The 72,089-nt window shown below is 31.1% G+C and overlaps 4 protein-coding genes across 4 annotated transcripts; all 4 read left to right on the top strand.

Annotated features, from left to right (window-relative positions):
* The first annotated feature begins 21,154 nt into the window (after positions 1–21,154).
* LOC122499958 lies at positions 21,155–22,201 on the top strand. The gene has a single exon (XM_043608565.1). It carries the CDS (start codon positions 21,155–21,157, stop codon positions 22,199–22,201), a length of 1,047 nt encoding a protein of 348 aa, XP_043464500.1.
* Positions 22,202–24,317: 2,116 nt separating this feature from the next.
* Positions 24,318–26,192, top strand: LOC122499957. Its single transcript, XM_043608564.1, has one exon. It carries the CDS (start codon positions 24,318–24,320, stop codon positions 26,190–26,192), a length of 1,875 nt encoding a protein of 624 aa, XP_043464499.1.
* A 23,421-nt stretch (positions 26,193–49,613) lies between these two features.
* LOC122499956 lies at positions 49,614–58,672 on the top strand. Its single transcript, XM_043608562.1, has 7 exons — positions 49,614–49,621; positions 49,784–49,938; positions 52,712–52,867; positions 52,949–53,530; positions 53,654–56,605; positions 56,985–57,388; positions 57,431–58,672. The coding sequence occupies exons 1-7, from the start codon at positions 49,614–49,616 to the stop codon at positions 58,670–58,672; spliced, it is 5,499 nt and encodes a 1,832-aa protein (XP_043464497.1).
* Positions 58,673–62,579: 3,907 nt separating this feature from the next.
* Positions 62,580–62,993, top strand: LOC122499955 (protein lin-28 homolog B-like). The gene has a single exon (XM_043608561.1). It carries the CDS (start codon positions 62,580–62,582, stop codon positions 62,991–62,993), a length of 414 nt encoding a protein of 137 aa, XP_043464496.1.
* The last annotated feature ends 9,096 nt before the right edge of the window (positions 62,994–72,089 follow it).

The following is a 72,089-nucleotide window of genomic DNA, read 5'->3' as shown; positions in this document are numbered from 1 at the left end:
CCCTCTAGTAACGAGTTTCAAATGAATCAGATGAATTTTAGAAAATTTTATTCGCCATATTGGATCCGCTATTTTGAATTTTCATAATCTGAAATCGGATTTGTAATCAGCGACCCCGAAAACCTCCGAGTAAAAAGTTTTAAGTGAATCCGATGAGTTTTAGAAAATTTCGTCCGCTATATTGGACCCGCCATTTTGAGTTTTTAAAATCTGAAATCGGTTTCCTAATCAGCGACTCCGAAAACCCCTGAGTAACAAGTTTCAAGTGAATTCATTCAACTTTTAATTTTCATGTCCGCCATATTTGATCCGACATTTTGAATTTTCAAAATCTGATATCGGATTCGTAAACAGCGACTTCAAATACAATAGTATGTTAGTTTGCGCAAATTTTAGTTTTCTAAAAAGTTGTAGACATTTTGAGCCCACTTATGAAATTTTGGTCTTGACTGCGAAGGGGTTAACATAATCCGCTTTTCGAGAAGGATTATTTTTAAAAAGATTGTAGAGTGCTCGCAAAAAACCAACGATATTCCATTTTGTTACAGATTCGCTCTTCTTAAATCCGTTATTAAGAACATGCAGTCCACAGCTTCTTAAATCCAATAACTTTTTTCTTTCCACGTCTTGAGCAAAATCATCTTTTAGGTCACGTAAAAATTTGATGTTGACATTTGGTCCATCCATTGATATTTGTATAATTTTTGATCTGATTTCTGGAGAAAAATTATCCTTAAAGGCTGCTAATAAGTCTAAAGCAGTTGTGTGGTCCAAGAAAGCTGACGTAAAATATCTCGTTGCAACTTCATTTTTCTTTGCACACCAATAACGAACGACGAAATCCATCTGCTGCTTTTCACACACCTATATTGATAAAATCATTTGTCTAATAAGAAAAAATCGACTTTTTAGATTTGTTTTACTGCAAATTACAATCAAATTTAAAATAATTTAATTGAATTTATGCTTCATAAAAATTATAATTAGTTCAAATTTTCAATTATTTATATTAAATTAAATTAAGAGTGTATAAAAACTTTAATAAATTAAAGCTTTGGTTAATTGAAATTGATAATAGTTAATATAATTAAATATTTATTTGATAAAAATTTTGACAAGTAGGAGTTTAAATTTCCAAAGATGCGAAAAAGATAAAAAATTAACAAAATTAGTGAAAACATTTTCAAAAGATAAACAAGTCTTAAAAATAACAGTCTTTGAATCCTGATGTCCACTTACCTTATTAAGAGATTCATCAAACGAAACTGCTATCAAATCAAATGTTTCTAAATGTTTAGCAAGTTGATTATGAAAATAATTGCTAAGTCCATAATTAATGACGTATGATGCTTTATCCTTACTCAACTTCAATTTTTTTGCTATTTCACTGACAGTAAAAATAATTTTCATCAGAGAAATGCTGTTTTCTATATCTCGTAAAGAATTATGGTTTACAATTGATTTTAAACACCACATTATTTCTGCTTTTGTCACTTCGTCTTTATTATCCATATAACTTTTAATTCCTATTGCTCTAGATTTTTGCGGTTCAACAATTGAAGTACTCGGTTGAGTTGTAAGTAGACTAGTTTCAGATGAATTTAAGCTTTCATGTTCAGTAGACGAGGTTAATGTTATCGGGCTGGAGTTATTATTATCTGTTATTGATAATACGTCTTTTTGAAATAAAGGTGCATTGAAGTTTTTCGCATTTTCAATAGTGGCATGTTTTTTACTAATCTTATGACTTTTCAGGGCTCCTTTGCCCATATTGCTTAAAGAAATGTTTGCATTGCACAACTTGCAATGTGCGACACTTAAGTTTCCTTCAACAGGTTTTTGTCCATGAAAATTCCTTTTCATACATCCAGCTAAAATTAAATACACACTGCTTTGTTGAAGCCATCGTAAATCTTGATTTTGATTCAAAATAAATAACAATTTCTAAAATTCTCTTGTAAATGTGAATATTCTTTTAATTACAAAATGACAACCTAAAATAAACAAAATTTACCACATTAATTTATTTCCTTCAATATTTTACTTTTGAGATTATGACTATTTTATTACCGATTTATGAAGAATCATCTGAATAATATAATTCAATAAACTACATTTTTGTAATATATTAATTCACTACTCGTTGAAAACACACAAGAGTCGCAAATTGCTGTTATGTACACACTGATCCCACACTGATGTCTATATACGCCATATTGTTGAATATATATATATACCTATATATAATGCGCAGACGCAATAATCACGTGAATAGGCGCGATTTTCAATTCGAAATTTTTTACTTCAAGAAATTAATTTATAAATACAAAAAAGAAAGTTTTAGAAAAAATTCCAGAAAATTAAAGAAATTCCCTAACTTTTCCCTGACTTTTACCTGACCATATGAATTCCCTGACGTTTCCCTGACTTCCCTGACCGTTAGACACCCTGCTAATGTATTAAATGGGACTACTTTGGAACTATATTACTTATCTATATGATTAAATTCCTTGTTAAATTTGAAAAATTTTAAGACGTCTTTATGTCCAATTTGGTGCAAAAGTCGCTGAGTTACAGAATTTTAAAGTTTCGGATGTCAAATGTGTAATTTCGTATTAAGAAAAGCAAATTCAAAAAGTCTAATTTGAATATCTTTGGTTCTTCTGAGAAGTTATTAAGATGAAAGTTGTTTTAATTCTAGTACACCATTCAGATGAAAAAGCAATAGGTTTCGAATTTTTTTTCCACTCCATTTTATTATTATTATTTATTTATTTAATAACATAAGTTCCTAGGGCTAAGGAGCCCTCTCTTTGAAACAATTAGAAAATGATGGACATCCGACAAAGTGGTCCCTTTTCTAAAAATACGTTTTTTACACTGAAAAAAATTCCTAGGCGATTTGACTATGCTTCTAAAGTCGGGGACAAAAGAAAGCGACTCTGGCTTTTTTTGTTTATATCTCATTGAAAAAAAATCTCTAAACATTCTGGTAAAAAATTTATGAAAGCTTAAAGTCTTGAGAATGAAAAAAAGTATATTTCGAGACAACAAAAAATTTTTTGCAGTAGCTATGACACAAAATGTGCCAAAAAACACAGTTTTTCAGCCCTTTTTTACAAGTCTATACTTTAGCGAAACTGCTAGTAGGAAAAATTTGAAAAAATTCACGGATATTCTTTAAGGTGTGTACAATTAATTTTTGTTTTTGAAATTAAAAAATAATAATTAATTTATTGTTTACACAGCTCTATTCAGCTTAATGCTATCTTTTAAACAAATAGAGATAAAATGACGTTTTTTAGCTTAAAATGAGCAATTTTATAGTAGGATAAAATTACATAAATTAAAAACTAAATAAATTGAATATTCTTCTCAAAAAATAAATATACATATTTTGGGCTTTAAGGAGAATCGACGTGTGGCTGCCATAAAGCAAAAAGTTGTAGAAAAAAAAGAGTTTCGAGTGTACAATAGGATGCCCAGAAGAAAATCGCCAGATGTGGGATTGCACTCAGAGCTGTCTCTACGCTTAACAGATAAAATCCTTGAGTGTCTCCCAATAAATAAGACAAAATTTTGTGAAATAATATTTGTATCCAGAACAATTTTTTAAACTACTACTTATTAATTAATATTTGTAATTTATAATATGATCTACTTATTAATTTATAATAAATTATGCTACATTCCCAAGCGAAATTTTATAAATTTATTATTTAATCTTTTTTCTAAGGAAAATTCGAATACATAAAACACATTAAGTATCAAATAATTAATTACTGTAACATTACCTGTAATGTTAAAGTAATATTACCATGTATTATTACTGTAATGCTATTAATAATATTACCAATACATTGCAACATTACTAATATTACGTTCTACTGGGGATATTGCAAAAAAAACTGCAAATTGGATTTAAAATTTTTTTTTTTACAAAACTGATTTTGCATAGTCAAATTTGCATAGTTCCGCCACTGCCGTTGTCGGCAGTGGCGGAACAGCGGGTATAGCGAGACACTGCGATATTTAAAACAGCTGACTTGACAGTGTTGTTTTTTTGGTGTAAAAGTAAAGTTTTATTCTGTTGAAGCTTCTTTATATGATACACACTTTCTGGATGTAAAATCTGTCATTATAATGCTGTCAATAGTTGTAAGCAAGTTTTAAAGTTTTATTCTTCGTAAGATAAAGTGTTTATAAAATTAAACTTTTCAAAATTTGGTGAACGGCAAATATTTTAAGTTACTAGTATGTAAGATTCCTTCAAAATTCCTGGAACATTATGCATAATAGTGCGATAGACACAATTGTAGATCGTTATTACCATAAATCACTGTTTCGGCAATGGCGGGACACTTATTGTCGGCAGTGTCCAGACACTGCTTGTTTAAATCTAATAAAATAGTACATTTCTAAATGACTTCGGCATTATTTTTTTCAAGTTTTGTTGGCAATATTTTTCAAACAAAAACCTAATCTTAAAGTTGCGAATGTATTTTCAAATAATCTGTAATAATAAAAATAATAATCTTAACTCTTTTTTTAGATGGTAAAAAACGTAAACAATTTAAAAGGGACACAAAGAAACCCAAATGCTTTGAAATTGAAAGCCGTAAAAGACATTGTAATTGAAAAATTTGCGATTTAAAGTAATGTCCCGCCACTACCGACACTTTTTAATGTCGGTAGTCGCAAGACATTATTGTACTTCGGTTACAGCTATTTATTTTTGAAGACATATGTTATCTATATTATGTAAATTTGCAGAAGATTGTTTGACTTTTCCTCCTTCATAGATGCGGACTAAATATTCATGAAAATATGGGTGATATACTAAAAAAATAAAGCGTGTCCCGCCACTGCCGACTCTCCTCTAATACTATAAAAATGTAGTGTAACCCGTGTAGAAATTTGTCGTGGCCTTCCTAGAAATAGACTACAGCTAGATAGCATTTGTCGTGGAAAATTATTCTGAAAAAACTGTCCTGGCCCCGAAATGTTAATGTACAGTTTTCCCCTTTATTTTCTTCGCTATGAAGACAGTCTAGAATCTGGCTAAAATTTGTTTAGGATACTGAATTGAAAGTTCAGTACAAGTTCGTATAGCAGGTTGTCCAAGAATTAGCTAGGCACTGTCTAGGACGCTGACATAAGAATTTAGTACAAGTTCGTGGAGAAGGTGGCTCTGAGAGTCTACTAAGCTAGCAGACGAAATCAGTTCTTTACGTAGTGCTTGATGAAAAGAAACCAAGAGTCTACAATTGTAACTCATCTTGTTGTGAAGATAAAATCAAATTTATAAATCTAGTGAAAAGTTTTCAGTTTTCCATTTTTGAACAGGGACAATGTACAAGTTTAAATATATTACAGCAAAAAGAAGATTTATTAGAAAAAGGACATGTGATGTCATCATTCATAGTCTCAGATTGTTTTTCATATTATAATGTTCATAATGAGTAATAAAACTTTGGTAATTTAAAGTGAATTTTTTGTGATTGCAACAATATAATATACAATTAATTTTATTATCGGTATACAAGTACGAATCTTTATAGTGAATGTGTTTGTGTTTTAAAGAAAAAATCCAATGTAGCAAAATATGTTACAATTAATTTCAAAACTAATTGTAAGAGGAATTGTGATAATAACAAATACTTTTGTATTACTCTTTTGTTTGTTAAAAAGTTAAACAAACAAAAGAGTAAAGTTGAAAAATATTCTTCTATTATTTATTAACCTAACAATTATTCCCAGTATGTAGAAACTGCTTATTTTAATATCCAGGAACTGGCTAGAAATGATTTATTTTACTAGACAAGGACTAGACAAAATAACTGTACAAATTCTTGATGTTGCTAGCGTTACATCCCTCGTTCAAGCCTGTCCATTTTTCCCATCTAGTTGCTAGATTGAATCTAGTACAACTGGACAGTTTCTCATACACTTCCACGGTAAATTTCTACACGGGAACTTTTTAAAAATCTAGTATGCAAAATTAATTTTGCATAAACTATGTATAAAGTTTCGTTTTGTTTAAAAAATTGTTCTTGATAAAAATATTATTTCATAAAGTTTTGTCTCATTTATTAGGAGCCACTCAAGGATTTTATCTGTTAAGCGTAGAGACAGCCCTGAGTGCAATCCCATATCTGTCGATTTTCTTCTGGGTTTTCTATTGTACACTCGAAACTCTTTTTTTCTACAACTTTTTGCTTTATGACAGCCACACGTCGATTCTCCTTAAAGCCCAAAATATGTATATTTATTTTTTGAGAAGAATATTCAATTTATTTAGTTTTTAATTTATGTAATTTTATCCTACTATAAAATTGCACATTTTAAGCTAAAAAACGTCATTTTATCTCTATTTGTTTAAAAGATAGCATTAAGCTGAATAAAGCTGTGTAAACAATTCCTTTAACTAGGAATCCTGGTTACTACAGCACTAAATTTTTCAATATAATCAAGATTCCTAGTTAAAGTAACCTTAATGCTATAATGGATGCTCAAATCGTTTAGGCATTTTTTTCAGTGTACTTAACTAGAGCCTTCGACAGCCGTCTACAGTGCTAGTTTTTATATGCACTGCAAAAATAGGTGTCTTTTCTGATATCTTAAAATAAGATGTAAGATGGAAAAATGGTATATTACATCTTAAAATAAGATGTTTTCTAAAGTATCTTACTAATTTTTAAGATGTTTTATACGTCTTAGATATTTCTTCTATCTTAAAAAAGTAAGATACTTTTGTAAGTTCTTTAAAGTATCTTAAATTAAGATGTTTCTGTTGCAATAGGATGTTTAGCGATAAGTTACTTGAGAATCGTAAGATGCGCCATAAGTGTAAGTTACTAAAAACTAAGATACATAAAGTGTTTTCCATAAGAGCCCATAGTTAACCTCAAAACTTTTTGCCCCAAAAATACACAGAAAATGTGTACGAAGATACTTTTAACATCTTAAATTAAGATGTTTCAAGTAACTAAAAAGTGTCTACCAAAACATCTTAGAAATGACTACCAAAACATCTTAAATTAAGATATTTCTTTTTGCAGTGTGTCCATTGTCTAAGTCCATTATTTTATTTATAATAATATTAACATATAATACAGACATTACAATAATATTCAAATTTTTTCAATTAATAATTTTTTTATTTATATTTTAAACTAGCTGTCGTACCCGTCTTCGAAGGGTTTTAGTTTCTACTAATATATTTGAACAGGTGTCTACCAATCGGGAATTTAATTTGACTGGGAAAAACTAATAATTAGTTACCATTATAACTATTTCATTAGGAAAATATTACTATTTAAATCAGTAAAGGACTTTTTCTATTAAATACTATTTTTAACTTATTCAGATTTACAAAACAGTATTTGTCAATTTTTAGTACTTTATGCGTTTGTAGTATTTCAATTAATGTATTAATAATTAATACTAATTTTCCACCAGCTTTTGGAGTTATGTAGAGTCTAATTCGAACTAATTGTATCGCAAATAGGCCCCACGTTACGACTGCTAAAATCTAAAATAAGACCTATATTGTAGGCTGAAAGTAGGTCTTAAATTTTGACAAATAAAAATATTACATCAATAGAAACGAATTAATATAATAAATTTTTTTTAATTAGATAAGAAAATTCCCGATTTTTCTTGGTCGAATTAAATTCCCGGCTATCTGTCGGGTTTCCTTCGCGGTTAATAGACACTGTTAAATGTATTAGTAGAAACTATAACACCCCAAGTGCGAAATTAAAAACGGCCCAAAACTGGCCCAGTGACGGCATAGTCAGTGCCTACTCTTGGCAGACAATAGTGGCCCGACTGTCGGGAGGTCAACCGCGGTAGGCCGTCGGCAGCCAATTATCGGCCGATTCTCGGAAAACATTAATGGCCCATTATTGGCTGCCATTACTCCCCAGTGTGGAAAAAATTTAAAAAAAAATATTTTTTATTTAATTAACTAATTAATTCAAAATATTTATACAGTTTATTTTCCTAAATTAAACGCAAACTTACAAATATTTAAAAAATTCTTACCACTCGCGGGGATCGATACCTGAACCTGATGCACCACAGCCTAACACTCTGACCACTCTGATACTCTGACGTAAAGTCAAGGAAGCAAAAGGGTTCTTATAAGCTACACTACACTGGCCGATACTGTGCCATTATTGGGCCGAGCTACATCCCAATATTGGCAATTATAATTTGTCATCATAGATACAAAATGGTAGACATTAATGTGCCATTCCTGGGCCAAGCTACGTCCCAATTCTGGCAATTATAATTTGCCATCAAAGACACAAAATTTTTGCCATTAAAGTGCCACTAATGTGCCATTAATAAGCCGATCTTCGTCACATCACTGGCAATTGAATATTGCCATTAAAGATTGATCAACTTTGCCGTGAATGTGCCATTATTGGGCCAAGCTACGCCCCAATACTGACAATACTTCAAATATACAAAATTTTTGCCATTAAAGTGCCACTAATGTGTCATTAATGGGCCGATCTTCGTCACATTACTGGCAATTGAATTTTTCTATTAAAGATTTATCAACTTTGCCAATAATGTGCCGCTATTGGGCCAAGCTACGCCCCAATTCTGGCAATTATAATTTGCCATCAAAGACACAAAATTTTTGCCATTAAAGAGCCACTAATGTGCCATTAATGGGCCGATCTTCGTCACATCACTGGAAATTGAGTTTTGCCATTAAAGATTGATCAACTTTGCCGTGAATGTGCCATTATTGGGCCGAGAGCTGGCCCAGTCTTAAAAAATTTGAAAATCTGACCATCGACGCCATCATTGGCCCATCAATGTGACGTTTTAAACACCAGTAATGGCCCAGTAATTACTGCCAATTCTCGGCAGACATTACTGGACCAATGATGGGCCGTTTTTGCAGTCTTGGCATTTCGAACTTGGGACGTTTTCGATTCCCACAAAGGATCCACTTTTATAAAGGAAACCATATGATTCTTATGTAAAACCGTATGGTATAATTTTTCCATATCCCTATTGAAAATTTCCACATGGGATTGAACATTTTACCCGTTTTTGCGTAATGCCCGGATAGAATTTTGGAAAGCAACAACATACCCCAAACATTTCTAAAATTCAAGAAGAAAAATTTTAATTTATAAATAGTGTTACGGTCTAATTTATAAAATAGACAAAGTTTACTTTTTATCACTTCTGAGAGTGACAATTTATTATAATACTCAATATTACACTTTAAAGGCAGGAATAAGACTGAGTTGCAAATACGTTTTGCAGCTCATGTTGAATATGAAACAATTCAGGTGGGGATATATATTTTTGCTGACTATAACATTCCTCTCGCTAGATAGGATTTAGTCCCTAAAACCTAAGTTTTACATTTTTATTTAAATAAGGTTTAATATGTACTTCAAATTTCTATGTGGTTGTCTTTCGTAGAATATAACGACGTCAACATTACTCATTTTATTGTTACACATATTACTCCTAATTTTTCTACTCAAAGATTTACATATTGTTTTAAACAATTAATTTAAATTTGTGATTGTTAACTTCATTTATGTCGAGTGGTAAATCGTAGTTTACATTTTGTGTTTACTGTATTTAATTCAGGTGTATAGTTGAGAGATATAGTTTTGGTTTTTTCTAACAGTGAATTACATTTAAAATCTTGTGTTAACCTAGTGTGTATGATGTAATAGTTGTGTAATGTAATTGTTGTCGCAAATGCTGTCTTGTCGTATTATTTCTCTGTAGCTTTAGTTAACCATTTTTTGTTCTTCTTTTTCCATTGATAGATTAATTTTGGGTACTTCAGAATTGGTGAAATCATTTTTCTATCTATAAATTCTTTAACTCGATTTTCAAAATATTTTAACCTGTTTTCTTTTTTGAATGGGGGTAAATCTTTTGTTAGTCTTGTGTTGCATAATTTTTCTTGAACGTTAGGTTTTATTGTAACATTTCCAGTTTCTTTGTTCTTTTTCCATTCTTCAAAATTTTGTGTTAAAACATCTGTTTCGTCATAATGTTCGGTTATAATATCATTTTTATTATCGCTTGTTTGTGGAATGTCATCAAACCTCTGTATATCGGGTGACATGTCTTCTTCTTCTTGTGTTGAATTAAGTTCATTGTCTTCCGATTTTTCTGCTGATGTGGCTTTTTCGCTGTCCTCGTCTTGTATTAGAAATAATCTTGATAGGCAGTCAGCTGCTTCATTTTCTTTTCCTTTAACATATTCTATATCATATTCGAACTCTTCTAAGCGTAATCTCCATCTTAATAATTTTGAACTAGGATCTTTTAAATTATGTAACCAAATTAATGCTTTATGATCTGTCTGAATAGTAAAGGTCCTTCCCAATAAATATTGTCTTAGTCTTTTTGTAGCCCACACGATTGCTAATAATTCCTTTTCTGCTGTATTGTAATTTTGTTCTGCATGATTTAATAGTCTTGAAATATAGCAACAAGGATGTCCATCTTGATAAAGTACAGCTCCTATTCTTACATTACTGGCGTCTGTTGTCAAAACAAATCTTGTACTAAAATCTGGATATTTTAATACTGGTGATTTACACAGCAAATCTTTTAATAATTTAAAGCTTTCACTACAGTCTTTTGTCTAATCGAAATTAGTTTCTTTCGCTGTTAATCTTGATAGTAGTTTAGCTATAAGTGCAAAGTTTTGAATAAACTTTCTGTGATATCCAACTAGTCCTAAAAATGATTGCATTTCTGTCACGTTTTTTGGTTGTTTAAATTTTTGAATTGCTTGTATTTTTAAAGGGTTTGGTTTTACTCCTTTATCTGTCATAATATGTCCTAAATATTCCAATTCTGGTCGAAGGTATTCACACATATCCGATTGTAATTTTAATCCCAATGTTTATACTCTTTCCATGAATTTGGTTAAATTTTTATTATATTTTTCTAATGTAGATCCAAAAATTACAATATCATTTAAGTATACAAAACATGCATCACCAATTAATCCTTGAAAAGCGTGGTCCATCATTTTTTGAAATGTGGCTGGTGCATTGTTTAAACCAATTGGCATTCTGATAAATTGATAATGTCCTCTAGTTGTGCTGAATCCTGTATATTGTTTACTTTCTTTTTCCTTCGGAATTTGGTGAAATCCTGAAGACAGGTCGAATGCTGAAAAGAATTTTGCTTGATTATTTTTCCAGTTTTTAATACAATTTTGTTACTAGTCAAATTTGTGCAGGGAGTTTCGTCGTTGTCTAGGGTGAAATTACTGTGATAATTTCCGATTATTCTCCAAATATCTTCTTTTGTATTTTTATCCAAATGAGCTAATCTTGTTTTATTTTTTAATTCAATTAATCGTTCAGGTACTTCTTTAGCTTTTAATTTTGTTTTTATTTTTGAGCGTTTTATCGTTTGTGACGTCGTAATCAGTTTTCTCTATATGTATTCCTTCAATTTTGTTTGGCACTTCCAAAGGTTGATTAGAATAATTATAAACAGGTGCCTTCATAATTCCGTTTTGTATTTTATAAAGTCCGGTGGGAATATTTGAATGATCTTCTACTAAAATATCACTATCTTCTTTATTCATTATGATGTTTAAAATCCGCATTTTATTTTGCTCTACAAAATATCCATCTTCATGTAAAGGTGTCTTCCACTTTTCTATTATAAGGAATTTTGGGGTGATAGCATATTTTTCATATTTTTGTAGAAATGGTAATCCAATTATTCCATCCTCGGGTAAAGGGAAATTTTCATCGACAATATGATACAGTTGTTGTTTGCCGAAATAATTTAAATTAACAGCATATTCTGATTGGTACTTATCTTTACCCATACAAAAATTCTTTTTTACTTTAAAAGTTGTGTAATTGTTTCTGGGTATTTTATTTTCTTTTATTATGTTAACTGATGCTCCTGAGTCTATTAATAATCTGTATTCTTCTCCATTTTCAGCTCTTCCGTATACGGATTGTAATTGTCCACTCAAGGTTGATATTCGACATTCTTGTCGTATTGCTCGTGGTGTTGCATTTCTTCCTCGGTCATTACCTGAAAGTCTGAAAATTCTTGGTCTTCGCGTGTCACTCTGATAACTTCCGGTGGTCTCTTCGGCAACCTGCCATCGCGAAAATTTGCTGATGTAGTACATTCTTTTGTCATATGTCCCGTCTTTCCACATTTGTAACATGATACCTGCTTTATCTGTGTTGGAACGTGCACTGCAGGTGCATTTATTTTATTTGACAAATTCTGATAATCACTTTCTTGAAACCATAATTCTAATTCCAATGCTTGCATTTGAGCTTCATTTAAATTTAGCGGTCGTTGAGCTTTTATCTGTAATCCTATGTCTCGACGAATGTTCATCATGTATCTTTTTAAAATTTCACTTTCTTCATTTTCTATTGCAACTTGTCGTTTAATTGTGTTTGTGTATTCTGATTGAATTGCGTATTTTAATTAATGACAAATTTTCCTATATTTATTGTTGAAGCTTTGAATATCTTCGGTAAGGTTTTGTTTGCAATTTAATAATTTTGATCGAAGCATTGACACTGAACCGATTTGCGTTAAATATGCACGTAAAGCATTGAAAAGTTTTGCATAGCTGTCTAAATCTAAGTATCGTATTGCTCTTTCTGCGTTTCCAGTAATTTTTTCAGAAATTATAAAATCTAATAATAGATCTGGTTGGTAACATTGTCCTTTTGCTCTTTTAACGTTTTTTATAAAATCTTCAACTCCACAATCATCATGTCCCGTTAATGTTTTAATAGTTCTAATTATATCTTTAGCGGCAATTTTTCCTAAATTTTGATTATGTATTATTTTTTGATTATTTATTCTATTTGCTTGTTGTTGAACATAGGATTGCGATTCGTTATCACCGAAATGACTTTCGTTATGGGATGCATTTTCTGATTCGTTATCTGTTTCTTCCGTAGGATTTAACCCTAATTTTTTGCCTAATGTTATTATCTCATCTTTCCTGTTATTATTTTCATGAACTAAACTCGTAACTCCTACATTTAATCTTGAAAGTTGATCCACAATTGATGAAAGAATCTGCTCCGTATTTGGCGTTGTTGATGTTCCAGGTGGATTAAGGGTGTTATTTTATTGAGTTATTTAAAGCGAAAAAAGAGAAAGTAGACATAAAAAAATTTGTTAAGCGACTTTATTATAAATAATCTTAGGAAATATCGAAAATTTCATTTCTAAAAACATGAAATTAAAAATTATACACTGAAAAATAAAATTTATTTGATTCAAATAACCGATTAATTGACTATTATCAATTAAATATTCACTTGAATCAAATAATATTTATTGGAGTCATTTAATTATGGTATTTGAACCAATATAATTTCAGTATTTGAAGCAAATGCCATTTAATTGACTCCAATAAATATTATTTGATTTAATTAAATATTTAATTGATAATATAGTCAATTAATTGGTTATTTGAATGAAATAAATTTTTTTTTTTAGTGTAACGATCTCAAATTCCTTAAGTCTGATTAAATCGTAGATATTATTTAAGAAAAGTATTTTCTGAATCCTTTTTTGATTAAAAACAATTTTTTCATCAAACTGCGAAGAGGTTAAAATTGATTTTTTGCTTCATATATTCACGTGTTTGTCTATAGTGCGCGGATAATTTTACTTCCATATAATTCTTAATGCTTAACCCATTTCTTCTTTTGCATGTTTTTATTATTATTCTCCAAGTTGCCAAAGACGTCAAAAATTAATGCGGGTAGCCAAAGTTGGCAGCACGCGCGTCTTGCAATTCAACTGCGTCCTTCACGAGTGTACGAATCACGAATTAAATTGAAGGGCATATCAGACGCGTCGGTAGAACCAGTTGCGAGAGCGACTTCTGCGCTAATATATATATAAGAAACTTTTATCATGTCAATGCTCTTGCTTATTTCAGAAAAGAGGGAGAGAGAGACCAATCGACTTTTTTATTTTCAGTACATTGGAATCAAGTCGAAAATTAACGAAACAATTTTATTTTCGTTTTACATCAGAAAAAACTGTTACGTGTTTGGCTTAAAAATCCCTCAAGAAACACTTTCGGTGAAAAATAAGAAATGAATAATTGCTTCATGCTTTTCCTTTCGTTCTCCTCTTCATACAAAGAAAAATTTTGTTGAAAACAACAAAATTTTGACAGAATCAATAACCAAATGAATGCATATCACCATACAGTTAACCAATATTCCCTATTACTGAGAAAATTCCAAAAATATACTGTTAAAACAAAGTCTTAAATTATTTTCAGGTCAAATCTATTTTTTTCTTAAATGCAACTCATTTTTAGGCTTATGTACCTAAAATAAGAATAAAACAATTGTAGGTCTTAAAATTAATTTTTGGTGTTAAAAAAATAGTCCACAATTTTCTGTGTTCCTATAATAGCATTTAACATTTTATATGGAAAGAAATATTTTGAAAGTTAAGACAAAAATAATTGTTTGTTTATATATGCACAGAATTTGGTTTAAATTAAAAGCAGAATTGCCCTTACAAACCCTACTTCTATATAATAAATAAAACCATCCAAAAGCGGTTGTCCCAGAATTTTCGGAACAGCATCCATTTTTAAACTATAATTTTTTAATTCAATTGCTCTCTAAATTTAAATCAGTTTAAAATAACTGATTTAGAAGCAAAAACTCAGTCACTGGTTGTCAGTTAAAACTATGATTTTTAACTTATTCAAATTAGAGAGTAGATAGACTTTAAATTTTGAAGAGTAAAATGTTATTTAAACCAAATGTTACATACATAGAAATTTTGTGAAATAAATCAAATGTCTAAATAAAATAAATTCATTGAATTCGGAAATAATATATCATTCGGAAAAATAAACTTTATAAATAATTTATTAATCTGTTGTATGTTTAACCCATTAAGTCTCATGAAGAAACCAATAATTGTATTAAAAAAGTAAAAAATGAATTTATGCGCATAGGAAAATTAAAAAAAGAGGTATCTTTTTTTGTTTTTAATTTCCAATTGTTTAAAAATAATTTTTTAAATAAATTAATAAAAATTGTAAGATTTTTAAAAGCTATCAATGCCAATCAATTCTATGTAGAAAAATAAGAAAGTTTAGTATGGGACATTTTTTTGTACAAGTCGTATTTTGGTTTATAAAATTGTTACCTATAGAAAAATTATGCTACAGATGAAACATTATTTATCCAGAATAGTTTGTTTATAACAATTTTATGAACAAAGTACAACTTGCACTAAACAGGACCATACAAAAATTTCTTAATTTTTTTATGCAGAATCGATTGAAATGGAGAGTTTTTAAAAATCTTACATTTTTGAATAATTTTTTTTTTGAATAATTTTTAATCAATTGGACATTGAAAACAAAGAAATAGATATAACTTTCTTTTAATTTGCCTGTAAATCCCGTTAATACTTTTATTAAAAATGCATTTGTTTATGCTAGGGATGAAACCCCTTTCATCCATCATAATTTGTTTATAACAATTTTATGAACAAAATACTACTTGAACAAAAAAAGACTTATACAAAACTTTTTTTAAAATTTTTCACAAATGATTGACGTTCACAGGTTTTAAAATTCTTATAATTTTTATTAATTTGTTTAAACAATTGGAAAATAAATATAAAAATTCATGTTTAAAATTTGCCTATGAATCCAATTTTACTTAAAATTTAAAAAATTTTAATAATTCAAATTCTTCTGAAATTAGTTTCATTTTTTAATTATACTTAAATAATTATTAACTCTCTAAAACTGAATCAGTGAAATTTGACTGATTTTCAGTGACTCTATTCTCGCGATTTGAATTAGTGAAGTTTCACTGAAGATCAGTTAAAAATGATTAAAATTTCAGTAATTTTTCACTGATTGGCAAATTAAAAAATAACTGAAATTTTCAATGTGCGTGACAGAAGTTTTCAGTCATTTTTTAATTGGTCAATCAGTGAAAAATGACTGAAATTTCAATCATTTTGCTTCTTCGTGGAGGAAGCTTTATAGTAGTTTAATTTATAAAATTTTTAAAAATCCTTTAAACAAATTTTCTTCTATATATAGGACTATGTTATATAAGACCCTGAACAATTGTCCGGATGTATGTGTGTGTGGATCGTTTTTTGTGAACACGATAACACGAAGAGGTGTCAACGAATTTGGCTAAAAATTGCTAGTTATATTTATCATAAAAATATGTCGAAATGGATTGATGGATTTTAAAAAATCCTCAAAAACATTTTTTTTAAGTCAAATATTGAAGTTAATATATGTGGACGTCCACATGAAAAGGGCCCATTTTGGCACTATTGGACTTATCTACATGGGCGAATTCCTTGCAAAATTTGGAAAATTTTGAGTGGACATAGAACATTTTTGTTGAAAAATTCGATGAGTTACAGAATTTCAAAGTTTAGAACGTCAAAACCTCATTTCGAGAAAAACGAAATTAAAGATTGTGATACCAATTGATAAGAATTGTTTCCAGTCCAGGGCATCTTAAAGATAAAAAACCAATAGGTTTTAAATTTTTAAAACCAACCCCCCTCCATTTTGAAAAATACGAAAATTCGACAAAATGGGCCCTTTTCTAAAAAGGACGGTTTTTTTATTAATAAACCAGGTTTTACAAGGTTAATGATTGGGTGCAATTTTATTGTGTCATTTGAAGAAAAAGAATAGAAATTAAACTTATTTAAAATTTTTAAACAGTCTCTATTATAAATAATTGGACGAAACATTGAAATTTTCACTTCTACGACTACAAAAACAAAGACTTGAACATCAATATCTCTGGTTCTTCTAGGAAGTTATTCAGATAAGAATTGTTTACCGTCTAGGGCACCTTAAACATGAAAAATCATGAGGTGTTAATTTTTTTTCCCTCTATTTTGAAATTATGGAATAATTTTCAAAAGACCGACATAATGGGCACTTTTCTAAAAAGGAGGTTTTTTTAATTATAAAATCCGGTCGAAAGTTAAAAAAAATTAATTTGTTTATAAAAAAAAATTTTTGTTTACATTTTTTAAAAGTCGAAAATAAACTAAAACTTTCATTCTTTGACAACTTTTTCCTAAACTTATAATCAGCTACGATTTTCGAAAATGAAAATTTGGAATCTTGGGGCGATTGCAGATAAAACTGCGTTAGCACAATTTTGACTCATTTTAGGTAAACCTAAAAGTGCTTGAAGACCACCGTGTAATGTTACTGCACTGCAAAAATAAGTGTCTTATTTGATATCTTAAAATAAGATGTAAGATGGAAAAATGGTATCTTACATCTTAAAATAAGATGTTTTCTAAAGTATCTTACTGATTTTTAAGATGTTTTTATACTTAAAAAAGTAAGATACTTCTGTAAGTTTTTTAAAGTATCTTAAATTAAGATGTTTCTGTCTCAACAAGATGTTTAGCGATAAGATACTTGTGAATTGTAAGATGCGAAAAAAATTTAAGTTACTAAAAACTAAGATGCATAAAATGTCTTACATATATAAGCCCATAGTTAACCTCAAAACTTTTTTCCCGAAAAATATGCTGAAAATATGTACGAAGATGCTTTTAGTATCTTAAATTAAGATATTTTAAATGACTAAAAAGTGACTACAATAACATCTTAGAAATGACTACCAAAACATCTTAAATAAGATACTTCTTTTTGCAGTGTGTGCAATGTTACGAAGGTGGGATATGTTAAGCTTGCATTAACATTGCTAACATTGCATGACATCATTGCCTCCTGCTAGAGCCCCGACAGAATCCAGATAGCGCCCAGCTGGGCCCAACTTAGGCAGTCTGATTAATTCCCAATTTGGACCAGGTGCGGACATTGCATCATGGGTTATTCACAGATCCTAATTTATTTCAAAACGATTTATTGTTTAGAGAGGAGAGAGATAGAGAATGACTAATTTATTCATTAACAAGACTCAGTAAAATAGCACACGAAAAGGCATTGTTAATTACCTTATAAATAATAATGTGGAATTTTTAATTCGCAATGCAACTGCAAACAGTGAACCTTAATGAAAATGTCGTGTTATTTGAATGCGAACAAAGGGGAGCGTGAGATCGATCAATCGATCTATGAATTCTATTTGAAGCTGGAGCGCGCTCGATCAAGGCAGGACGCGTGCAATCGCGAATCCATCCGATTGGAAAAACAAACAAACAAGCAAACAATTTTTTTTCTTTTTTCCATTTTTTTCTCTTCCTTCAAGTTTGCATCGTCCGTTGGTGCAACCAGGTATGCAAAGCAAATGCAAATGTTACGAATCTGCATAATTTGCCACGAGAAAGATTTCTCTCTGGTTTGTGAACTGCTTTTTTCTTTTCCGATCACCACCACCATCCCTTCCAATCCTTTTTCGATTTTTTAGAAAAACAGAAGAAGAAAAAAAGGTAAAAAACAGTGTTAAACATAATTCTCTCAAATGCTGTTATATATTGTCTTCTAAAGGTTCGCAGGTACATCAGAAGAAAAATAAACATGTTTCTTTTTCAATTTTATCTCTCTACCTGTCCTCCTAAAATAGACGTGGACATAAAAAAAGTCAACAACATGAAGCAGAAACTTAACGGAGATAATCTAGTGTGTATATACAAAGGACAAAAAAAGAAACTGTAAAAATCGAAACATCTGGAATCATTTTGAATTTTTGTTCAAAGTTTGTGATTATTGATAAAAAAATTCGACGCGAGATTTAAAAATTAGAAAACTAAATTACAAAAGGTGCCTCTAATATTATGAAACAGTAAAACTTTTGTAGTATACTTAAAGAAGTTCTTTGGATTTTTACTCATGAACCCAGGTAGAAATTTGTCAAGTATTACTTGTTTTCTTCCAGTAGCTGAAGAGTCGAGAGTGAGTTTTACTTGCCAAGACAATCTGGCCAGTCTTGAATAAGCGACTGGACAGTTTCACTGGATAAAAACAATTCCCCTTTTGTCAAGTCACTGACCAGAAAATCTGATCATAATAGTGATAAGAATTTCTTTCCAGACACTGGCCAGTCACTGATTTGAAGAATTTTTTAAGATTCCACCTTAAAAAACTGGTCCACCACTGATCAGAAAAACTTGCCGAAACTTATTAAAAGAATTATTCTAGATTTTTTAAGAATTTTTAACTAAAATTCTTCTTAAAATCGATTATTTTTAATAATTTTCGAAAAAGTTCTTTGACAATTTTCAAATACATTTCTTTGCAATATTAAATTTTACGAAATTTCAATTATTTGTAATTTCTTCAATTAAATATATATATTAGAAAATAAAATTTTCTAGCCAGAAAATCTTGACACTATTAAAAAAAGAAACTGCGGACACAGAAACTGACCATAGTTACTTAGGAAAAAAACAAAGCACCAGTCCCATAAAAATACACTCTTAGTCAATCATTTATAATTAGATATTAAAAATACTTTTTATGTTCCATACGGTCAAAAACAGAAAAGTCTAAAGTAACTTTATATAAAAATTATGCTCGTTTCACTGTCACATTACCAAAGTTAACATTTTTCTAAATTTTGACAAGATAAGCCGTCAAGTCTCTGACGCAAGTGACTAAACAGTTTATCTGGTCACGATTTCTGATCATTACTTCTGACAAGTCACTGGCCAGAAATTCTGGTCACAATCGGTGACCAGTTCTTCAGTTCTTAAACTTGTAGTTATGATAAGTTACTATCTAGTCACCGTGGCTGCGTGGTAACGCACATGCGTTGCGTCTCCAGGGTCTAATGTTCGATCCCCCATGCGTGCGAATTTTTCATTCTTAGATTTAAGTGTTATTGGTAGAGTAATTGTTCATTAGTCTTAAATATTTGAATAAACACAAAAATATAAATAAATGTGTAATTATAAACAAAATAAAAAGAGAGGGGAAAAATTATATTTTATTCTAGATTTTGAGCAGAAAACTGTCCAGTTACTGGTCAGTTACTTGCCAGTCACTGGCCAGATAATCTAACCAGTGACTGCTAAAACAGCGCGTTACATTTCTAATCAATCACTTGCCAGATTTTCTGGTCAATCACTGGCCAGAATCTAGAAAAACTGTCCAGTGACTGGTCATTATAGAGTTGAAATTTCTACCTAGGAACCAGTGAATATTTTTTCAGTCGACTGTTGGTATTTAAGCAACCAAATTATTTGGTTATGTTAAAATAATAATTCAATTACTCGATTTCCTTACTCCTTGTTGTTGAATTCCTCAAATTTGCTTATTTCGACTTTCTCCTCTCTCCCTTCTTACTTCTCATACACTTGATCTAACCCTAACTGAACCTTTTCCACATCTTTTCATCGAGTCAAGTTAAAATTTCGACAATCAAAATTAAAAGTCACGTTTTCGAATAGAATTCTCTTAAATTATCTTAAAGTAATAATTATTAAAGTAAAACAAACAGTGCTCTTTTATTATTAAAAACTCAACAGTTACACTCTTCTAAACAAAAAGAACACTCAAACAAATAAATTTCGCTTAATATGTGTAAAAACTACATGTAATTGATCATTGGTTAAATTACTTTATACTTTTCGTTACATCTTTTTCGTGTAAAATAAAGATTATATTTTAATAATAAATAGTGTTTGTGATCAGTTAATAATTTCCTTGCAATTTATTTAATACATAAATTTTTCAAAATTCAAACATTGGTCCTTCGAGCCGGATTTTTGGTGGTATAAACAGTGACAGTGTGTGTGTCTCCATATTGTGTTTCTCAGTTAACACATACACATCGACACAGTGACTCAGTGAACCGCTCCGTCTTATTTCTATTCTCTCTCGTTACTTTGCTCCCGTGACATTAGTATTATATCTTGTTTTCTTTGTTTACACACAAGTGTGAGTTTATTTTTACAGTATAATTTCGTTTCGTTCAATTTATAATTGAATATTAGTAAATTTTCCGCGACAGTATTTAAAATTATTTTATCATGTCAGAAGTTAAAATCGCCTTACAAAAACAACGTCTTGAGTACATAGCCAAATTGAATGATGAAGTTCTCGAAGGGCTTCATAACCCCAAAATTAGAGACATTCAAACCCGACTCGATCTTCTTCAATCACATTGGGATAAATTTGACAAAACACATGAACGACTGTTCGAAGTATTCGAAGTATAATTATTCTTCTGCATTGGCTGCGTTACTAAATCTTAAGGACGATCTCGAAAGAGATACCACTCCAACTGGATTAAACCTAGCTGACACTTCTGCTTCAACATCATACGCTCACCCGAGATCATTTCTTCCTAAAATCAGCTTAAATACATTCTCTGGAGAATATACAGAATGGCAGGCATACTCGGATCTCTTTTCGTCATTGGTCGGAAAGAACCCTGACCTCACCAATGTCGAAAAGATGCACTATCTCAGGTCTACTCTTCAAGGAGATGCAAGTCAACTTATCGCATCACTTCCAAATTCAGGTCCTTCTTTTCCAACTGCTTGGGACACTTTAGTAGACAGATTTGAAAATAAACGTATGCTTATCAATTCTCACTTAAATAAACTTTTATCTCCTCCAGTCATTAACGTTAAATCAGGTAAAGGACTACAAGCTCATCTTAATACTACAAATGAAGCTGCTAGTGCTTTAAGAACTCTTGGAGTCCCCATTGATCATTGGGATATAATTCTCGTTCATCTTTTAGTCCGCAATCTTGATCTCGCATCTCGAGAAGCTTGGGAACTCCACCTAGGTTCAAATTCAGATTATCCTACCCTTGATCAACTCAAGACCTTCATTAGTGGCAGAGCTAGGGCATTGGAGAACATAGAATTGGAAAAGGGAAATCTTAAACCTTCAGCTTCGAAGACACCAACTCCTCGACCTGCTCCTGTTCGTTCAAATTCAAATCCTGCAAGGATTCACGCGACCACTACAACCAATTCCACTCAAGAGACACCTCGACAATCTCAACCGAATTATGAATGTGATGACTGCAGTGAACTTCATTTCATCACTACCTGTGCCAATTATAAAGACCGTACTCCCAATTCAAGAGCACAATTAGTTCAAGAGCAAAGACTCTGTTACAATTGTCTTGGGCGACATAATGTGAGATCGTGTCGCAATCCAACAAGATGTCGGTCATTAATGGAAAACATCACACGTCACTTCACGATTCTCATCTAATCGGATCACATCAAATCAAGTCTAACTCTAACCCGGATTCTTACGCTAATGCAGCAACTACTTCAAATAATTCAACAACTCATGAAACAATCACAAATTTGGAACCCAGTCACTCAACATCGGAACACTCTGATCTCCATCAATGACCATCTCCTGAAAGCACTCAACTATCAAGATCATCAGTACTACTCGCTACTACGCAACTTGTTGTAATTTCGCCAAAATGTTCTTCAGTCAAAATCAGAGCACTCATTGATCCTGGATCAGAACTCAGCTTCATCTCAGAAAAGGTTGTATCCTTAATACATCTCGGAAGATCCCACTCTAAAATTCCAATACTTGGTATTGGCGGAACCCCCTCCGGACACACCAGAGGCTTGGTAAGAATATCTTTACATTCTATACATTCTTCATCTGAAACGCTATCTATTTCGCTACATATCTTATCTCATCTAACCACATGGTTACCCTCTTTTCAACATTCTGAATTATCTTGGCCTGTTCTAAAAACACTAAATTTAGCTGATCCAGATTTTCTCACCCCTAGTCCTATCGACATTATTCTTGGGGCTGATTACTATTCTCAAATTATTCGAACACGTGTTATCAGACATAATTTTGGGAACTTGATAGCTCAAGATACCTTCTTTGGATGGGTTATATTAGGTCCCATTCCAACTTCACATCACGTCTCACTATCTGTTCAACAATCCTACACCAATGAGGACATTCAACATCTGCTTACAAAATTTTGGCAGCTGGAAGAAGCACCTGTTCCTCAATCAGAATCTGTTACTCTTTCCCCAGATGAACTTAAATGTGAACAATTCTTTCTACAAACTCATTTTCGCAATAGAGAATTAGAATTCTCAAACAACTCTTAATAAAACTCAACTCTGATTCAACTTATCACGATCTTTATCATAGATTTATGCGTGAGTATAAATCATTACAGCATCTTACCGTTGTCTCTTCACCAGACTCAGATTTCTCTCCAAATTTCTTTCTACCTCATCACGGAATCCTCAAGGAGGATGATGATTCGTGGAAAATCAGAGTAGTCTTTAACGGCTCCTTTAAGACTATTGATGGACCTTCTCTCAATGATCTCCTCCACATTGGAGCTAAATTACAATCGGACATTTTTGAAGTACTATTATTTTTCAGACGATTTCGCTTTGTTTTTATCACAGACATCACAAAGATTTTTAGGCAAATTATAATCCACCCCGAAGATAGACGATTTCAACGTATACTTTGGGTAGATGATAACAACGAGATAAAAATTCATGAACTCAACACCGTTACGTATGGAACTCGATCTGCACCATTTTTAGCAGGAAGAGTTATGAATCAACTCATCATTGATGAGGGACATCGATTCCCCTTAGCAGTAGAACCTATGACGAAAGGTCGTTACGTGGATGACATAAGTGGTGGAGCTGACTCTGCTGAAGAACTTCTCTCTGTCGCACAACAATTAATAGAACTCTGCAAGGCGGGCGGATTCCCTTTGGCTAAGTGGAAAACTAATACTCCTATACTATCGAAAGACTTTTTCTCGTCTCAATCTTCCGACCTAGAACACACTTTTGACAACAATACTACCAAAGTCTAAGGTTTAAATTGGTCCCCTGAATCAGACTCCTTTCGATTTTCACTCAAACAACAATCTCATGATCACATCACGAAAAGAATTATCCTATCTTATATAGCTCAAATTTTTGACCCACTGGGATTTATAGCCCCAGTTATCATCAAGGCAAAAATTCTATTGCAATCACTCTGGTTAGAAAAACTCAATTGGGACGATAATCTCTCTCCTAAGCTGTCTCAAAAATGGATACAATTTCAACAAAATTTAACTGATCTATCTCAAGTCAATATTCCTCGGTATATCGGACTCTCTACGTTCTCTAAAAACATTCAAATACACTGTTTTTCAGATGCGTCACAACTTGCTCTGTCCGCTGTATTTTATATTCGCATTCCTTTAAATAACGACTACAAAACTTACTTTGTATGTTCAAAAACCAAGGTGGCTCCACTTAAACCATGTACTATACCTAGATTGGAGTTAGCATCTTGTGCCTTACTAGTTCGAATTACGGTTCAAATGATCAAAGCTCTACACCTTCCTGATCATGAAATTTATTTGTGGACTGACTCTAACGTTGCACTCTCGTGGATTCAAAGTCACCCATCTCGATGGAAAGACTTTGTTCGAAACAGAGTCCATTTCATACAAGATGGTGTTCCTCATGCAAAGTGGAAATTAGTTCCTGGGAAACAGAACCCGGCAGATTGTGCTTCTCGTGGTCTGACTTCCTCTCAGCTAATCAATCACCCTCTTTGGTGGTCCGGTCCCTCGTGGCTATCTCAAGATCAATCCGTTTGGCCTTCTTCTACAAATACCCCTTATATTACAACTAATTCAGAGGAACGTCCAGGAGTCTCGCTTCTTGCGAGCCATCAACGAATTCCTGAGCTCTGGAACTTGTCATCTCGATTCTCATCCATCCAACGACTACTGCGCATTACTGTTTTATGTCAACGTGCTGTTGCTAAATTCAAACATGAGTTAAACGTACCATTCCTCAGTCCAATTTCACCTAAGGAGATACAACAAGCCTTATTATTTTGGATTCAATCTACTCAATCAGCATACTTCTCTGAGACAATCAAATGTATTCTTCAAAGACAGCCACTCTCTAAGTCCAACTCACTTATAAGACTCACTCCCTTTTTGGATCACTCTGGAACACTCAGAGTTGGAGGAAGACTGAAAAACTCATTTCTTGACGAGAATTCACAAAGTCCCGTTATTTTACCTAGAAAATGTTCCTTATCCTCTCTTTTGATTTCAGATGCTCATCAAAAGACTCTTCATGGAGGTACTCAGATCACTCTCTGTTTACTGCGCCAAAACTACTGGATAGTTGGTGGACGAGCTCCAATCAGATCACACATCTTAAAATGCATTACTTGTGCACGTCATCGTAGCATCCGAGCGCAACAACTCATGGGCCAGCTCCCTTCTCCAAGGGTCACACCTTCTCGGCCATTCTTACACACTGGTGTAGACTATGCCGGACCCATCACGCTAAAAACATGGTCTGGTCGAGGTGCTAAAACTCATAAAGGTTGGCTGGCTATTTTTGTGTGTCTCTCAACATCCGCCGTTCATCTTGAAGTAGTCACCGATTACTCCACGGATAAGTTCATGGCTGCGTATAGAAGATTAACTGGCAGAAGAGGAATATGTCACACCTTATATAGTGACTGCGGCACTACGTTTCAAGGAGCAGAATCTGCTCTTAAGGATCTCTTTACTTCGGCGTCTAAAGAGCATCTCACCTTATCTCGACTTTTACTCAAGGACGGAACTCACTGGAGCTTCATTCCCCCTGCTGCACCTCACTTTGGTGGCAAATGGGAAGCCGCTGTCAAATCAGTAAAGTTCCATCTCAAACGAACCGTCGGAGACACTCCTATGACCTTTGAAGAACTCTCAACTCTTTTGATCCAAATTGAAGCGGTCTTAAACTCACGACCTATATCACCTCTCTCTGATGACCCTGATGACATCTCTGCTCTTACTCCTGGGCACTTCCTTATTGGAGAACCTCTCAATACCATTCCTGAGCCATCTCTTGAACACCTCGCATGCAATCGTCTCGACAGATGGCAACTTTTGCAACAGAAGCTACAACATTTCTGGAGTCGTTGGTCCTCTGAATGTCTTCAGAGATACTTGTCTACCTCTAAATGGCATCACCCTTCCAATGTACTAAAAGTTGGATCATTAGTGTTATTAACTGATGAACGAATGCCTCCAAGCAAATGGCCACTTGCCAGGATCCTAACTCTTCACCCAGGTACGGATGGTCTGACAAGAGTAGTTACCCTACGTACTGCAAACTCTACGTTAAAGAGACCCATCTCTAAACTAGCCATCTTACCATCACTCGACTCCGAAGATTCAACATAATGTCAACAACGATGTCGCCATGGCGGACGGAAATGTTAAAATAATAATTCAATTACTCGATTTCCTTACTCCTTGTTGTTGAATTCCTCAAATTTGCTTATCTCGACTTTCTCCTCTCTCCCTTCTTACTTCTCATACACTTGATCTAACCCTAACTGAACCTTTTCCACATCTTTTCATCGAGTCAAGTTAAAATTTCGACAATCAAAATTAAAAGTCACGTTTTCGAATAGAATTCTCTTAAATTATCTTAAAGTAATAATTATTAAAGTGAAACAAACAGTGCTCTTTTATTATTAAAAACTCAACAGTTACACTCTTCTAAACAAAAAGAACACTCAAACAAATAAATTTCGCTTAATATGTGTAAAAACTACATGTAATTGATCATTGGTTAAATTACTTTATACTTTTCGTTACATCTTTTTCGTGTAAAATAAAGATTATATTTTAATAATAGATAGTGTTTGTGATCAGTTAATAATTTCCTTGCAATTTATTTAATACATAAATTTTTCAAAATTCAAACAGGTTAAGATAACCAAATTATTTGATTCAATGTTGTTTGTTAATTGAACAAAATATTTGGTTATAGCTCAACCTAAGTATTTAGTTAAAACAACAAAAAGTTTTTTCTATGAGAAAAATAAATATATTTTTTCGTATTTCTCATTCTTTATTATTTTATTTACAATTAATTTCTTTATTGAATTTTTATCAACTTAAATATATTTTTACTTGAAAAAGTCCACCATATTAATTTTCACTTCTAGGGAGCGTTCACAAATGATTTCACGTTTTTGGGGGAAGAGGGGATTCTCCTAAACGTGACACAATGTATTTTTCAAATGTGAAATTGCATTAAATTGCGTGACAGGGGGGGGTTAAAATCTCAAAAAATTGCGTGACGTCATTTGTGAACGGTCTCTTAATAGATTTTTATTTTCATCACTTTCATTTTCACTTCGATGGCTTTTAGTTCTATTTTACTTTTATTTCCACTTTCATATCCATTTTTATAAATTTTTTTTTCACTTTTATTTTCACATTAATAAATTTTTATCTTTATATTCTTTTTCGCTTACACTTTCACTTTCATCGATTTTTATTTTCACTTTCATTTTCACTTTGAAAGATTTTTATTTTTTATCGAAGTGAAAGTGAAAATAAAATTCTGTCTAATCGAAAATAAAAATTTATTAAAGTATAAATCAAAGTGAAAATGAAAGTCAATGTAAAAATAAAAATACATAATCGACCCTTAAGTCCTAAGTTTTGCTAATAATATGCTTTAGGTTGACCAAATTCTTTCATGGAACGCAAAATTTATTAAACTCTGCGTCGATTATGTAATTTCATTTTCACTTTCACTTTGATAGAATGTAAATATAAAAATCTATTTAATTGAAAATAGAAATCTATCGAAGTGAAAACGAAAGTTAAAAAACCGTTGCCAAGTTGTATATTTTTTTTATAATTTTGGTGCTCATTTCCTGAACACTTTGCTTCCTCATATAGAGATAATAATAATAATAATAGAAATATATGAATAACTTTTCATAAATATGGTAAAAGTGATAAAATTTTGGGTCAATCAATGTATTTTTAAATACCCTATAAGATAATATTAGTTTAATAGTTAAAGAAAAGTTTGCAACCAAAAAAGTTGAGAACTTTTCATTTTCCACAATTATTGGTTTTTATGAATAATTTCGAAATTTATGATCAAATTAGGTTCAAAAAGTAGGTCAATCGAAGCAATTTTTAATGCTTTAATAGTTAGTAACGATACTTTTAAAGTTACTTCTACATTTTTCAACAAAGTTTTTAAAAAAGTCATATTTTCAAAATTTATAGATTTTTAAAAGTTTAATACCTCCGGTTAATATGGACGAAAAATGTTCAATTAGAACTCAAAAGATGCGTCTAAAAAACTCTACAAAATTAGAGAAATACATTTATAGGTGTCCTAACATTTTTTTAAGTTATGGGCAAAAAACGATTTTTTGAAAAATTAAAAATCTTATATTATGTCCGCACGTGAGACCTACAATTTAAAAAAATTCATTCTTTAAGCTTTTCATAACCTTCAGATATTTTTGAAAATGTAATGTTTACACACACACACTGAGAATAAATATTCTTAATTTAAGAATATATAATATAAAAAAGGTGCCCTGGATATTCCCCACTTAAATTAAGTGGAAATATTCTTACAATGAGAATATATTCTTATAGTAAGAATATTTCCCACTTAATTTAAGTGGGGAATATCCTGGGAACTTTTTTTTAGTATATATATGTGACGCGACACGAGAAAAGGGACCTATCGCTGCAAAAGAGAATTTTACAGGGAGAGCGTTTAAAGCGACGCCATGCGCAGAAAACCCGTGTATTTACGCGTACATGCTTAACTTTCGGGCTTTATATTACACAGCCACACAAAAAAAAAGTTCTGACCTGGGGGTCTCACTATGTAGACTTTTTGTTTTTTGGGTCGCTGAATCCGAATCCGAGGTCTATTTAACCCCATCAGATCAGGATTTTGACATAACCTCAAAAAACCAATATGGCGGACACATTTTTGAAAAGTTCATCGGATTCGCTTGAAATTCGTTACTCGGGGGTTTTTGGGGTCGTTGATTACGAATTTAAAGTCAGATTTCAAAAATTCAAAATGGCGGATCCAATATGTCTGTGTCAGGCATATTGGATCTGCCATTTTGAATTTTGAAAAACCGAAATCAGATTCGTAATCAGCGACCCCAAAAACCCCAGAGTAACGAATTTCAAGCGAATCCGATGAACTTTTCAAAAATGTGTCCGCCATATTGGTTTTTTGAGGTTATGTCAAAATCCTGATCTGATGGTGTTAAATGGACCTCGGATTCGGATTCAGCGACCCAAAAAACATAAAGTCTACATAGTGAGACCCCCAGGTCAGAACTTTTTTTTTTGTGTGGCTGTGTTATTAACACTATTTAAGTTTTCCAACTTTTGATTTTTTCACGTGAAAGAGCAAAGAATAATCTGTCGAATAGCACCATAATCTCAAAATTGATTTTTTAAACGATAGGTCCCTTTTCTCGTGTCGCGTTACATATTCTTAAAGTAAGAATATTTTTTTCGGTACACACGTCCCACATAGCACAATCATTTTCTGCAAATTTGCGGCAAGTTTTCAAAGCCAAATTCGAAAACTTGCCTGGCAAATTTGCAGCAAACTTGCGGTAAATACCAAAATGTCCGTTTGGTGGCAAGTTTGCAGAGCAAATTTGCAGAAAATTTGCATGGCAAAGTAAATGTTAAATGCATGCGCAGTAGTTTTCTATGACATCTAGAGCTGCGCACTACATTTATGTCACCTTCCCTGTTAAGGAAGGCAACGTTTATCAAAATACTTACATTTTGAATACAAAAAGATTTTTTTTGAAATTTTTAGGTTTTTTGAAAGTTTGCTGCAAATTTTCCTCAAGTTAACTACAAAATTATCTGCAAGTTTGCCACGCAAGTTTTCTGCAAATTTGCTCTGCAAACTTGCCACCAAACGGACATTTTGGTATTTACCGCAAGTTTGCTGCAAATTTGCCAGGCAAGTTTTCAAATTTGGCTTTGAAAACTTGCCGCAAATTTGCAGAAAATTATTGTGCTATGTGGGGTACGGAATGATATTTTTTAAAAATATGATTTTTGAACTCCTGAGGTCAAATAACATAAAAATATGTCAACAAATCGAACTTGAAAAATTTTGGTATTACAATACTTCCTCTATGAGGAAGCAATAAAAATCTTTCAAAGTGAAACCCGCGTGGAAAATTTAGGGAACTGATCGGGGGCTTACTAGACCGTCTGTTGTCTAATCTGGCTCTGTTCAGACCGTCTAATTGGACGGCTAGCTAGGATGGTGACGCTTTTTCCATGCAACCGTCTGATCAGACGAACTATTCACACAGAAAAAAACTCGACTCACTTTTGTTGCAACACATTTGGAAGTCGGTCTCAAAATGAGTAATCGACAACTTCAAGTGACTCACAATGAGTAAAATGACATATGGTTGCCCATCCCTGTCAGTCAATTCACAAATGTCTAACCTAAAAATTCGTTTTTCATTTCTCATAAATGCGATAAATCGACTTCAAGTATTAATGTTTTGACAAGTGCAAAGTGTTTATTCATTATAAACAATTATTTTAATTTATATTTTTATGAATTATTCATAGTTATTCCAATGTTATTGTAATATTATCATAAACCCAAAATGATACCGCTTTTTACTCATTTTGAGTCTTTTCCCCAGAAACTCAGAATGAGTCGAAGGGGTATCATTTTTGTTGCACTTCAAAATGAGTATCATATGATACTCATTTTGAGTATAGTTTTTTCTGTGCATGGTCTAATCAGCAACGCTACATAAATCTAAAGTAGCTTAGTTCACTGAAAAAATGTCTAAAACTTGTATATCAGCCATTATCCTATATCCTTTCTTAAAAAAGACATGGAGTGGAAAGGTCGAATGTATCGAAAAGTATCGAAATAAAGAATGGGCAATGAGAATGTAAAATCTTAATAGAAGGGTGTTTTCAAAATTGTTTGGATATGTGAACGTGGCGCTGCAGTCGTAAGTTATTTAGAAAGAGCGCGAATATATAAATTTTATTTTTGTTAAGAGAAAGTACTCATAATAAATCTTATTTTGCATTGTCAAAAAAAACGTCAACATTTCAAATATAAATAAGCAAATTGTTAACTGAAAAAATTTGAATATTATAATGTCTGTATTATAATTAATATTATTATTAATGAAATAATGGACTTGGACAATGGACATATAAAAACTAGCACCGTAGGAGGAGCTAGTGATAAACAAAAAGTATAGATTAATTCTATACGTTAACCACTACAATATTCACGCACTTAGAATTTTCAATTATGTTTTAACACATACTAGAATTTCCAGTCAAAATGTAGTATTTAATTAGATATTTTATATAATTGAAAATACACAAATTTAAAAAAAGCTTCCGAAAAATGGTAACAAATATTTTTTTACATTGTTTATTTACAACATTTGTCAATACATGTACGAAAATAACCACGGTAATATCAAAGTTTTATTATTAAAATCTTGAAAAAAATTCAGCTGTAAATTCCAATCTACGTCTATTCTATAAAAAAATAGACAAACTAAATTCCTGAAACGCAAAAAAGAGCATTTTCAACATTTCAAGTACTGAATTTTATACAATAATATCCTTTTTTAGGACGTTTAAAGTGGGTAGACCCCTTAATTTCTCATTACATGTTTCGACAACTATTCTTAGAAACAAAACTTAATTATATTTGAAATAATTATAATGAATTTTTTTACATAAAAAATATGAAAACATATTTTAACTTTCTGTATTTTTCTATTTAACTTTCTTCGAGCGTTAGGCTTTGTGACCATCCCACTCTTTGCAATTGGAGATAGAAGTCTTTTTGTAAAATAAAATTTACTGCAAATCAAAACACATAGACACATTAAAATCTATTTTTTTCAGTGCACTTTTTAAATGAAAGTATACAGAAAAGAACTACAACATAACACATTATTATTCACATAAACCAGAAACTACAACAAACCCTAAAATTCACAAACAAAATGCACCACACGCTGACTGATCTAACGACGCCAAACGACGCCACGCCATGTTATTTAACAGCTGGGCTTACATCGACGCATGCGCACATAACATTCTAGACCAAATCTAGACGGACTTATTTGACTTGGAATTTTTCTAATAAGACCATCTGTTAAGACACTGATTTAGGAATTGATGGACCGTCTAGATTAGACGGACTTGATGATTGCTAATCGGGAAATCATTGGACTCTAGAATGCCACAACGTTTTTCCACACGGGAAATATAAAGAAAAATAAAAATTTGTCAAAGTGCAAGTGAAAATGAAAGTAAAAGTTTATGAGTGAGAAAATAAAAATCAAAGTGAAAATAAAAATCTATGAAAGTGAAAGTAAAAATAAAAATTTATAAAAGAGAAAATACATATCTTTCAAAGTGAAAGTCAAAGCTTCCTTTGTTTCGTTCGTCGTTCGACGTTCATCGGCCAAAAAATATATATATGTCGTAGGCGAAAAGGAAAATCCGTCGTTTAGCTTAATGCCTAGGCTTTAAGCTAAACGCGGGCGAATAGGAAAATGTTCAAGTAAATGACAATTATTTTTTTAATCGCCTGAATTCGTTAGTCATTTCGCTTAATGCCTAGGCTTTAAGCTAAACGCCCAAAGAGCGCCAGGCGAATAGAAAAATTTGTATCGATTGATCAAGAATAAACATTGTAATGAAATTTCAATTATTAATAATATTATATTGCAGGTATTTTGAATTGAAAATCGTTTCTAAATTTTTGTTTATGAGTCTTTGTTTATTTTCTTTGCTTTTAAATATTCTTAGTTGAAACTACATTTTAAATTTAATTTTAAATAGAATATTCAAAATTATATTTAGTCTCAAACAGTTTCCTCCATTAACAATCGGTAATTGCGTAACTTTGGTGGTACCTGATGTTGATCGTGGCCCGTTAGATTTTTCTATGATTGAAGGTGTCGTAATAGACATTAAAAACGATGTTTACCAAATTGGTACAAAAAACGGCATCATTAAAGGTTGGTTTCCGCGAACTGATATATCGCAATCAGGTACTGAAATTCTAAAAGTTGACGAAGTTTGTACAGATGTCACTCTGACTTTAAGAGAAGATGCATCACATCAATCTATGTGCGGCGGACAAGGATTTAAAAAATGTTACTGTAAGGCGGCTAAAAATCAATATAAGACAAATAGGTGCTCTTACTTTAAATTAAAAATAATTTGCAGTTAGCAATGCCACCAAAGTTTAACTTGCTGCAATAAATAAATTGTTATTTTCTCCTTTTCAGTTGACTTCAATTAATTACAATAAATTATTGCAATTTTGTGAAAAATATTTTTGTCTTTAATTTGGATTTTTTCTATTATATTTCTAATTGAAATTTCATTACATTGTTTATTCTTGATCAATCGATACAAATTTTTCTATTCGCCTGGCGCTCTTTGGGCGTTTAGCTTAAAGCCTAGGCATTAAGCTAAATGACTAACGAATTCAGGCGATTAAAAAAATAATTGTCATTTACATGAAAATTTTCCTATTCGCCCGCGTTTAGCTTAAAGCCTAGGCATTAAGCTAAACGACGGATTTTCCTTTTCGCCTACGACATATACATAGTATATCATCAACTACATAAGTTAACTTTCTTCCCTTATTAAGCAGTGCGTGTTCTATCACTATCATGCATGCGCAGTAATTAATAAATTAATACGTAAAAAAAGCTAAAGCACACGGGTAGGTTGTTCTTCATTAAGACTTTTTAAAAAAGAAACAAAATATTTAAATGTCAAAAATAGAAATACTAAAAAAATGTAAAAAAACTAAATTTTCTTTCAAAGATTATAAAATTTTGAAAAGAATAAGACCTTTCAGAAGTCATTAGAAAATTTTTTTTTCCTAAAAAAGGGATAAAAAATATACCAAACAACAAATTAAAGTGTATTAAAACATATTAACAATGAATTAATACTTACAATTCCTACAATTATTAACAGAAAAATAAATTCTTTAAAAATAAAAATAAAAACATATGTTCTTTAATTAAAATTAAAAAAAATTTTTTTATTAAATATTAGTAATATTATTATTAATTAATATTTTTAAATTAAAAGTTAAAGATAAAAAATGTATATTGATATTATATAAATTTAAAAAATAATTATAATAAATAAAAGAAATATAAGCTAGTACAATTAAATAAATTAAATTTCGAATAATTTTAAAACAATTACTCGTTAGAAAAAGAGCCTCCGCAAGCCCCATGCAAAAAATGCCCGTTTTTCGTACCTCGAATTTTAAAACTTTTTTTATACCAAATGGTCATATATGATGACCAAATAATCCCTGCAAAATTTCAAGGTAAACATATGCTCCGTTTATGAAATATAGAGGGTCAAAGTTGACCATGTCAAATAATGGAAAAATAGCGATTTAACATTTATACTCGAATAATAAGGTTAAAAAAGAAGTCGAAATAGTTCCTTTAAGATTTTTGGCTTCTAAATACGAATGACATGTTAAACTAAAAAAATTAAATATGATGAATCCAATATGGCGGATCCAATTTGGCGGATCTAAAATGTCGGGCGAGTGTTTTTAAAAAATTATCGGATTTATTTGAAACTCGATACACGGGGGTTTTTGGGGTCGCTAATTACGAATTTAATGTCAGATTTAAAAAATTCAAAATGGCGGATCCAATATGGAGGACGAGTTTTGTAAAAAGTCATCGGATTCATTTAAAACTTGTTACTCGGGTCTTTTATGGGCCGCTAATTACGAATTTCATGTCAGATTTAAAAAAAATCACAATTTTTGACACAATATAAAGGAATATTTTTCAAAATAAAAAAGATCCTTTTCAAACATTTAACTGTGATGTTTTAAGAGGCGCTGAACACAAAAATTATATAAAGAACTGACATTGAAAATGCATGAAATCTTTCTTGTCACTACTTTAACAGCTATTGCCTTCATTGGTCGGACTATTTTAACTTGCTTTCATTGGTCGGCTTACTGCCTCTTGCCTTTATTGGTCGGATTATTACCTCTTGCCTTTATTGGTCGGATTTTTTTATCTTGCCTTTATTGGTCGGATTATTACCTCTTGCCTTTATTGGTCGGATTTTTTTATCTTGCCTTTATTGGTCGGATTATTACCTCTTGCCTTTATTGGTCGGATTTTTTTATCTTGCCTTTATTGGTCGGATTTTTTTATCTTGCCTTTATTAGTCGGACTATTTTAACTTGTTTTTTTAGTTGGATGATTCTAACTTGCTTTAATTGATCGGTTTATTTTAACGTGATTTATTATTATTTCATCTTGCCTTTATTGCTCGGATTTTCTTATCTTGCCTTTATTGGTCAGACTATTTTAACTTGTTTTTATTAGTTGGATTATTTTAACTTGCCTTTATTAGTTGGATTATTGCATCTGGCCTTTATTGGTTGGATTATTTTAACTTAATTTTATTAGTCGCATTATTTCATCTAGCCTTTATTAGTTTGATTAGTACATCTTACCTTTGTTGGTTTGATTATTTCATCTTACTGGTAGGAATATTTACTTTTGCTCATACTGGTCGGATTATTTCAACTTACCTTTCCCAGTGGGCACAGCACTGCAAAAAATGGCGTCTAAAAATAAGACGTTTATAAACGTCTTATGTAAATAAGCGTCTTATTTGAGCGTCTTAAATGAAAAACATAACCTCCAAATACATGCCAAATACATTGCCAAAAGGCAAATAAGACGCTTATAAACGTCTAAAATGTGACCACGTAAACGTCTTAAACTAAGACGCTCTTTTTTTTACAGTGAGGGACGTCTAAAAGACGTCCCTTTTTATCTGCGGACAATTCGGGGACAATGATGGTAATGTCTCTGAGTCATCAAAAAGACAACCAAAAGACGTCTAAAAGACGTTCTATGTCTGGTCCAAAAGACGTCCAAAAGACGTCTAAAACACATAAGAAAAGACGTCTAAAGTACCAAGCTAAAGACCAAGTTGAACTTAGAAAATAAGATTTCCTATTTATGAAAATTTTTCTATTTTCAAAAGTTAAATGAAAAAGACATTTTAAAGACATCTAATGGCCAAGACATAGAACATTTATAGAACGTCTTTAAGACGTCTTAAAGATGTCTTCTGTACAAGTCCAAAATACGTCCGCAAAAAGACATCCTTAGGACGTCTTTTGAACAAGTGTGCCCACTGGGTTATTGGTTGGATTATTACATTTTACCTGTATCGTACTTTTTTAATTTTTGAAATCTGAAATGATATTCGTAATCTTAGCGACCCAAAAAAGCTTCGCCATTTTAAATTTTTTAAATCTGACATTAAATTCATAATTAGCTACCTCAAAAACCCCCGTGTATCGAGTTTCAAGTAAATCCGATGATTTTTTAAAAACACTCGCCTGACATAATAGATCCGCCATATTGGATCCGCTATATTGGATTCACCATATATAATTTTTTAGTTTAACATGTCATTCGTATTTGGAAGCCAAAAATCTTAAAGGAACTATTTCGACTTCTTTTTTAACCTTATTATTCGAGTATAAATGTTAAATCGCTATTTTTCAATTATTTGACATGGTCAACTTTGACCCTCTATATTTCATAAACGGAGCATATGCTCACCTTGAAATTTTGCAGGGATTATTTGGTCATCATATATGACCATTTGGTATAAAAAAAGTTTTAAAATTCGAGGTACGAAAAACGGGCATTTTTTGCCGAGGCTCTTTGTATAGAAATTAATTGAAATAAGTTTAAAGAATTTAATTTTTTTACTTTAAAAATATTTTGATATATATTGTATTTTTGCGGAATTAAAATTTTTAAAATAATTAAATTTTTCAAAAATTCAGAATCGAAGTTATTAGCATGATAAACATCACAGTAATTTTCAAGAATGTTACTCACTTTTTCGTAATAGTCAGGGAAATAAGATGCAAAATCAAATTATGGTGATAGTTGTTAATCGTCTAAACGAGATTTGTTAGGCAGCAGCAATTTAATGATTTTAATTAACTTATTTTAAGTGCACTAAATAGCCTCATGAAATCTTGATTTTTAGTTTTTCACTTTTCTCTTAAAATAATCAATAAAAAGTTAGCGCATCTGGTATAATTTTTCAGAACTTTCAAAATTTTTGACACAAATTTTCCGTTTTTAGGAATTTTTTTCTGTTAACTGACACAGAATTAAATAATAACATTTAGTGCCCTCTATTGTCATGTAATCAAACTTTTTAATTAAAAAAATAGCAGATAAAAATAATTTATTTTAATAATTTTATTCATTAAAAAACTCGCGTATACAAAATAGTCCCCGGGTGCACAAAATAGCCCCAGTTGACGGTATCTTTGTTTTAATCTAAAAAAAATCCTGAATCAGTTAAAACATTAACTTATTTAAATCAGTGACTGATTTTTTGCTTTTGAATTAGTTAAAATTTATAGATTCACCAATAGAAGAGATAAAAAAGTAAAAAAAACTTTAACTGATTCATAAGTAAAAATAAGCTATACTGATAAATCAGTCAATTTTAACTAATTTGAAAGCAATTTGATTCAAATTACTGTATTTAAAGCATTTGACATTTTAACTGATTCAGATGTATACAGAGAAGAGAAGGTAAAAATTCGACGAGATTGAAATTTACGAAAATTAAACCAGAAAAGGTGTGAGAAGTGTTTCAGACACTAAATTCTCCGGTTGTTCTAATATTATTCATTCCTACCTGTTGAAACGACCACCAAAAAAGATAACAAAAGACTAACGTTCTAGGCAAGCCATTTGTCTTGCCAATACGGAACCACACATGTCATCGCGCCTTATACACACACCCTCGAAAAGAATTTAATGAAGCAAACTTTGTAATAATTGGTCTTAAATCGATCAAACATCTGACACTTTGAACTTGTCTAATTTCCTCTCTTCCCACACTGTGCGCGAAAATAGTGAGAATCGATTCGTCTCGGAATAAAATAATAGTCTCATAACTCTCACAATCATGATTTTACTACTGCCCTAAGGATGTATGAAATCATGATTATTGTTATTGTGAATATAATTATTGTTACTATTATATCATTGTCATTAATTTACACTTTAGAATGTTGTTCAATATTATATTGCAATGGGGGTGGTCTTCAAACATTTCGTTTCCATTTTCAATTTCATAATTATTCCATGGAGGTGGATATTAAAAACGAAAAAGTCAACGATTAGCTAAATTGTGAATCAATTCTTATCGACAGTTATAAGCCAAGCCTGTGCCAAGTTATTACATTTCAATATTATTCTTCCCTTTAATTCGTGTAAAATAAAACACAAAAATAAATTTTGGAAATTTTGTCTGGCTAAATTTTGATCCGACTTTTATCGACAATATTGGCCCAAAATTAAGCCAGGTCTTAAAAATTTAAGTGTGGAAATAAAATTAATCTAAGATTCCAGAAATGTAAAGAAATAACTGTCAATTGTCAATTGCGACATTGATAACAAATAAATAGGGTGATGAAATCATTTGTCGAGAAAATAGTGAGGTTCAACATTTACACATTTTTTAATCACAATCAAGGCCATCCATGTAAATAAAAAAATATGATTTAAGTAAGAGGAGAATCTAAGCTTATGTATACTTGATAAAATTTTGTTAAAAGATAAATATAAGGACATTCTTTGCCAAGCAGACCACCCCATCTCTCCATTTTTGTTTTCATTAAAAAAATTCAAAACCTTTTGGAACAATTAGCTTAAAATGTCTATTTTTGTATACCGTTTGGCGATTTTAAAAATCCAAGATGGCGGCTGAAATATAGAGCTTACAGTCGAGAAAATACAATAATTGCTTACATTAAAAGCTAATAAATAGATAATGATTGCTCTGAACACTTCAAAATAAGTTTGCAAGGGTGTTTTCGAGGTCGCAGAACAAAAATCAGAAGTTAGATTTCTAAAATTTAAAATGACGGATCCAATATGGCGGTAAAATTTAAAATTATCTCCGATTTGCTTAAAATTTGTTACTCAGGGGTTTTTAGGGTCGCTGATTATGAATTCAAGGTTGGATTTGATAAATACAAAATGGCGGAAAAAACTTTTAAAAGTTCCTCCGATATGCTTGAAATTTATTACTCAGGGGTTTTTGGGGTCGCAGAATAAGAATGTGAAGTTACATTTACAAAAATCAAAATGCGGGATCCAATATGGCGGCAAAAATTTAAATTTTCCCTGATTTGCTTGAAACTTGTTACTCAGAGGTTTTTGGGGTTGCTAAATAAGAATCTGCAGTTCGATTTTCGAAATTTTAAATGGATTTTGTCACCCCAAAAAAATAGTTTTCAGCTAATCAGAAATCGTTTTAAAAATTATACGGCATTTTGAATTTTACAAATTAAAATTCTGATTCTTACTAAACGACCTCAATAATAAGCAAATATTAAGATTTAAGCAAATTTAAAAATTTTCAACACAAAATTTTAACACAAAATTAAATAAATATTTAATTTAAAAATTATACTGTCACATTGGATCCGCTATTTTGAATTTTGTAAATGTAACTTCAGATTCTTATTCTGCGACCCCAAAAAACCCCTGAGTAATAAATTTCAAGCATATCGGAGGAACTTTTAAAAGTTTTTTCCGCCATATTGGATCCACCATTTTGTGTTTATCAAATACAACCTTGAATTCATAATCAGCGACCCTAAAAACCCATGAGTAACAAATTTTAAGCAAATCAGAGATAATTTTAAATTTTACCGCCATATTGGATCCGTCATTTTAAATTTTAGAAATCTAACTTCTGATTTTTGTTCTGCGACCTCGAAAACACCCTTGCAAACTTATTTTGAAGTGTTCAGAGCAATCATTATCTATTTATTAGCTTTTAATGTAAGCAATTATTGTATTTTCTCGACTGTAAGCTCTATATCTCAGCCGCCATCTTAGATTTTTATAATCGCCCAACGGTATACAAAAATAGACATTTCAAGCTAATTGTTCCAAAAGGTTTTGAATTTTTTTAATGAAAACAAAAATGGAGAGATGGGGTAGTCCGATTGGCAAAGAATGTCCTATATAATATTAAATAATTAATATAAAAGAAATTGTTTGTAAAATAATATTTGTCGAGGCTCAGATATCAATATTGCTCGATTTCTTGACCCAGTTGTCGTTTTTGTTTTGTCATATAATAGAAATTAATTAGGTATATTTCATAACAAATGTTTCCAAAAAAATAAATTTTAAATTGAAAATGATTTCTTTTAAAAATTTAATTTAAGGAAAATTTCTTACGTTAATATATGTGGACGTCCACATTAAAAGGACCCATATTGTCGGTTTTAGTTTTCGAGATAATCGCAATTTAGTAATTTTGGAGCAAAATCTTAATTTTTTTTTATTTTTTATTATCAATATACATGTTTTGACAAGTCGAATCATGTGGTTTTAATTTATTTATCGATAATTTAACTGTTTGATTTCATTGGTTCTTTAGAAAAAAAGAAAAGGGCCCATTTTGTCGGTCATTTGCAAAAGTAATTAGTATTTTAAGATATTGATGTTAGAGTCTTTTTTTCGTAATTGTCGAAATGAAAATTTAGATATTGCGTCACTTCTTTCATAATATAGACTGTCAAAAAATTTTAAATAAGTTCCCTCACAGCACCGGGATATTCAGGATATCCCAGAGACGTCCTGGGGATATCGATTTGTTTTCGGAAGTTTGGATATCTCTGGGATATCCTAGGGACGTCCATGGATATCCAGAGGATAATCCAGGGATATCCAAACTTCCGAAAACAAATCGATATCCCCAGGACGTCTCTGGGATATCCTGAATATCCCGGTGCTGTGAGGGTTTGATATCTATTCTTTTTTCTTTAAATGTCAAAATAAAATTGTACCTAATCATTAATCTTATAAAGAAATAAGTTTTTAATAGAAAAACTGTCCCTTTTAGAAAAAGGCCCATGCACGGAAAAAATAAGTTTAGCAGATTTTACGAAACTAATTTCGCACTAGCGGATATTTAAGATTCCTTGACGAAGTTTTTTAAAAACCCAGAAACTTTCACTACTTTAAGCAGAACAATTTTCGAGAAACTGCAACCAGTTTTGTAATTTCTAAAACAAGCTTGAATGTAGAAATGTTTCGTATTTTCTGATGAACATTTTATTAGAAAATGGTAAAAATGTTTCGTGCAATCTAAAAACGCGTGGTTTGAGTTTTCACTTCGCTGTCTATCGTGAATTCTCGAATAGAGTTTCGTAAAATTCTATACGGGGTGTACCAAAAGTCGCGTTATAAATAGATATGTTAAAGCTTGTCTCGTCGCGTCGGTATTAACTTGTCTGCTGTATATAGAGATCAATATGTGGAAGGAAAAAGAAAAAGCTTTACCTGCCGGTAACATTTAGATAATTGTTTTCTTTTACGTATTTCACATTTTATTGTTCCATATTCGTAACATTTTTTATGTGATTTTGTAATCCAAACTTTTAATTATTATTAATTTCTTTTAATTTACATTCCAATAAATTTTATAGTTTATCATAATATTTACAGATCACAATATATATATATATTAATTTCTCAAAATTTTAATTAATTCTAATTTTTATTAGTTTTAACTGTTATTACTTCAAATTTTAGACAATTTAATATTAAAATTTTTTGAGTTTGAATTTAATTTTGAAAATTTTTCGGCAATTTATTTATAATTTAAAATTAAGAATAAAATTATTTTTTAAAAATTGAAAAATTTTATAGAGATTTTATAACTAATTATAATTAAAAAATGTTATTTTAAAAACTATAAAATATTTTGTATAACTTTTAAAAAAATGATTTTTAAAAAAATTAATATTCAGTATATTGACATTTCTCACAAGCGCAGTTTTAATCTGCTCAGTTAGTATATAAAGAAACTCAATTCTTTTATTTACAAGTGCGAGTTATATTGTATATGCGTTGCATCAAAATTCGTTTATATGTATGCGTATTTCCGTTAAGTTAGTGTTAGAATAAAATAAGCCAATCAAAGCGAACCATTGCGTTGTAGAGTGCAGTCACATGTGTCAAACCAATCATCCTACACGGAGAGAAATCTGTTGCAATAAATAGGCTCTCTCAGGCTGGGTCGACTCAATGTAAAAATTGTAGCAAAAGAATTCTGGACTTCAGCGCCTCTGTAGTGAAAACAGGGTGAACTAAAGCGTGTATGTATACACATCTGCTTGTGCATGTATTACATAGCAATTGTGTGAGTTCGCGCGGTAAAAGTGATTGAGTTTAAAAGAACTAAATTTATTACCCTCTAAAAACTGTAATTAATTTATTATATTAGAGTTTAAATTTTTTGAACACTATCTATACATTTAAAGTGTACATAATATTTGAAAATTTAATTAATACATTTTTTTAAAATTAATAAATGTATATTTTATTAGTATAATATGTTTTATACATCTTTAATTTATAAAATGATTATTTAAATTAAATATACAATGTTAGACTTTGATTTCTTTTGAAAAATAATTGTTTATTTAATTAACGTTAACATTTTTCTATTTTATTATTAGGTATTGTTAAATAGCAACGATTTACAATTTATACATTTATTCTTTCCCTAATTTTAACAAGAGTCATTTGACGTCAAATATTCATACAGCGTCATACATAATTGTTAAAAATAATTAAAAGAAATCCTACAAATTACGAAATGACTAAACAAATTTAATTTGTCACTTAATTCACAATTTTTCTAGCACTGAAATGCTTTATGTGACTTAATAAATTTTTTTTTTATTAATTTGTTCTAATTAAAAACTTTTTTAATTAACCCTCCTGCGCATAAAGACGACTATAGTCGTCCAAACAAAGTTGTTTCTGTATGCACAAGGACGACTATAGTCGTCCAAACATTTTGGTTAATAACTTTTAAACAAATTATTCTAAATACATTTACTAAGTTGCAACTTAAAGCTTAAGACTCACAGATTGTCATACAATTCTTCAGAAGTTCATATTTATAAAATATTTGATAATAAATAATGAACAATGTTAGTGTAAAAATTAGAAAAAATAAGCTTAAATCATTAATTCTAAAAGCGGACAAATAAAAAAAACGATTGGATTTTTACATAAATAAGTCTATAATGGTGTTTCGGATCGCTGGTTACATATATGAATTTTGAATTATAAAATTCAAAATGGCGGATCCAATATGGCGGACTCATTTTCAAAAAATTATTGAATTTTCTTGCAATTCGGTATATGGGGGTTTTTAGGGTCGCTGATTACGAATCTAAAGTCCATTTTTAAAAATTCAAAATGGCGGATCCAATATGGCGGATTAATTTTCAAAAAAATATTTATTTTTTTTGCAATTCGTTATATGGGGGTTTTTAGGGTCGCTGATTACGAATCTGAAGTTTATTTTTAAAAATTCAAAATGGCGGATCCAATATGGCGGCCAAATTTTCAAAAAGTTATTGAATTTTCTTGCAATTCGGTATATAGGGGTTTCTAGGGTCGCTGATTACGAATCTAGAGTCCATTTTTAAAAATTCAAAATGGCGGATCCAATATGGCGGACTAATTTTCAAAAAAATATTTAATTTTTTTGCAATTCGGTATATGGGGGTTTTTAGGGTCGCTGATTACGAATCTGAAGTTCGTTTTTAAAAATTCAAAATTTCAGATCTAATATAGCTGTTTAATTTTGAAATAATTGTTTAATTTTTCTTTAAATTGGAATCTGCAGTTGCTAAATTCCCACTTTATTACCAGTGAAATTTTACTGATTAAAATTTAGAAAGTGCATTTGGAGTTCTATCTAAAACTGCATGATTTAAATTCTATTGATTTTCAAGAACTAACTTTTCAGAATTTCATTCCGTGAAAGTTTACTTTAATTCTGTAGAAGTTATTCAAATTTTGGTCGTTTCAATAAAATATTTAGATAAACTAGTTCAAAATATTATTAAAAAATTGTTAATATAAATTATTATTGTTATTTACTAGCTTTTTACATAATGCACATGGATGATACAGTTTTTACCTAATTTTATAATTAGATGAGGTTTATAAGAACACCGATAGATAAAAGGAATAAAATTATTGATTAAACAATTTTTAAACAAATAACAAAAAGTAATTTGTTTAAGAAAATATTTAAATAAATTAATTTCTATTTATTATCGGTATTTATAAAAATTTTAATAACTTTTAATATTTTGCACTCTCTGTAAACAAATTTGGTAAATAATAAGAATTATTTATTTAAAATTTTAAAAGTTAGTAAATACTAATAATTATTTGTCTAAAAATTGTTCGTACAATTTTATTCATATTTTTATTAGTAATTATATAAAGTACAATAAATTGCAAAATTTAGAAAAAAATGTATTATTCTAGGCTCACTATAAACGAAGTTTGTAAATAACAATATAGTTAACCTTCACGCTACCAACGATTTTTGTTTGTTTTTTTGCCAAAAACGATTAAAATTCTTCAAAGTTTTTCCATATAATTATCTGTTAATAAAATTAATGTATTTTAATAATGTTATTATGCATATTTCATTTGTTTAAACAATTTAATATTGCAAAATCATATAATTTTCAAATAAACAGAGAGATTATAGCAAATATTTGATAACTTTTCATGTTTTCTTAGCTTTATTTAGAATTAAATCAATAAATTAAAGACAATATTTACTGAAACCAGTCATAAGTTTTATTAAAAAATTGTAATATTTTAATCACATAAGGATTAGAAAATTGCAAAATTAGAAAAGACTGCAACTTTCAAGGTGCATTCTTTAAAAATTTGGTAAATAACAAAAATTGTTTAAATAATAATTCAATTTTTATTCTTTATCTGTAATTATATAGATTTCAGTAAATTGCAAAATAAGGAAAAAATTGCAACTTTCAAGGTGCATTCTGTAAAATGTTGGTAAATAACAACAATAATTTGTTTAAAAATTGGTTAAATAATAATTCAATTTTTATACTTTATTTGAAATTATATAGATTTTAGTAAATTGCAAAATTAGGAAAAAATTGCAACTTTCAAGGTGCATCCTGTAAAATGTTGGTAAATTACAACAATAATTTGTTTAAAAATTGGTTAAATAATAATTCAATTTTTATTCTTTATTTGAAATTATATAGATTTTAGTAAATTGCAAAATTAGGAATAAATTGCAACTTTCAAGGTGCATTCTGTAAAAAGTTGGTAAATAACAACAATAATTTGTTTAAAAATTGGTTGAATAATAATTCAATTTTTATTCTTTATTTGAAATTATATAGATTTTAGTAAATTGTACAATTAGGAAACAATTGCAACTTTCAAGGTGAATTCTGTAATAAGTTGGTAAATAACAACAATAATTTGTTTAAAAATTGTTTGAATAATAATTCAATATTTATTCATTATTTGAAATTATATAGATTTTAGTAAATTGCACAATTAGGAAACAATTGCAACTTTCAAGGTGAATTCTGTAATAAGTTGGTAAATAACAACAATAATTTGTTTAAAAATTGTTTAAATAATAATTCAATATTTATTCATTATTTGAAATTATATAGATTTTAGTAAATTGCAAAATTAGGAATAAATTGCAACTTTCAAGGTGCATTCTGTAAAAAGTTGGTAAATAACAACAATAATTTGTTTAAAAATTGTTTAAATAATAATTCAATTTTTATTCCTTATTTGAAATTATATAGATTTTAGTAAATTGCAAAATTAGGAATAAATTGCAACTTTCAAGGTGCATTCTGTAAAAAGTTGGTAAATAACAACAATAATTTGTTTAAAAATTTTTTAAATAATAATTCAATTTTTATTCTTTATTTGAAATTATATAGATTTTAGTAAATTGCAAAATTAGGAAAAAATTGCAACTTTCAAGGCGCATTCTCTAAAAAGTTGGTAAATAACAATAATAATTTGTTTAAAAATTGTTTAAATAATAATTCAATTTTTATTTAAAATTAAAAACGGACTTTAGATTCGTAATCAGCGACCCAAAAAACCCCCATATACCGAATTGCAAAAAATTAAACATTTTTTGGAAAATTAGTCCGCCATATTGGATCCGCCATTTTGAATTTTCAAAAACAGACTTCAGATTCGTAATCAGCGACCAAAAAGACCTTCGTATACCAAATTGCAGGAAAATCTATTGTTGTGAAAAATGTATGCATTTGGTAACTACTGTTCGGGTAAAAACTCATTCTCAGGAGGGTTAAACATAAATTAAGAACTAATAACTTTTAATATTGATATTATTAATTTTCATGTAGAAACAATTATTAATTTAAAAATATAATTTCAAATATAAGTAAAATTAATTTATCTTTGGCGCATTTAGATGCATGTCACATAATTAAACAATTTGTTTAAAAAACAATACATTTTTAAATAAGGAAATAATAACTTTGTAATAAAAGTTCGCTAATAAGATTCATCCTTCACAAGGATGAATCCTGTTTTTTTTTAGATAAAGTAGAGAATGTGTGCTTAGACTTTAATGACTTGTCTCTTCTTTCAATTGCTCTACCTACAAATTTATTTTTTTTCTCTTTTTCTTTAATATCTCTGTTTAAAAACCGATAATTTCCTCTTAGAATACTGTTTAGGTAAGCTATAGTACATCTGATATACTGAACAATGCTTATTGTAAGAAAATTTTGTATAACAATTTCTCTATGAAATTTGCAAGTAAATAAGTCTAACTGCAATTCTTTTTTTAAAAAATCCAAAGCTACTGCACAAATATCGTTCTCCGCATAAATGGAAACCATTATCCTTTGAAGAAGGCTTGACATATCTACATGAATGTTATAAATTGTAGAATGTGTTTTAAAATTGGACTGAAATAGTATCATACACTCGGAATAAATTGATAAGCAAGGTGTTTTCTCCTTTAATTGTTTAAATACAGTGGTTGGTAAATTTGCAATTTTTGATTTTTCTGGTAGAGGATAAGAAGTAGATTCAATTTTTTTTCTTTGATGACAAGATTTTTTTTACTACATTTTCTGTATCCTTATTATCAACAAAAGCAAAATACTTTTCCCACGTAAAGAGAAACTTACCATCGTCTGCTTCACAATTTGTTCTGACTGCATGATACCGAGTCAAATTATTTATTACTAACGATTTATAGTTGCCTATAAATTGGTAGCAAGTTGGTTTTCTATTTTGCTCACCTTGAGCCCTTATCAAGCCGAAGAAATTTTCTAAAGGATCTTGATTAAAATGTCTGGTGCACACATCTTTAAATCCTATTTCTTTTAATTTTTTCCATATTAATTAGAGCTGTGCAAAATTCGAACCGAACCGAGTTTAGTTCGGTTTTGGGGCGCTGAAATGTCGAATGTCGAATATTCGACATCCGAACTGGGCTAGTTCGAATGTCGGTTTTTCGACATTCGAACTAGGCTAACTCGAATGTCGAATTTTCGACATTCGAACTAGGCGAAAAAATTTGAACAGTTCGGTTCGAATTATTTTGCACAGCTCTAATATTAATGAAAAACCTCTTAGACTGCTAATTAAATTTGCCAAACTTGAAGGTTGTCTGGTTACTGGTTTTTTGGTAACCATGTCGACAAATCGCATTCTGAGAAGCTTTCCACATGCATTTTGAAAAAAATTTAAATGGTAGCTACTACCAGACATTGGAATCCTAAAACTACTACTAGAATTTCTCATTTCATAGTCTCCATTTGTAGAATCTGATAATCTATTTAAAAAATTAAATATTTGTGCAGTATTTTGTGTTTCGATAGGAATTTTTCTTTCGCCTAAGGTAGTCTTCCAAGCTGCTCCTCCAGCTAAAGCCTGTATCGTGGAAGATACTGTTTCACTAAACACTTGATTGCAGTGTTTAACTGACATTTTACTTATCAATTCTGGATAAACATGCTGATCTGTTAACCTTTTCATAGACCGGATCCTATTATTGCCGTATAAAACTATTTCGTACGCAGTAATTAAATGCTGCCATGAAGCGAATGTTCTAAGATTCTCTTCCTTTCCATTCTGGAAATCGAATTCCAGATCCTTATTCAGCAGATTATTGCGTAAACATTTTAGTAAATGTGGCGGATCAAAAAGAGGCACAACTTCAGCTCCATTGACAATGAATGTACCATCTAAAAAAAATTTAATAAAAATATTATAAATAAATTAAATTAGAATTATAAAAAATTTTTAAAATAATTGAAATCCTGCGATAAATTTTATTTCTTATGAAAATAAATTGAATAGTTACAAAAAATTTTACTACAACTTTAAAAAAGAATTGAATTCCTGAGAAGAATTTTATTATTCATGAAAATAATTGAATTATTGAAAAAAAATTTATTATATATCGTTTTAAAGAATTTGATTATAATTTTGAAGAATAGTTTTTTATTTCTAGCATTAGCGAATTAAAATTAGTGGAACTTATAAAAAAACAGAAATAGTATTTAAAAAAAAATTCTGACATAGAATCACTTACTCTTCAGGACATACTCTGATCCATGTATTTTTTTAGTGTCTTCTATCAGTGTTTTGATAGCACTAACATTTGTCGCAGCACCATCGCAAACTGATGCAATCACTTTTAATCCAGCTTCTGTAACGACTTTAATGGCTTCTTTAATGCATCTTTGAAGCTGCGTGGAAACAGTTGTCCCAGTACAAAAATTAAATGATATGGGTAAATTGTCTCCAGTCTCCATGCCCCTCAGCATAAAGACTAATGCATGGTCCGCATATTGGTCCCTTCTTTTGTAGCCCCAATCTTCGAAACCAATTATTTTGTCCGCCTGAGGATCATACTGCAATCCCAAAGATAACATTATCTCATCCCACATTATAATCATTGTCCTTTGTTTATCATTTTTAAACATTGACGACATTTCTTCCAATCGTTGTTTAGTGGTTTGCGAAATTCCAGCAGTCATTGGAATATTTTTGACAATTAATTTTAAGGTGCTCGCAGATGGAAGGTTGACAAGCATTCTTCTCAAATATCTGTAGGCGTTTGGCGAAGTCTTATAAATTGAAAGAGATAGAATTTTTTCTTCAGTAGTATAACGCTTGCCTTCACTTTTTTTTGAATTATTTTTCAAAATCATTTACTATTTTTTTTCTACATCTGTAAAGTTAATGTTAGTTCAAGGGTAAGATAAAAAAATTAAAAATAAAGGCCGGATTTGGGACATTTTTTTAAAGATAATTAATTTCAATTAAAAAAAAAATAAAAAACCATAATAAGTAGCAAGAAAGTTGAAAAAAATAATTAAAAAAAGCTAAAAACCATTTAGAGGTGTGGATTATAAAAATTTAATATATTCTTAAATACGTATACGTCTATACTTTATTTTCATTGGTACATATAGAGTTTAAGTTTAAATCTGGCGCCTGCATCTTTGCTCGCTTGACTCCAGTATTATGTTTGTTTCCGGTGTCTTGTCGATGTCCGTTTTTCTTTAGCGCACTTCCTCCCCGTTTTATAACGAAAAGCGTCTTAGCGACGAACGAGTGTGTTCTTACGAATATTAAATAAACCTTAATTATCTACTTTAAATAAAAGCCGTGTTCTTATTTAATGCTCCCACAATAACTAAAAGTCAATAGGTTATGGTTCCCAGTACCAATCCACCGCGTAAAACCGCGTTTTAATTTTGTGGGAGTCGTGAAAACGTTGAACGAAAAAAAAATATAGAGTTCAAAAATGGCAACGTGAGTGCCTTGTGCTACGAACAAAGAAACACGTTAGTTTGTGAAAGTGATAAACTTGAATTTTAGTGAAGGTGAATATTGTTTCCCGTTTTATTTTCTTTCTGTGGAAAAGTTGGATACTGCGATAAGGATTTTGGATTTGTCTAAGTTTCAACATTCAAGAACGACGCTGAGTGGCACGAGTGTACTCGCCAAAATAGTGGAACGAATGCGGAATGCCTTGCTTGTGGAAATGACGAACGGTTTGTTAATAACAGCCAAAATAAATGGAGAATGCTTTGAGATTGGATTCTCAACTAGCGAATCAGCTGTTTTAAGTACGTAATTTAATGGCCATTTATTATTATTTTATTCTTTCTATTAACGAGTGTATAACGATGTTTCCTTACGATTTTTCTTCTAAATATAAACTAATATGTTTAAATCATATTAAATAACTAGCTAGTTGAATTTAAAAGAAATTAATTTCATACTTTGGCGTCGAAAAATTTCTATAGATAATTGATTTAGAAATGGTTTTCTCTTTTTCACGAGGAACAAGCTATAATAATGCATTTTCAGTATATTAAGACACACGAAACCGTTGTTAGAGTTGTTTATATCTGAAAAATTGTGTGCATTTAAGACGTATTTATACCCCTATACAATTGTCCACGTGGATATTGCAAATTAAAAAAATAAGTTTTTTTTACTCCTGTATGTTAAAAAATAAAAAAGATTATTTTTGAACATATTTCAAAGCAAGAATGTCAGTAAAGTAAGGGAAATGTCAGGAAAAAATTTTGTCAGGGAAATTAAGAAAATTGTGACTTTTTTCGACTCATTTAAAATAATTGCGACAAAATACCACAATTTTTAGTAAAAAAAAGTACAAGTTATTTTGATTTTTATAATGTGAAAAATAACTATAATTAGGGTGGCCGCTGGACCGGGAAACCGGGAAATGACAATGAATTTTGAACTTGACCGGGATTTTGGATTTTTTTTTAAAAACACACATTATTTTGTGAGAAAAAATAAAAATATTTATTTCAAGACTAAGGTATTAACTATATTTCATTAAAAAAGATTGAACGATCTTCTATAAAATCTATTTATATTTTGTCAGAGAATTTTATAAAAAGTACTATAAAAATATTCAATTTCTAGAATTTATAAGAAAATTATGAATTTGGCTGTCCAACGTAACAGATTTAGAAAAAGAAAATATTAAATTTAATTTTAAATTCTTTCTATTTCTAACAATAATTAAACAAAATATAATTTTAATTAAACTTGTCAAAAAAATTTCAATGAGAAAAAATTTCACATCCTATAGAATAGTTGAAAATAAATCAATTTAAAAATTTTTTTGCAATAATATTATAACAAAACAAATAAGAATTATTAAAAATTTGAACTAATTAGAACAAAAGTGATACGAAATTTATAAAAATTAATTTTAGAATAATAAATAATGTATATAAAAATAAATAAAATTTCTTTTTTTAGAAAATAAATTTTTTAAAAATCGTATTTTGCATTACTATCAATTAGTTTTTTTTGCAATTATTGATAAGCAAACTTTTCTATATTTTAGAATGTTAAATTAATAATTATTATAGATTGAATTTTAAAAAATTTCAAATTTAAGTTTTAGAAAAGTTGAATTTTAAAAGATTTTAATTAAAAATTCTGAATAAGTCAGTTTTTAAAAATATTTTTATTCACATTTTTTTCAAATTAGTTATGTTTTTAAATATGTACCTAATATTTAATTGAAAAATTTTTAAATTATTCAAAATTTCATGAAATTGTCTTGTAAACAAGTGGATTTTAGAAATATTTTAGTTATTTCTAGAATATAATTGAATTGAAATTTTGAAAATAATTGTTAATAAGTTACAGTAGCAATTCTTAAAAATTATTCAAATTTAAAGGATTTAAAATTTGAATTTTTTTTAAATTTGAATACCTAGTATATGGAAAAATAATGGATAATAATTAAATATTTATTTCAAAAAATCTATTTAAGTTCAAAATTATTTTTAGAGTAAACTAAAATATTTTTAGGTTTTAGGAAAAAGTCAAAGTTTTGTCTAAAAATCAGGAAATTCTTTCAATCTTTCATGGAATAATTTATTTTCAGAGTTATTATTTATGACCGGGAAAAATAATTTATGACCGGGAAATAACCGTGAATTTTTTTTTACAAAAAAATGGCCACCCTGTATAAACAAATCTTTTTGAATAGTTGAAATTTTGTAAAATTTAATTGAAAATAATTAATTTATTTTAAGTCTTTCATTACAATTTTTGTAGAATAAAAAATCTTTAAAGGTAAATTTAAAAATGAAAATTAATGAAAATTAGCTTCTAATTTTTTAAAATTCAATATTCTCAATTACATATTTTCAAAAATTCAAATATATACAAAAAAATAACATTTTAAAATTATTTTTAACATTTTAGAGGAAACAATCATGTTAAAAATTTTTAATTAAAATTTATCAATCAAATTCAAAAATAATTTTAAAATATAACAGAATTTTAGAAGAACTTTCGGAAAATTATTTAAATTAATTGATTCAAAGACGAAGGTTTAGTTGCCCAGTAAAAAAAAGTATTGGAAAAGAGCGAATAGTATTGGCGGTGAGTTTCTGCCAATATGTTTTCGCGTGAAAACCGTATTGGCAGAAACTCACCGACAATACTATTCGCTCTCTTCCAATACTTTTTTTTACTGGGTGGAAATTGTAGAAAATAATTGAATTCAGGAAGGGTTATAATTGTCATTTTAAAAAATAATTAAAATCATAAATGTTACTCATTTTCCGTAAACATTCATATTTTCCTGTAAAAAGAATTTTGTCAGGGAAATTAATTTTAATATCAGTAAATTGTCAGGGAAATTGATAAACTGAAACTTATGATCATTCTGATTAAGCTTAAGATATCTTTTTTGGAAATATCTTTGATTATATGTCCACGTCGACATTTGCTTTAACACCCCCCCTCCCCTTCGTGGACAAACGTGGACTTTTGATTCACCCCCCGCCCCCCCAAATGTGTCTACGTGGTTTATGGACGGCCCCATATTTTTGTTTAAAGGTCGAAATGCATTAAAAGATGAATGGGATATTTTAAAAGCAGAAATTGACAGTTTAGAGCAGAAGCAGAAACCAAGCAGCGGCGACGCCAGTAACCATTTCAAAATGTCAGATTCAGAGAACGATTTTAACGAGATAAATAAAGACAACGAAGATAGTGAAGATAACGAGGATACTGATCTGACAACGAATCATTTATAACAAGAAAACGAGTTGAGAGAAACTCCAAAACCCATAGACTACAGTCTAGTGAGTTCAGCCGAAGGGAGATTGAAAGACGACGTTAATGAAGGTGAACAAAAATTATTTTACACAATATTCTCTTCTGATCCTGTAAAAACGAAAACGATAAATTATAACGATGGTACGAAAGTTGTCGTCGACGACAAAAATAAAATAATGAATTTTCCTTTGGTAAGTGTGTCACCAATTGCAGGTGAAAGCGGTTCCGGACGAAGCAGGGATCAGAAGACAGTTTCAAACAACGAAATGAAGAAAACGGTTTCGAACGAGAATAAAAGGTCATTTGTTTCCAATAATATGAATCGAGTGTGGACTAACGAAACAACGAAGTACGAGCGTTTTAATATGCAAGACCTTTATGCCAAATACGACGAGAAATTTAATAAGCAGTTACACACTATGGAACAAATGATGACAGCCACGATGACCATGCAAACAACAATGCAAGAAAGTCTAAAATTGTGGTTTAAACAGCGCGAGATGGATGAGAATAAAGCTAAGAGAGCAAAAATTTCTTCAGATGTAATGCTTTCCTCTGATCAAAAATTACCGTTAACGACAGTTCATAAAACTTTAGGTATAGACCAGTTCCCTTCAAATAACGAAAATCAGATTTTATCTTAAAAAACGATTTCACTCGAAAAAACGATTTTATCTCAAAAAACGATTTCACCCGAAAAAACGATTATACCCGAAAAAGCGACTTTACCCGAACAAATTACGACTGTTAATTTATCTGCCTCTTCTTATCGAGAACAAAACGAACCACAATTTATCGCAAATCGTGTAAAAGAAGCGTTAAAAATTGAATTAATTGGAAAAGAGAATCACACGAAGCATGATTATAAATTAGAGCCCCGAGTTAAATATGATCATTTTCTTAAATTTCTAACCTCCGAACTCCGAACAATAGACTTGTTGTACGTTATTGATAAATCTATCCATGCTCCGGAAGGCATTAATGATAATTTAAAAGAGAAACACAGATTTAAACTCCGCGACATTTTAATTAATAGAATCGACAAAACCTATCATAATAGAATCCTCCAAATTAAAGATCCGATCGAAATGCTTGAAAAAATCAAAGAAATAAAACGATGTAAAGTCAATGTAACGAGCGTAAGTATCCGAAAACAATTATATGCTATCCAATATAACACAAACCGTGAAACCGCGAATAATTTCTTGGATAGATTCGAAGAAATTGTACACAATTACGAAACCATTTCAGGGTCAGCTCCTCTTGCTGATGACGAAAAGCAAGATGCGCTTTATAACGCTATAATGAACCAATTGCCAGAAGTCCAATACGTTGAATTTATCACGAAAAACCAAACTGGTAAAGGTCTAACTTACGATCTTCTAAAATCCTTTATTATGCAAGCAGAAGCTAATCGTCTACAATCAGCAACAGGAAATCACCCTGGATCTAAACACATCCCAATTGCATCCGCTTCCTTCACTAATTCGAATAAGAGGTCAAATGAAATTTGTTTTGAGTGTGCAGACAGTGGGCATATGAAGAACGAATGTCCGCGTAAAGGTCAAGGACTAAGAAAATGTTATGAATGTGAACAATTTACGACTCATATTGCCGCCGAATGTCCACAAAGAATAGATAAAGAGAGGAAAGGTTATAATAAAAACAGTAGAGAAAAGCATTACAAAAATAATAATAATTACGAAAATCGATTTCACGCGAGCAATAAACGATCATTTAATACTAAAGACTCTCGAAATAAATCAAGCTTCAATTCGAAACCATCTCGTGATGGAAAACCGAAACAATTTAAGAGAAACGACAATAATCCGCAAAGAGAAAATAAGTCACGACAAAATCGGTCTCGTGCAGGAAATAACGAAAGTTCGAAGGTTCGTCAGACTGAGAAAGGTAAGTACAAAAATTCTGTTTCTAGTAAGATAAAATCAAATCCTGAAATTCAAAATCGGAAACACTTGTCGGCATGTTTTTTACAAAATTCGAAACTTAAAGATGTTAATATTAACGAATATAATAAAAACTACGTATCTTTTATTGTCGATTCAGGAGTAACTGAACACTTGACGAATTCTAAAGACGTTTTCAGTTCTCTTGAAGAGACAAAATCAAGTATAATTAAGTGTGCAAACAAAAATAACGAAGCTGATTTGGTTGCTGAGGGTCGAGGCACAATAAATGTTGTTTCAAACTCAGACAACAAGAAATCGCTGGTATTAAACAACACTATTTATACAGATTTTCTCTCTGAAAATTTACTTTCGCTAAGAAAATTCGCCGATGCTGGTCTGTCAACACATCTGGATAACGAGTGTATTAAAATTTATGATCCAAAAACGAAAGAAGTGTTTGCTTCAGGAAATTATAACAAACCTTATTGGACTATGGAATTTCAGGTAGATAAGAAAAATGAAAGTAAACGAGTAGAACCTTCAAAGGTATTTCTTTTTGATACAAGTGTAGTTGATCAAAGCAAAACAAAAATTGATGATAAGAGTACGACTGAACTAAATGAAACGATGGTTAATAACGATAATAAAAACGATTTATTTTTAATTGACGAAAGTAACAAAACGAATAATGAGACAGACGACAAATTAGAGTCTTTTAAATTAAATTTAAATTCCCCTGTCGATAATGAGTGTAAAAAGACTGAAAAAGAAACTGTTACGAGTGATCGCTATGTTTTTACAGATTTCGATACACATTTGACAAGCAGAAAAATAACAAATTTGGATGAACTTCCATCCATAGACTTGTTAGAAGACGATTTTATTTCTAATAAAACATTTACCGATTCTGTAAAAGCAAATAAAGCTATGCTTTGGCACGTAAGAATGGGCCATGCATCTGTCGATTATTTGCGTAAACTGCAAAGCTTGTGGAAAGAAAATAAAGATATACAAGGTGTAGTTTTTGACGAAAGTATCAGAGAATGCGAAATTTGTGCACTAACAAAATTAGCAAAATTACCGTTTCGAACTCAACGAAGCAGAGCAGTAAGACCGCTGCAAATAATACACTCTGATGTCATGGGTAAGATTTCTCCATCTACCCACCCTTTTGGCTATCAGTACATTTCTGTATTTATAGACGATTATTCAAGAATGGCTCTAGCGTATCCTATGAAAACAAAGGATGCTACAGGTCATTGCTTAGAACGTTTCATTATGTCTGCGCGAAACTTGTTAGGAACAAATGAGAAAATTTGCTACTTACGTACGGATCAAGGTACTGAGTATATGGGAGGCTATACCCAAGAGGTATTAATTCGCGAAGGAATTGAAAATCAACCTGCCTGTCCAGATACTCCTCAACACAACGGAACTTCTGAAAGGTTTAATCAAACAATTCAAAAGAAAATAATATCCATTATGTTCGATTCTAAACTTCCTCAAACGATGTGGGATCTAGCTCTAGGAGCAGCTGTATATGTTTATAATCGGACTCCTCATCGGTCAAACGATTTCCAGGCACCTCTTGAGATTTTTGCACCAAACTTACGATATGATATAAATCAGATTAAACGATTTGGGTGTTTGGCGTATTGGACGATTCAAAGAAAACCAGACTCGAAATTTTCTGCAAGGGCAATAAGAGGAGTATTGGTTGGATACACCAGCTCTGGATACATTTTTCTAAATCCTGAATCAGGTAAGTTTTTCGAATCGAGAAACGTAAGATTCAATGAAAAAATGGTCTATGGCGACAAATATGGAAAAGATTCCATTTGAGGCTGGCCTGATACAGAAACTCCACCCCCAAAAAACGAGTGGTTTTTAAAATTCGAAGAAGATGAGGTAGCAAAACGAACAAACGATTGTGAGTTTTCAGCTTCGGAGGGTTCTCCCTCCGAAACGAAAACGTGGAAGACCACGGAAGCGACATTTGGAAACGGAGGGAGAAAATATAAGGGAGACAAATAAACGACAGAAAACTGAACCACAAACTGTTAGAGAACCATACAACACTCGAAGCCGTAAAGTCGTTGATACGAGTTTTGTAAATTTCTTAAATGTCACTCCTGTTTCAGAATTTTACGAGTTTCCTTCTTTAGAAGAAGAATTTCTGAGCATGAAAGACAATGCAAGTGACGAAACTTTGTTCTACTTACATGCAAAAATAAACAATGATCCTCTAACGTTTAAACAAGCTTTAGAGTCGAAACACAAAAACGAATGGCTTCAAGCAATAGACGAAGAGTTAAATTCTTTGAACAAGAATGATGTTTGGACTCTGATAGATCGACCTAAACTTGGCAAAAATGGCAAGAAACCCAATATAATTGATTCAAAGTGGGTATTTAAACAAAAAGAGGACGGCAGCAGTGTCACCAAATTCAAAGCAAGATTAGTCATACGAGGGTTCAAGGATACAAATTTGTATGACTTAAAAGAAACGTATGCTCCCGTTTCCAGACTAACTCTTGTTCGATCTGTATTAGCAATGATTAACTTCTACGATTTGGAAGTTTGACAGCTCGATGTAAAGACTGATTTCCTTAACGGAATAATTGAAGACGAAGTTTACATGGAAATTCCTGAAGGAATGGAAGTGTCAGACAAAACACGACGGACAAAAGTGTGTAAGATTCTCAGAGCTCTTTATGGACTGAGGATTAGTCCTAAGCGATGGAATGAAAAATTCACCGAAGTCGCGAATTCTATGGGACTGACAAATGATCAATATGATCCTTGTCTGTTCACATACAATTTTGGTGAAACAAAGGTTGTCATGCTAATTTATGTCGATGACATATTATTGGCAAGCAACAATAAAAAATTGCTGAATAAGATGAAAGTTAAATTGATGAAAGCCTTTGAAATGACTGATCTGGGAGAACCAAAATGTTTCTTAGGTATGAATATACAAAGAAACAGAGAAACAAGAGTGATGATGATTAATCAGGAAAAATTCATTGACAAAATTCTGATTAAATTTGGCTTTGAAAACGAATTTCCACAAAACACTCCCATGATCACACGTCAAGTGGCAAATCACGAAAGACGAAAACGAGAAAACGATAATGAAGACATTGACGAAATCACATTAAATATTCCATACAGAGAGGCTGTTGGTAGTTTATTGTATTTAGCTGGTGCTACTCGTCCAGACATTGCTTTTGCTGTGAACGTACTCAGTAGACATCAAATCGACCCAACAGAAAACGAATGGAATATGGTCAAACGAGTATTTAAATACTTAAAAGGAACGAAAACTCTCGGATTAAATTATCTCGGGAAACAAAATGGTCTGTTAGCGTATTCGGATGCCAGTTTCGCTGACTGCAAATCGTCTGTTTCCACTTGTGGTTATATTATAAAACTTTATGGAGACACAATTTCGTGGCGAGTAACAAAGCAAAAATATGTTGCTTTATCTACTTGCCAGGCCGAATACGTAGCAATGAGTCAGACTTGTCAGGAACTTATTGCAATCAATAAGTCTCTTATACGATTGAATAACGAAAGTTTACTTCCAGCTACTTTACGATGTGACAACAAAGCAGCAGCGATCTGTGCTCAAACAAGTGGAGGTAACAGATTAAGGCATATGACAGAAGTTCATATGGATTATGTCCAAGAATGTGTCAAATATAATCGAGTGATTATTGAGTGGGTTCCTTCCAAAAAGCAAATAGCTGATATTATGACGAAACCTCTGAGTTATGAATTGCACACTATCCTAAGAGACAAGATGTTGAATAACGATGATTCTTGATTTCTTTTTAAAAGAAAGACGACTGTTTTCAAATTAATTACAAGAATGATTTTATAATTTTAAGTTTGTATGAATTTATGAATTAAATTGTTTTTCTTCTGATTCTAGGAAACCAATAACTGGAAGTCTGTTCGGATTAACACGAATTAATTTAAATTTCTTTAACCATTTTATGTCATCTATAAAGCTTTGTTAATTAAAATACTTATTCACTTTTCATTAATACTACGAGTTTGTTTATTTTACTACAAATGTACTATTTTGTCACGATTCGAAAATTACAATTAAGTTCCATGTGATATTAAAAATTGTAATAGAGTCAATCTCGGGAGGGAGTATAGAGTTTAAGTTTAAATCTGGCGCCTGCATCTTTGCTCGCTTGACTCCAGTATTATGTTTGTTTCCGGTGTCTTGTCAATGTCCGTTTTTCTTTAGCGCACTTCCTCCCCGTTTTATAACGAAAGGCGTCTTAGCGACGAACGAGTGTGTTCTTACGAATATTAAATAAACCTTAATTATCTACTTTAAATAAAAGCCGTGTTCTTATTTAATGCTCCCACAATAACTAAAAGTCAATAGTACAATTTATAAAATATAAGCATTAAAATAATTTAAACAAAGCTAACGTTAAATACGTTAAACGTTTAATATGGCTAATTTAATTATAAACATATTTTAGAAACTATTTATACACTTATTATATCGAAAACACAGTTTTATCTAACAATATAAAATTTAGTATATTGTATATAATAACTATACATATATAATTATGTATCATACCTTCCAATTTGCTTTTTAATATTATAATTTTCTTTCCTTGAAGAATTTATAATATCGACCAACTTCATTTTTCTCGGTGAACATTCACCTTCAGCCGAAAGTCCTAACACCATATTTATTTTTCTTTTCCTTTGCATCAAATTGTTATTTTTTAGTGTAAATAAAAGCGTTTCATTCACAGTTTCCGATTCCTGAAATAAAGAATTCTGTTATATTTTTCGTATATGCAATAACAAAATTTTTATTCATATATGCTACTAAAAAAATAATTATATTATAATATTTTTCAAAAAGACGTGTTTTGCATATTTTAAGAAAAAGTTGAAAAATACAATATGCAAAAATTAATTTAAAAGATTTTTTAATAATAATTGATTTTTACAATCTAATTACATGAAAAAATATATAATTTTATTACATTATATTTGGACATAAATAATAATTTTGAATTTGCAAAAGATATTTTAATAAAATAAATTTATTTGACCTTTAGTAGTTTGCAGTATAAATTAATGTTTCTTTTTCATAAGTATTTATTGAACTTCTATATATATTGATATATACATATATATATTGATTAACCGAAATCCTCTTCCAGTTTTGTAGAAACATTGTTCTTCAAAATGTTTATGACAAATAAAAACATTTTTGGAGACGATTTCTTCGTAATCCAAAGGATTTAATATTTGACTTTGTCATACATGAATCCACTTTTTACCAATTATTTTATTTTTTGGAAAATAATGTGCAGACACTTTATTTTTTCCATTATTTCGCCCTTCACATCCACGCACTTTGCACGAATGCACACTTAAATATTGCATCTTTTTAGAAATTCAAATAAAATAAAATTTGTTTATAATAATTTAAACAAACTGATAAGCAGTCAACTGCTTCTAACAGCCGATGACAGTTTTAGAGTAATTTCAAATATGAAAACATTGACATGCGCGCCTCTACAGTCTCAACAGGGTGAACTAAAATCATTCACCCTAATCTATAGGCGAGTCGACCAAGCCTGGGCTCTCTGTTAGGATTTTAGCATCAAAGAATTTATGGAAAAAGTATATGAAAAGTTTCGAGCATTAATCCTAACAGATTTCTCTCCGTGTAAAGAAGACGAGAAAAAATGGTCTTGAGAGCTCATTGGTACTTTAAGAAATTCTTTTTTCTGCTTCATTCGTTTTTTTCTCCGTGAATATTTTTTTCCGTGGCGCATGCCCTTCAAGCTAAACATTTTACAAAACTCTTGAATAAGAACGTCCAACCGATCATTTGTGAATTCCACAGAAGTTTTTTTGAGTTTTCGAGAAACGCAGTCATCATATATTACTATTAATATATACTAAACTCCTCTCCGTATCCGCTATTCCAAAATTACTTTCGTAAAATGTACTAAATTAATTTTTTCCGTGTATTGTCGATTTTGCGTATTTTCAAAATTTAGGGGGGGGGGTGGTTTTAAAAATTTAAAACCTGTTGTTTTTTTATCTTCAAGGTGCCCTGAACAATTCTTATCTGAATAACTTCCAAGAAGAACCAGAGATACAACATTTCTAAATTGAAGACAAATAATTTCTTATAACAACTTCTATTAATTATTTATAATTTTTGACTCAACGTAATAGTACGTGACAGTTCCATAGAGATGGCAGCATTAATATTGTTTCGAAATGAAAGATGCTTAAAAAAGTTTTTTTTTCATTAATTTTGAAGGCGAATTTAGAAAAACCATTAGATTTTTCATAAAAAATGAGTGTGATTACATTTTTGACAAATATTTTACATTTCAAACGAATCTGTTGAATTTTGGAAAAAATATCCATTCTCATTATCACTTGTAATAACTGCACAACAGGTACATTTTTTATAATAAAACACTTTATTAAAGTAAAGTATACACTAAATGTGGACAACCAAGGCAGTTTTTTAAAGCTTAATCTTCATAGAATTAGTATTGAAAAATTTGCTTTGTTTTGTATAAAGGTCTATTAATTATTGTGACAAAGTGATTTGTCACTGGCGATTATAAATTGTGATTTTATTGTAGCGCCCTATATAGTTTCGCCCCTGCGATAAAAATGGACGTTTCCGTTCGATATTTGAATTATTCATTATTATTATTTGGAAAAATTGTTTAATTTTGAATTCTTTCTTACGAAAATTTATTTTGTTTATAGTAATTAATATCTAGTTTAAAGATTATTTTATATGCTAACGAGTATTATTAATTGTTTCTAATTTTGGTTTGTGTGTTGATTTTTCATTTCCGTTTTGAGTCAACATGTGCTTGCTGTATGAAAAAGGCCGAGAGAGTGCGTATAACGCCGTGTTAGAGAGCAGACGTATATTGAGAGAGTATAGAGAGTAACGAACGGCGTGTATTTCGATAGTAAAATTTTGAGAAATTCATTATTACGAACAATTCGCGTCTGTCGTTGACTTTTGTATATTGAGTAAAGAGAGAGTTTGTGTAGTGTTAAGAAGACTATTTTGTGTGGCGATTAGCCTTTAAATTTGGGATATTTTTTTTGGATTATTATTTGATTGAGAGAAAGGACAGTGAGTGACGCCTTTCCAAAATCTCACAAGTTTGTCATCGAAATTAAGTGTGAGTTTAACGAGGAGAACCAGCGTACCATTTCAATAAATTGTGTTTGGATTAACCAGCGTTCAATTTATTAACCTATTCCTTTCAACATCGGTGAGTCCATTTATAGAAGTATTATTTAAAATTTGTGTTTCACGCCATGTGCTTTCAGTGGCGTTCTCAATACAATCTCACCCGAATTATTAGAGTCTCATTATTATTTTAGTTGTCTAATTTTTATTTAAGTAATAAATTATTTTGTTATTTTCGTAATTTGGTAAATAAGTAAAATAACTGGCGCTCAACTGAGAATTTATTTAGAGTAAATTTATTTGTGAGAGACATAAGAAAATTAATTGTTGATTAGACTGAAAGTCCAGTCAACGAAGAGTGTGAAAAAGAGAGAAATGAAAAAGAAGAAGAGTAAAAAGAAGAACAAAGAAAAAAGTGAATGCACTTAAAACACAAGCACCAACTGCGCCAAGTGTTTTAAATCCACCTCAGCCTTCAGCACCAGCGTTCGCTCCTGTTATGATGGGAACGAATCAGACACCACCTCAACAGCAGAATCAGCCAACGTTGAGAAACGGTCAGAACATTGGAGCAAATCCAAAGGGTTTTGTGGGAGCTTGCTTCCATTGTCAAGGTGTTGGCCACAAGGCTTCTGAGTGTCGGTTTCGTGTTTGTCATTTTTGCAAAGAACAAGGACACTATGCAAATCAGTGTCCTTTGAAGCAAAAATGTCAAGTTTGTGGTACACCGGGAGTCGTGTTCGCGAATTGTCCTAATTGTATTCAATTAAGACAATATCAGATTGCTTTGGGAAACGAGCGTGCGGGGGGACAGAACTGTCCTGCTCCCCCACCACTACACCGGGGCAACCAGCATGGACACCACGACCAGCGTAAAAGTGGAGAAATTTGTGAATGCACATGTACCAGCGTGTAGAAGTCAGAGTAAAGGGGATTCACTCTCAGTGCAAGTAGGAGAGAAAGGTGTCATGACAACCAGCGTACAGAGTGGAGTGGATCCACTTTCAGTCTCGAGCGAAGGTGTTTCGAAGAGAGAAACATTTATGAGTAAGGCGAGCTCACTCCCAGAAAAAGAGAAAGGAGTAGAGGAGAAGGAAAAATTGAGTGAGACGAACTTACTCACAAGCATGAGTAGAAGAGGAGAGGTGTTAGCCAGCGTACCGAATGGAGGGGATCTATTTAACCAATTTTTGTCAAGAGAAAGTAAGAAGGTTAGAAATTTAGAAAATAAATTGAGTTTAGAGAAAAAAGCGTTTCTCAATTATGGTCGCCATCCAAAACTAGTCAAGAGTCTTCGGCGAGTTGTAGAATATCTAACTTCAGTTGTGAGAATTGATCCAGCGTTTTGGACTGATCGTATGAAACGATTAGATGGACTTCGAGATATGGATGCAAGAGTTGTCAATCAAGAGAGGACCAAACAAGCAGCGTATGACAATCGAGGAAGGAAAAATGTCACATTTAATATTGGAGACTTGGTGCTTTGGAGGACTCACAAATTGTCCAGCGGTATTCGTAAATTTGCAACGAAACTGGCTCCAAAATTCGAAGGTCCTTTCAAAATTGTTCAAATATTATCTCCTACCGTCTATGTGTTAGGCACGAATGATAATAGGCGAATTCCCAAGGTGCACGTCTCAGAACTAAAACGTTACATTCCACCCCGAAATGTTAACAAGGGTTAATTCTACATTATCGAGTATTTTATATTTTTTTGTCATAATTGATTTTCTTTTTGGGTGACATTGATTTATTTTTATTTTTCCAGCGTTACTAGCATTAAATTGAATCATAAAATGTTGAATTTTTTTGGAAATTTCTTGTTTCCAGCGTTTGGGATTTTTGTTTGTTTGGGTGGGTTTGTTTCAGAGAAGGAATCAGAACCAGACACTTCACCAAAGGACTCAGGAGTTTTACGGGATTTCATGTCGATTTCATTTTTGGAAGTTGCTATGGTTTCTTTCAACTACTCGGTACTACCGGCAGCGTCATTGTCGTTGGCCGCAGGATGTCAATTTTCTGGGACCAGAGACGTTGTTAACCGTTTTGTGGAGGAACCAGAGCATTGGTCCAAGCACCACGTGGATTGCCGGACGAGGCAATAATGTTAGCGATGCGTGAATTTTTCGAGGAGAGACGTCGCACAAATCATTGACTGTGGTCACATTATTTAAAGAATATTAGGCAGAGAAATATTTACTTTTGGCCTCTAAAAACCAATGTACCTATTTTTTTACTTGTAAAGCTTGCATATAATTTCTAAACATATTGCAGTAAGTTCGTACATAAAAACTAAACATTTTTCTCTTTGGAAATCCATATCTATAACTAACTGTTTCTAAGATATTCCATTTGTAACAACTGCACAGCGTAACAACCGCACCTAGTCTCCCCTACTGTAGAACCGTAGGACCGACATAACCTACCACGTAATTTTTAGGACAATGTGACTTTTAAATTATACCAATATTAAGGAATGAACATTTAAAAAATCAGCTGGTTAGTAATCATTTTTAATGACCTCGTTATCAATACATGTTGGAAACGGGGACTCTTTCATCAAACTATAACATTTGTAGGACAACACATTTTTTTAATAATTCTCCTAATTTGCCTAAGTTTGAATAAAAAACTGACAGTTAGTAATAAAATTTTTAGACTTATCAAATCGACATATTTTATTCCTCCTACCCCTGTAAGCTACCACAATGGAGAGTTTTTGTAAAGAAAAAAGTTGGGCGTCTCATAAAAATAAAGCTACTCACAAAAAATAAGCTTGTTAGTAATCAATGGGAAAAATGTACGCGGGATCCTGGACTATGGCTATACAAGTGTCTCTTTACAAATTTCTCTCTTACAATATTTTTATATTTATTTCTTATACTAAATTTTTGCGTGTACAGAACGACTTGAAAATTAGGAGTACTCGCATTTGCCTGGACCACCCGTCTAATGGGTTTTCTCGCCAGTGGAGAGAGAAACTGCAGAAGACCTCTCCTGAGTACAACCGGTTTATCGACAGTCGAGTTCTAATGGTGTGTACCGGACAATAATCGACGCAGGCGCGGATCCACGGTGGGGCAAAAGGGGCGATCGCCCCCCCCCCAAACACACTTACTTACAGTGTAATGTTAGGTATTAATATATCTTACCTTTATTAGTATAAGGTTTTAAGTTACGAATCGCCCCCCCCAAAAAAAAAATTTGCTTCTGGGTCCGCGCCTGATCGACGGTGGACATCATTGTACCTCGACGTCAAACTTCCCGCTCGGATTATCTCACGTGCCGGAAAAATACCAAGCCAAATGGGCGCGAACCAAGGGTACTTACCCTTGGTCCTAAAACGTCCGCCAAGCGAGGCATCTATCCGACTGAGCTAATCTGTCGGTTACACTCGGTAGATATTCACATGTATTCTATGGGTATTCCCATGTTTTCCAGCATATATTCAATATTCTTAGTATTCCCTGATATTCTTTAATATTCTCAGTATTCACTTATATTCTTTAATATTCCCTATATATTCCCATATATTCCTAACTAATCTCCAATATTTTGACATATTCTATAATATTAAAGAGCAGTAACAACAGTTTCAAGAAAACTGTAACATATTTTGCATTTGTCATTTTAAATTTATAGGCGTAAAGGCTCCGGAAATTCAAAATTTTCTGCTGTTTCGATCCTCGAGTTAACAAACAGAGTCAATTGTTGTAGGAGAAGATGCAATACATGAGGACGATTGGTGTGCGTTTTCATCAACAAATAAAGCCTTTTTTATTTGTTAACGCAGGGAGACTACATGTCAGCTAAATGACTACTAAATGACAGGAAAACAAATTTTTAGTCATGGAAATTAAGAAAAATGATATTCTTTACGAATTACTTTTAAAAACTTAAAAACTTTTCTTCCAAATATTTCAACAAAATACCATATTTTTTAGTATAAAATGTATCTCATTTCGATTCTTATAGTGCGAAAAATAACTATAAACAAATATTTCAAAAATTATTTTTGAATCATTTTTCTATTCAATGATACGACAAAATGACAATAAACTTTTTGGTATTATCAGTTATACACAGGTTATAATATCTTAGTATCTCAACGTGCGTACCTTTCCCTTATTTTTCATCCTCTTTCAGAATCTGCAAGAAATTTTAACTTTTGACTAAAGGATTAAAAGTTATGATTATTTAATCAAATAGAAACACAACATGTTTTATAGTTTTTGTTTCATTAAAACTATATTTTCGATTGGAAATCATTCAGAAAAAATTTGGACTGACAAGATATTGCGACCAAAATGTATTTCTTTCACTTAGGCATTGATAGAAATTTAAATTTTTCGAAATTCATAATGGCGGCTCAAAAATGTCCGAAAAAATATCTAAAATTTTGAATAGCCAGAAAAATAAATTCTAGTCACATTTTCTCATCACAAATAACTAAAATTAGTATACGAATAACATTTGTCATGAATTTTTATCACTATGACTAATTTAACAGTATTTTAAACAATTTTTATAAACAAATTGTTTTTTTTTAAGTCACAAATATTGAAAAAAATTTGTTTATTTACATATCGCTTTTATTATGATAGTTGCAATTAATGTTGAGGATAAAAATTGTTTAACATTATTATTTAATAATGTTATAAACAATTTTATAAATAAATGAAGAATTGACAATAATTGAAGCTAAAAAATAGTGTCTTCTTCCACCGACTTTTTTACCGGTCTCTTAATGAATCTTTGAGATGAAAATTATTGACTACAGTTATTTAACAACTGTATAAGCAATTGTTATAAATAAATTTCAAATTAACAACAAGTAAACATGTAAAAATTTCGATTTCCTTTTGCAAATTTTTTTCTATAGAATTAATGAATCTTGAAACTTTAATTTACCTACTAATATTTTTCAATAAAGTTATAAACAATTGTTGTAAACAAATTACATTTTAACAACAATCGAAGTTTTTTCTTTTAATATCCTTTTTTCTATAGGGTTCATATATCTTGAAAATGAAATTTAATTCTTAATATTTTTAACAAAGTTATAAACAATTGTTGTAAACAAATTACATTTTAACAACAATTGAATATAAAAAAACCGTTTTTTCTTTTAATATCCTTTTATGTGGTCAATAATTTGCATCTCAAAGATTCATTAAGAGGCGGCAGTAAAAAAGTCGTTGGAAAAAGACACTATTTTTCAGCTTCAATTATTGTCAATTCTTCATTTGTTTATAACATTGTTAAAGAATAATGTTAAACAATTTTTATCCTTAACATTAATTGCAACTATTAAAATAAAAGCGATATGTAAATAAACAATTTTTTTTAATATTTATGACTAAAAAAACAATTTGTTTATAAAAATTGTTTAAAATATTGTTAAATTAGTCATAGTGATAAAAATTTATGAAAGATGTTATTTGTATACTAATTTTAGTCATTTGTGATGAGAAAATTTGTCTAGAAATTAATTTTCTGGATATTCAAAATTCTAGATATTTTTTCGGACATTTTTGAGCCACCATTTTGAATTTCGAAAAAATTAAAATTTCTATTAATGCCTAAGTGAAAGGTCATACATTTTCGAAGCGATGTCTTTTCAGTCTAAATTTTTCCTGAAGCGATTTGTAATCGAAAATATAGTTTTAATGAAACAGAAAACAAAAAATGTTGTGTTTCTATTTGTTTAAACAATCATAAATTTTAATCTTTAAGTCAAAAGTTAAATTTTCTTTCAGATTCTGAAAGATGACGAAAAAATATATGAGAAACACGATGTGCAAATTTTTTTAGCCCACCATCTTTGAAAATGGTAAGTGCAAAGAGAAAAAACGGACTTTTGGGACTAAATGAGTTAAGGGTGTTTTTAGAAATACAAAAGGGTAGAATAATGTACACAATTTATTTGTAGTCAAATCTATCAAATATATAGAGAAGTATAGTCGAGGTTGGACCACTGTCTATAGGTAGGCTATTCGCCTTTTTTTGTCAAGTTCACTAGCGCCACCTACGCGCATGCTTGTCGAAGCTTGTCTCAGTAAAACCTAACTTTTTGTTTAATTACATTTTCGGAGAATCGAAAATTGTATTTTCTGTGACGTCGGTACAAAAAAAGCTCAAAAAAAGTGTTGTGCATCATGTGAAAAATCATTAATAAAAGATAAAAAAAAATTGAATCGTCAAGGCAAGCATGCAGAAATTTTGTGGAACTCATTGTTGAAAGAAAATCAAAGTGAAAAATCGAATCCCGAAACGTATTTTTTTTGGTTACAACAATTCGGTAATCTTACTTTCTGTCCAGGTCGGCCACTTTGTGTTTAAAATACGCAAAGATGAGGACGAGCTACTTCATTTGAAAAAACTGCAATTCTGTATAACTCATAATATAATTGATCATCTTATTAAATAAACATAAATTTGGATGCAAAAAAAAAAATTTTATAAAAAAAACCAAAGTTATCTATTTGTTAATTAAGATTGTTTGCAACAATTTAAATAAATTGTATTATAAATTATTATTTGTCTGGTGGTCATGCTAGACTAATTGAAATTGATTTTAATCATTTGCAATGGAAAAATGAAAAAATAAACATGATTTTTTCTAAAAATATTGCAAATTGTTAACTTTGAGTAAAAAAAAATTATAAAGAATTTGAAATTCAAAAATTGGTTTAGAGGGATCTTAGAAATTTTATGCCCTTTAATTTAAGACCAAGACCATCAAAATCCGATAAAATCTGTAGCCCAGGCGAGAGCTGACAGTTAGTTCAGGCTTTACGAAGCTTGATTGAGGCTTGGTCAGTATTAGTTGAAGCTTGGTGGGACAGCGAAAGCAAGGCTGCTTCAGTCCGGAATAGTAACATCGATGTAAACCTGACGCTCAGTCTTTGTTGAAGACTGGCGTTCAATCTTCAATCAATGCTGCGGAAGCCGAAAGCAGGACTGAACAAGACTGCTTCCACTGTTCCCAAATTTACACGCTTCTCACGCGTTCATTCAATATAACGTGAATATATTAATTATTATTATTAATAATAAACAGTATTGTTGTTAATATATATGTATTTACATATTTAATGACAATAAGTTATTATTATAATAATTATATTATTTTTATATAAATATTATATTACTAACAATAAATGTCATTTAACATAATAATATTGAAAAATAATTTTAGCAAAAAAAGACAATTTGTGATAATTGATACATTTTTTAACTTCATTTTTAACAGACTTTTAGTATTATTTACAAACAAGTTGACAAGTTTTTATTCACAACACTTATTAATTATACAGATTAAATAGTAATTTTATTATTTTATGTAACGCTTATAATGAAAAAATTCGCTCGCATTTGGCAACTCACGTCCCTCCGCCCCAGACGCATTCCGGAAGTCCTTGATGCAACTACTTAAACCGCACGGCCACTGAGTCTCAATGAGAACTCGGGCTAAGCTAATATATTAATGCCAGTGCCGTATATTTTGTTACTTATAAGGGCAAAATGAAAACTATGACTAAAAATTTTACACATACTAACGCTGAATTATTTTAATTATTAAAAAAGAATAATAAATAATTCATAATAAAATTATAATCATTACAAAATTCAACTTTTAAAACATTTTACAATTTAAAATATTTAATGGATAATTTAATAAACATCGATAAATAATTGATATTTTTTATTATTCAGTAACAAAATTATTAACATTTATTATTAGATATATTAATAATATATTATTTAAATAAATATAATTTAAGGTAAACTCTGTGAAGAGATACCAGGATGCACTCCCTTTGCAGAAACTTCCTGCTATCTTGGAGAGACACATCGACCTCCACGTCCGAACATACATGTTAACGTGCCCTTGGATATCATAGACGTCGCATCAATGCTCCGGCAATGCTATAACGTCTATGTAACTAACGGAGGCGGTTCAGGGCCTATCTTGGCCAGATGGTAGTACCCTGTTTAGGCTCGATCGTTCCCTCGACACGGGACAAAGAAATTAAAAAATAAATAAATGTAATGGACAAGATTTTAAATGAAATACTCCAAGTGGGTACCTTGAAAGAGGGTAATCCCACCACCGATTTTGATCGGGTGCAAGCCCCGATAGTCGGTGCAGATGGCTCCAAGGATTTTGGAGGGAGCCAAATAGATAGCCAGCTGACATGCTACGAATCAAATGTCGCAAATCAGTTCCTGGCTATTCCCGGAATTTTCAAGAGTGGGTCAAGCATTCAAACGCCAAAAGAACGTCAGTCGTGACATCCAGGAAGGCGTGGCGGTTTTAGAGGGTGCGTTCTTTACAATTTGTAGGAATCTGCGTTTTATCCCTGAACCGTTCAGGGATCAGGAGCCACGGACTCCAGCTGAAGAACTCCAAGGCAAACGAGGAGTGCTGCTGCAACTTTGGATAGTGCAGCAGCTGCAGATTATAATAAGGCAAAGAAGGTGAGCAAGCGCCCCAGGGAAGGCGGAAGCCCGAATAAGAGTCCACAACAAGCGACTCAAAGTGAAAAGAGGATTAAGCAAAAGGATGCTCCACAGCTTAATCCTGAGTCGCTAGTTGAAGCAAAAGAGGCGTCCTCAAGTAGTCCTAGTAAGACGTATGCCAAGACCGTCTTGAAAGACAGAGCGGACAATGCGGACGGCTTTAAGGTTGTTGGAAAGAGAAGGAAACGGGCTCCAAGAAAAACGCCCCCAGGCGAGAATAAAGGGCTCTCAAAACACCCTTTGAAACTTAGAACCACGGAAGCGGTAAAGATCACGGCAAGAGACCCAAAATCTTATTAGGGTATCTTGCCGCTGATAAAATCAAAGGTTAAACCAGAAGACACTGGTACCGTGATTAAAAAAATCAAAAGAACCCTTAAACAGGAGGTTCTCCTGATAGTGAAAAAGGGTGGAGAGACCTTAAAATTTGCGGAGAGTCTGTCCTTGGCCCTGGATAGCGAGGCCGAGGTCATACCTCTAGTAAATAAGAGGTCTCTAGAAATCAAAGACCTGGATGAAGCCACTACAGAGAGTGAGGTGACTTCAGCATTGAAAGAAAAGCTAGGTAAATCCGACCTGACTATGGGAAAATGAGGTCGATATCCTGTTCTGCAGTGAGCAGTATCAAGGAAGCGATCTCGCCCCTTGGTATCAGGATAAGGCGAAGAGAGCCGCCATAAAGCTGTGCAACCCAGAATTGCGGGTTGACAAGTTTCTGGAGACGAGCAGTGGGTTCGTGTGGATAGAGGTAGCTAATATAGGTATGTATAGCAGCTACTTTTCACCCAACGACCCACTGACAAACTTCGAAGCCAATATCGAAGACCTAGAAACGAGCCTCACAGAATCCAGGCAGGATGTCATCATCACTGGCGATTTTAACGCAAAGTCGCCAGAGTGGGATGAGACGAGACTCGACAAGAGAGGTATTCGTATTGGAGAAATGATCTCCAGAAACGACTTATTAGCTGTAAACCGAGGTAATACATGGACTTTTAGACGAGGTGTGGTCGGATCAATTATAGATCTAACAATCGCATCGTCTAAACTATTTAGCCGCATAACCGACTGGTGGGTCTCTGAGGAATATACCGCAAGTGACCACCAGTATATTGAGTTCTCAGTCTCGATGAGAGACACACGAGGAGGAAAAAGACAGGATGCTCCTAGTCGCAAAACCTCCTCGTGGAATATGAAGAGACTCGACAAGGAAAAGTTCGGCCAGGCCCTAAGAGAAGCCCTTTTAATTGAGGACTTGGGCTGGGTGAAGAGGCCGAGCAGTCTGGATAGGGAGGTGCGAGCGGTGAGGAACATGATAGTCACCTCTTGCAATGCGTCAATGCCACGCAAAGGCGCCATTCCCGTAAGAAAATCCTTGCACTGGTGGTCAGAGGAGCTAGCCTCCTTGAGGAAGGAATGCCTTAAAGCAAGAAGGACATATACCCGATCTAAGGGAGATCCCTTGCTGAAAGAGGCTTTTAAGGAG

Source organism: Leptopilina heterotoma, unplaced genomic scaffold (genome assembly GCF_015476425.1).
Source record: "Leptopilina heterotoma isolate Lh14 unplaced genomic scaffold, ASM1547642v1 Lhet_18, whole genome shotgun sequence".
Lineage (NCBI taxonomy): Eukaryota > Metazoa > Arthropoda > Insecta > Hymenoptera > Figitidae > Leptopilina > Leptopilina heterotoma.
The sequence above is the reverse complement of the archived record's forward strand: the minus strand, read 5'-3'. Positions and strand labels throughout refer to the sequence as shown.

What these genes read in the sequence shown, in the direction of transcription:
- LOC122499956 (XM_043608562.1), top strand. An exon ending in TAGCGAATCAGCTGTTTTAA is followed by an intron (nt 49,939 to 52,711) that starts GTACGTAATTTA and finishes TTTTGTTTAAAG; the next exon opens with GTCGAAATGCATTAAAAGAT. An exon ending in GACTAACTCTTGTTCGATCT is followed by an intron (nt 57,389 to 57,430) that starts GTATTAGCAATG and finishes GAAGTTTGACAG; the next exon opens with CTCGATGTAAAGACTGATTT.
- LOC122499957 (XM_043608564.1), top strand. Translation starts at nt 24,318, where the DNA reads ATGATCAAAGCTCTACACCTTCCTGATCATGAAATTTATTTGTGGACT.
- LOC122499955 (XM_043608561.1), top strand. Translation starts at nt 62,580, where the DNA reads ATGGGAACGAATCAGACACCACCTCAACAGCAGAATCAGCCAACGTTG.
- LOC122499958 (XM_043608565.1), top strand. Translation starts at nt 21,155, where the DNA reads ATGAACGACTGTTCGAAGTATTCGAAGTATAATTATTCTTCTGCATTG.